Source organism: Adiantum capillus-veneris, chromosome 20 (assembly GCF_014529385.1).
Source record: "Adiantum capillus-veneris isolate H3 chromosome 20, ASM1452938v2, whole genome shotgun sequence".
Lineage (NCBI taxonomy): Eukaryota > Viridiplantae > Streptophyta > Polypodiopsida > Polypodiales > Pteridaceae > Adiantum > Adiantum capillus-veneris.
The window spans coordinates 13,174,487-13,235,434 of NC_140950.1; the positions used below are offsets into that span (position 1 = coordinate 13,174,487).

Here is a 60,948-nt window from a genome sequence, read left to right on the forward strand (position 1 = left end):
AAACTGTGTCTCTCAAGAGATCGCCTCGGTGGTGTGTAAACGCCTCCTTACTTCGTTGCCCAAGTCTACCAAAAACCCTCAAACCACAAGCTTAACACAAGCTGCAATTGCATCTTCAGCTCAGAATTTATGCACTCAACTTCAAGCATCTCCCGTGCTTCCAAAAGTGCATCAAACTTGCACACAATGCGACAACAGAAAATCTGGAATTTCTGTATACAGTCAGTCTGAGCTGAATATGAGCAAAACGGTGAGGAATTTGCAAAAAGTTTCTTCTGCAAAGTTGTAGACCACGTCGAAACGGATGGGCGAAGTGGACAGAATTCTCAGATCTACATTCTACAAGGAGAAAAACGAATCTGAAAACTGTGCTGCTGCGCACACAGTTTTAGGGCAGCACCTTCACTTACACGCAATCTTCCACACTCCTTTCTGAGCTTCCACAAGAGCATACATCACTCTCAACTGAGCTCACAAGCTCCCATTGCATCCTCACAAAGCTTCCAAGCTTTCTTAATCTCTCTACCGTCGAGAGCGAGCGAGCTATCGCCTCGAAGCTCTCAAAGCCGTCGTGCTCTCCGCGGTCACCATAGCTGTGATACCAATTGAAGGGGATCGGGGAGCACCACAGACAGAGAGTGAGAGAGAGAGAAGGAGACACACACACGATGTGGGTGGGGAGACTCAAAAAGAGTGAGCAGCCCCCTATACACTTATGCTATGTATAAGGTATACAAGTTAGTGGGCGCCCAGACTCTGGGCGGTCGGGCAAGGCACATGCGCCTATACCCCAACAACGGGCACTCTAACATACCCTCCAGACAAGCTAGTGTTTGCTACAATAGTGCAAGATTTGTTCAATTCAACAATAACAACAAGAAGGGTAAATAGCAAAAGAAGAAATCAACCAGCCTGAAATTATCAGTAGAGTAGTGTGCTGAGTACTACAAAGAGGGTAAATGTTACGGTTGTGGGGAGCAAGGGCACATTCTTGCAAAGTGGCCTAAAAAGGCACCAAAGGAGCAAGATGTTGACAAACCAGAGACTTGGATGAGCGTGCAAAGAAAGGGAAGTCAAAGGCAAGACTGGTTTCGGATTTTGTGGGGGCAACACATACTAGACTAACGATGCAAAGTATGTGACAGGAAATTCTAATATTCTTTAATGGAGGAGCCAATGACAACTTCATCTTGACTGAATTGGTGGCTTGACTTGGAATCACTACTAGAGAAATAGGACCAGTGGCACCAGGGTGAGATGTTGCCATTACACCTGTTATAGGAAAGCTTCGATTACATTGCAAAGGGTATTTAGGGCACATGACTTTTACATCATCCCTCTGGAAGGGTGTGATGTCCTCTTGGAGATCCCTTGGTACCACAATAATGGGGTCGTGGTTGATTATTGGGCTATAAAGGCCACTCTTAAGAATGAGAAAGAAAAAGAGATTACCCTTGATGTAAAATTTAAGGGCGAGTTTGTCCCACTGTATCGGCTTCGACCATTTCCAAATTAATGAAATCCTGTCTCTTTGTTTACTCGATCTACTTGAATGAACTTAATGAAGATAAGAACTCAAATTTGTCCAACTTGAAACAAGAATGACATGAATTTTTGCAAGCTCAAGTTGATTGTTTCTCAAGCTCAAGATGAACTTCTTGAAAAGGGCTTGATACGTGTTTTGATACCATTGTAATAGACTTGGACACTCCAAGACAAAGATCTGTTGCAACACGTGAGAAACTGCGCACAATTGAAGTGAACGGTAAAAGGGGGGGGGGGGGAGAGAGAGAGAGAGAGAGAGAGAGAGAGAGAGAGAGAGAGAGAGAGAGAGAGAGTCGACATGGCACAACGTAGTTCTGAGCCAAGATGCACTCGTCCCAAAGACTGGTGCCCCTTTTGATATTTTTTTTATATTGCTTCACAAAAGTACAGTGTCCAAGGGTTCTCTCTCCAGCGAAGTTCCCAAGCTGATCTCCCAAGAGTGAGGCCCTTACAAGTACTTTAAAGGCCCTTGACCTGTTCCAAAAGCAGCTACACAAGATGCAACACTTCTAAAAGCCACTGGACCAAAAATTGTTGCCCCAAAGGCTGTAGAGCGAATCGTGGAAATCCATATAGTTGCCATGTCAACAATCATCACAAAATCCGGAGGGTCCGTACAACTTACCACGTCAGCATGAATACGCAATTTGTCGGAGGGTTTAGACCCCTTGATTGGATTTGGTAGGTGGGCAAATTTGGGTTTTTAACCCTAACCCCCTTAGGCCCTCTCGGCCAAAATCTGCAAGTTGCCCTCGTCACGTCATCAATTTGTGACAGAAATAGAAGTCTGTGTGTGTGTGTGTATGAGAGAGAGAGAGAGAGAGAGAGAGAGAGAGAGAGAGAGAGAGAGTTTTTTGGAAAATTACCAAAATACCCCTCTAGTTTGTGGAAATTCCCAAACTAGCCCTCAAATTTCAAAACTCCCAAAATACCTCTGGTTGTGAGATTAAATTTCTCCAAAGATAAAAGGATTTGTAGCTTTTCAAAAGAAGGCTGATTGTCTATCAGTACAAAATGTTAAAACTAGAATGTGAGTTGGTTATGTAAGCTTTGGAGATGAATTGCTTCAATATTTTTAGACATAATTGCCTTTTTTTTTCCGATGTAGTTTGTGACAAATTACATGCTAAGCACTCAAAACTGGATGTCAATTGTCAAAAAACGAAAAAAGAGTAGAAATCTTGAACAATCCAACCAAAATAGGTACGAGGGTATTTTGGGAATTTTTGAAATTTGAGGGGTATCTTGGGAATTTTCGCAAATTAGAGGGGTATTTTGGTAATTTTCCCTTTTTTTTCTTTTTTGGGGGGGGGGGGGGGGGGGGGGGGGGGGGGGGGGGCGAAGGGGCGGCAGTTTTGTTTATTTACTTTACTATTTGTTTCACTGCTGTCGTTTCAAGAGGCCATCTGCAGCTCAGCATGATTGTTGTTTCCGCTCCTATTTATTCCCGCGCGAGACAAGAAGTGAGCACCAGCTCCTCGCTGTTGTGGTCAAATCTTTTGGACAAAGAGATCTTTTAATTTTGCCTGCAGTGACAAGGTACTAACGTGTTAAATGAAGATGAAGCCCAACACAAAGCACAGGAACTTCGAGGTTTCTCCATCTCCATCCGACTGCTACATGGTGAGTGCTTTTCTTTAGCATTTTTGTCCACACTAGTGAAAATAGTGAAACCTATGCAACTTTTCCGAAATTTTCATATGTTTTGCACTCTTCTTTTTTATGCATGTATGCGTGTGCATTCTTAAGTAAGGGGGGTGTTTGCTTTGCAAGTTCATGTTTATGGAGGGCTCTCACAGGCGCAGCTAGGATTTACCAATCATCACCATAAATGTGTTGGAAACTTTGATGGCGCGGATTTGTGGGAGGGGGGATTTAGAAACCTGCTTATAGTTGTCATTAAGAAACAAGGCATCTAAATCAAATTGAAATTGGCCGTTTGGATCTGAAGTGGTAAAGCACTAATTTGACGTTAGATTACCAAAAAAATGGCGCAAGTGCTATGCTATGTTCTCACCTTCAGAAAATCTACAGTGGTAAGATCCTTCAATTTAGAAAACACAATGCTTGTGAAATTGTAAATTGCAAACCACAAAGTCAAAGCTCCCAAGGTGCTAATGGTTTAGGGTTTGGTATTTACCTGCAAAAGTAGTCATAATGCAAGATCAGTGTGCTTTTAAGACAGTGTCTCTCGTAGCTCCGCCACCAAGTCAAAGGAAACTTGGAAGCCTCCTGTATCAGTGCCATTGGTCGTTGTTAATGAAGCTCGTCATCTCAGCATCCATCTTCATTTGCATGTCCTCGTCAAATATCAATGAGCTGCATGAATCACGCAGTGCAAGCAAATCCCTATCATGGAATAGTTCTGGCTTTGGTAGTGAAGATGGAGACATGCAGCCATCCCATGTTTAAGACGGCTCATGAACGTCCATCGGCTCTCCACAATAGCCAGTATATCATCCCGTCTGCACAAAGCCATAAAAAAAATGGGATTTTAATGTAGTTATAAATAAACAACTAACAACAATTGTCAATGATATCAAGGTGGACATGTTTGTATGTATGGACTGAATCTGTAGGACGATTCCGAGAAGAACGGGAAGAACCATGTCGAGCCAAGGGAGAAGCGTTGAAGAGGAACTTCAACAAGTGCAAGCTCAGCTTGCGGAGTTGCAACAAATTTTACTGTTGTCGGACGTCCAAAAGCTTTTGGGTGGAATGAAGAAAACGAATGGAACTGATGCAGCCAAGCATCCAGACAACACTGTTGGCGTGAGACCACAGGAGGCAAGAGAAGAAGCACGTGCCGAGGTGCACAAAGGATCTTCGGATCGGAATGAACGGCCTACTTCAAGGAAAGGCCAGGAAAAAGTGCTCTCTCTGCTAGACGAGAGCAAGGACATCTCTATCTCATCTCCATCTTACTCTCCTGATTATACCTCTACTTCTCGATCATCTCGTCAGAAGAAGGAAGCCGCTACTACTGCCACTACCCTACATCAACCTAAAGATAAGCCTCGATTCAAGAAGCATGGTCGCAAGTCTCAACATCGCATGAGAGTCTTCAAATCGGGCGACAAGGACATCAAGTTCGAAACTTACAACGGACGGAGAGACATCTCCAAAGCACTGTCCTTCATCAGACAGTTTGAAGTCGCCTTTACCAATGGGCACTTCACAGAAAGATCCAAATTACGCCATGTGGGGATGCACCTCAAGGAAACGGCAAGTAATTGGTGGTTAGCCAAGATTCTGGAAGGTTCTCAGGCCAGAACTTGGGAGAGCTTCAAATCTGAATTTTATGAACAATTTCTTCCACCTGACTTTGAGCAGGACATACGGCAGGAATGGGACTGGCTTGCTTAGAAGGAACATGAAAGAGTAACGACTTATGTGGACAAGTATTGGTCGGTTCTTCTGAAGGTCACTCCCTTCATGAAGATTGCCGACGAGGAAAAGAAAAGAAAGTTCGAAGCGGGTCTCCAACCGCAGCTTCGAAAGAGTATGAAGGTGTATCCGCATGATACTCTTCAGAGGATGATGGAGTCAGCAATCATTGCTGAGGATTTGCACTCAACTGGGACGCCCAGAAAGATGGAGCATAACACTTACCGTGCAAGACAAAGAGGGGTCTACGATGACCAAGGGGGCCAAGGAAGAAAATGTCCTCCATCTAGAGACGATGATCATTCTAAGAAGCCAGAGGGCACTGGCAAGCGAACTAAGTATCTTTCTCCTACTCAACTTCAAACTTTTAGAGAGGAAGGAAGATGCTTCTACTGTGGCGAGAAAGGACATATGAAACCGGAGTGCTCGCTAAAGCAGCAACGACAAGAACAAGCCTCTACGAGGCAAGAGAAAGCAAGGAAGGAACCCGCACCACCAAGCTCGAACTCAATTCCAGATTTTTCAAGTAAACACAGAAACAGAGAAAGGGAAGCGTCAACTTCTGAAGGGCTGGGGGTCTTTGAACAACTAGCGAGTACTGATTCTTTATGATCCAGGATCCACGGATAACTTCATTTGCGTGGATACTGCAGAACGTTTGTGCCTTACACCGGCTCAGCTTGGCACACCGGTTACATCCGGATCGGCATTCGAGGGTTGACAACCAATGCAACTCCCGTGCAAGGACAGCTCAATCTTCGGATTGGCGAGTACAAGGACCGTGAATCATTTTTGATGGCACCCATCGAGGGATGTGATATCATCTTGGGTATGCCATGGCACTTTCACATGACACCTATTCCCGATTATGTGGAAAAGACCCTCACTTTTGATCATGGGGGTAAGAAAATAAAGATTCAAGCTGATGCAAGAGATTGGCAGTTCCCAATTGTAAGCCATATCTCCATTAAGAAAGAAATGAAGAAGTGTGTTTCTGCTTACTTGATTTTTGCAAAGGATAAAACTAGTAGGGACTCTCTCTCTAGTCTGGAAATTAAGCGTCTTCAATTTATTGAAAAGTACAAGGATTGTTTTACGGAAACACTTCCTGATGAACTCCGTCCGGTACGCCCGGAAGATCATCGCATAGACCTTATACCGGTAGCTCGTCTCCCAATCAACCCCCTTATCGGGTGAGTCTTGCTCAGCAAGAGGAAATTTTGAAGCAAGTCAACGAGCTTCTAGAGAAAGGGTTAGTACGGCCAAGTGCTTCACCCTACTGCTCTCCAGTTCTACTGGTGCAAAAGAAAGATGGCACGTTTCGAATGTGCATAGACTATCGGTCTTTAAACACGATCACAATCAAGAATCGCTTTTCGATCCCTCGGATTGATGATATACTTGATAAGTTGCAGGGTGCAAGTGTCTTTAGTCGCATAGACTTAAAGAGTGGGTATCATCAGATACGGATCGCCCCTGAGGATGTCCATAAGATTGCTTTCCGCACAACCTTTGGACTATATGAATTCTTGGTAATGCCTTTCGGCTTGACCAATGCTCCTACGACGTTCAATCGCATGATGGACCGCATTTTCAGCCCGTATCGAGCTTTTACGGGAGTATTCTTTGACGACATACTCATCTTCTCTAAGTCAGAAGAGGAACATCGGAAGCACTTGGACTTAGTGTTTCAAGAATTGCGAAAGCATGAGTTGCATGTGAATGCAAAGAAGAGCGAGTTCTTTCTCTCTGAGATTCACTATCTCGGCCATATAGTCTCCCACAATAAAGTGAGTATGGATCCTGCCAAGATCCGAGTGGTAGAAGATTGGCCTATTCCCACTACGGTACATGATGTACGTAGCTTTTTGGGATTATGTTCATATTATCGAAGGTTTGTCCGAGGATTTGCTCATGTAGCAGGACAACTTCATGATTTGACAAAGAAGAAGATTCCTTTCAGATGGGGATCGAGACAACAAGGAGCTTTTGATCGGCTCAAGTACTTGCTAAGCCATGGACCTATTTTGATAGTGCCCGACTTAAGGAAACCATTTGAGGTTCATTGCGATTGTTCAGGCGATTGCATCGGAGCAGTGTTGAACCAGGAAGGCCATGCAGTGGCCTACGAAAGCAAACGGCTTAAGGATGCAGAGTTGCATGCATCAATCTACGAAAAGGAACTCACGGCTGTGATTCACGCCTTATCCAACTGGAAGCACTATCTTCTAGGAGCGGATTTTGTGATCAAGATTGATCACCAGAGTTTGCGGTATCTTCTTACGCAAAGGAAACTATTTGAAAAGCAGATGAGATGGGCAAACTTTTTGTCTATGTTTCACTTCCAGATCCTTCACACGGTTGGGAGTAAGAATGTGGTCGCAGACGCATTGTCTAGGCGGCCAAGGGTGAACGCTATCACTTCGGTGTATCACCAAGAATTAGAAGCACTACCGGATTTGTATCCGAATGATCCAGACTTCTCCACCATTTGGGGAAAGCTACATCGTGGAGAGAATGAGTTTTCCTATTCCATTCGGGACGGTTATCTCTACCACCATCAGGCCATATGTGTGGCGGAACCATTAAGAAAGAAGATCATGGATGAAGCACACGCTTCGCCTTATGCGGGTCATCGGGGTAGTCTCCCTACAACCTTAGCAATGGAAAGATATTTCTTTTGGCCTAGCCTTAAAGCAGACATTGATAAGTATGTCAGGGAATGCTTGGTTTGCCAAAAAGTGAAGTATGATCGGCATAAGACGCCTGGGTTGCTACAACCTTTGCCTGTGCCTAACTAACCTTGGGAAAGTATTGCCATGGACTTCATCATGGACCTCCCTAGAACTCAGACTGGAAATGACGCGATCTGGACCATTGTGGACTGGTTTAGTAAGCAAGCACACTTTATGCCAGTCAAGAAAACGATCAAAGCAGATCATATGGCTAAGGTCTTCCTAGCACAGATCTTTAAGCATCATGGAATGCCTAAGTCAATTGTGAGTGATCGAGATCCTCGCATGACAGGAAATTTTTGGCGTGCCTTGATGGATAATCTTGGTACAAAGCTGAATTTTTCATCTGCCTACCATCCTCAAACGGACGGGCAAAGTGAGAGCCAATTCCACAGTATTGGATATGTTAAAAGCTTATGTGTCAGACAGGCAATCTGATTGGGAGAAATATTTGCCTCTTGTCGAGTATGCGTATAACAATACCATACACTCATCGACGGGGAAAGCACCTTTTGAGATTCTCTATGGTAAGCCTTTGCTTCCACCCATCCTTTTAACTAAGGATAAGATCTTTGCAGCAGATGAATTTGTCCGGGATTTGGACACCGCCTACGGGCAAGTTAGGAGAGCTATTCTACGCTCTCAGGAAAAGCATAAGAAAGCTGCAGACAAGCACAGAAGGAATCTAGACTTAACAGTCGGACAATTAGTCTTACTCAAGTTTGAGAAGGCAAGACTTAAGAAACAAGCGTCTCATAAGGGGAAAGTGGTAAAACTTTCTACCCATTATTATGGGCCGTTTAAGATTACTGAGCGAGTGAATGATGTCGCTTTCCGATTAGAGCTACCGCCTAATTGGAAGATCCATAATGCTTTCCATGTCAGCTTACTCCGGCCGTATGTGGGACCGCCTCCAAGCCAGCCTAGTGCTGAGGAACCTCCTGAGGTTGAGGAAACAGAAGAAATACTCCAACCGAAGCAGATAGTAAGTCATCAGGAGCGGTCTCTCAAATCCGGAAAGATAACTTGGTTAAGTTTAAGAACTATTCGAATCTAGATGCTCAGTGGATGACGCAGGAGGAATTAGCAGCTTATCCCGAGATACTGGAGGTATATATCCCGAGCACTACAGTTGAGGTCAAGTGTTTAGAAGCCAGAGGGATGTTGCTAATTGGACTATTTTCTTATTTTTAATGATGAAATCTCTTTTTTAGGATATTTTATTATGTGCACTAAGAACTGTTAAAAAAGATTGTAGCTACAGGAACTGCCATCAGGAACGGACAACTCTGATGTGTCATTTGATGGGTGACGGTAAACATCGCGAAGGAGTTTCCGTAAGTTCGGTGGAAAGGGCCGGGTTACGAGTGCCCTTGATGCGTCACATGATGGGTGACGGGTGCATCAGGAAGGGGGTATCCCGTAGGCTAAGGAGGAAATCCGAACTGAGTAAGAAAATACGTGTAAGAACGCAAGCACAAGAATAAAGATGGGTTCAATGAAGCTTTTTACGAAAAGCAGGAACAGTCGCGGGAAGGCAGATGCTTTCCCGTGAGGAGTCTGTGTCTGCATTGCATCTGTGTTGTGTCCTGCACCCGGGGACGCTTGGAATGTGTCCGTGTAGCATTATTTTCACTAACTGAGTGAGTTTTTAAAGTTTGAACAGGTTCACACTTTATTTTATAAAGTGGCCGGTCACTTCAAAGTGACCAGCCCTTTTATTAATAAAATAAAGCAAGCAAGTCCCTTATAAAAAAGCCAGCGCTAAAACCAACGCAGAGGGCTGAAATCTGCGATCTCTCTCTCTCTCTCTCTCTCCTCTCTCTAGAAAGCGTCAGCTTCAACGATTTTCTCTCTCCTCTCTCTAGGAGCGCTAGGCCCTGCTTTTTCGGCTCTATTCCCGCCGGGTGCCAGACCCTATAAAAGGGTAGCTAGCGTTTCAGTTTGGAGGAGCCGGAAGCAGCAGGAAGTGCAAGTGCTGGGATTCTGGAGGAAAGACTGGCGACGGAAACTGTAAGTGTTCGCGTGACGACTGAGTACGAAGGTCAATTCTCCGAGCAAGGAGCGACAGGTATAAGGTGTTGATACGCATTGAGAATTGTTGCTCTGTGTGATTTGTTTTGCAGGAATCTCCCGTCTTACGGGAAGGCCCTTTAAGGGAAAGTACGGCCTCACGCCTAAATCCCTTACGGGAAAGTACGGCTTCGCGCCTAAGTCCCTTACGGGAAGGAACGGCCTTGTGCCCAAGCCCTTTACGGGAGAGTACGACCTTCGGGTCTAAGATTACAGAACGGAGGGGTTTCCTCGGGTTCTCGTGCTTGTATAAGAATTCTCCTTGAATAAAAGAATACTCTTAACGGGGGGGGGACCAGCCCATCTTCTGGTCCCCAATACTATGTCGATCTTCTCCCTTCTCTCATGTTTTCAAGGAATTATAATTTTCAGATTTTCTAAGTGCTCGTGTACGCTCCCGTTTTGTGACATCGTGAACCTTGGCAAAAGCCGTATCTCAAATCTCGCGTATATTCATCCGCTTTAAAGATCTTATCTTTCGTGCTTAGGAAGGGTGGAACCTTCGCAGCACCTTCAACAATCTCAAATGGCGCCTTCCCCGTCGAAGAGTGTATCGTGTTATTGTGGGCAAATTCCACCAAAGGTAAGTACTTTTCCCATTGAGTCTTCTGATCTAAGATATAAGACTTCAAGAAATCTAGAACCACTGAATTTGCAATTTCAGATTGCCCATCAGTCTGCGGGTGGAACGATGACGAGAACTGCAACCGCGTGCCAATGTTCTCCCAAATTGCCTTCCAAAACAAACTCGTAAATTGGGGTCTTTGTCGGAGACAATCGTCTCAGGCATGCCATGTAATCTGAAGATCTGGGCCACAAACAGTCTCGCTAAGTGATCGGGCTTGACTGTTTTCTTCACTGGAATGAAATGAGCCTGTTTGCTAAATCTGTCAATAACAATCCAGATACCATCGTGAACACTCTGTGTTCTCGGGAGATCAAAAATGAAATCCATTGCAATACTTTCCCAGGGGCGGGTGGGTATGGGTAAAGGCTCTAACAATCCCTGTGCCTTATCCCTGTCAAACTTGATCTTCTGGCATACTAAGCAATTGCGCACAAACTCTTCCACATCCTTTTTGAGTCTCGGCCAAAAGAAGTATCTCTCTACCCCCTTCATGGTGGTAGCAATGCTGCGGTGACCCGTAAAAGGTGGACAGTGGCATTCAGTCATAACCTTTTTTACTCAACGGTTGTGTAACGCACAACATGGTTTTTCTCATCAAGTAGCCTTCCCGAATGGAGTATCCTGCTAATGTCTCCCCATCCCGTATCCGTGTGAAAATACCTGCAAAATCTATATCTGTGGCATACTGATCGACCATATCCTCGAAGCTCATATGATGTATCGTGGAAATAGCCAGAACCAATGGCTTCCGAGACAAAGCATCTGCCACCACATTCTTCTGTCCCTGCACATGGACAATTTGGAAGTGAAACTCTGACAAGATGTTCGCCCACCGCATCTGCTTTTCCGAAAGCTGCTTCTGTGACAAGAAGTAGCGCAACTCTGATGGTCTGTAAAGACAGTAAAATCCGCTCCGAGTAGGTAATGCCGCCACTGAGTAAGAGCATGGATAACCACCAGAAGCTCTTTCTCATAAATCTGTGTTGTCATCTCCGGCCTAGAGAACAATCGGCTCTCGTAAGCAATGACATGGCCTTCTTGCATCAAGACCGCACCCAGACTACGACCACAAGCATCACAATATACTTCAAATGAATTTTGCAAATTCTGCAAAGTCAAAATTGGTCCCGTAGTCAATTTCTCTTTCAATGTCTGAAAGGCAGTCACCTCTGTGGATCCCCACGAGAAAGGGACTCCTTTCTGTGTCAAGATATGCAAAGGGGAAGCAACCTCCGCAAACTTTCGTATGAACCGCCTGTAGTACGAGCACAGTCCCAAGAAGCTTCTAACTTCATGGACATTCTTCAAATCGGGCCACAGGTATAGTCTCTATCTTGGCCGGATTCATTTGCACTCCTGCTGCTGAGACAATGTGTCCCAAAAAGTGTATCTCTGGTAGGGAAAATTCACTTTTCTTTGCATTAATCACTAACTTGTGATCTCGTAATGCCTGAAAGACCTGAAGTAGATGATCTCTGTGTTCTGCCTCATTCTTGGAGAAAACAATGATGTCGTCAAAGAAAGTGCAACAAATAGTTTGTACTCTCGAAAAATCATGTCCATCATCCGGTTAAATGTCGGAGGAGCATTGGTTAAGCCAAAAGGCATCACCAAAACTCAAATAACCCAAAAGTAGTCCGAAAGGCTGTCTTGTAGACGTCTCCCGACGCGATTCGGATCTGATGGTATCCACTCTTAGGTCAATCCTGCTAAAGCACGATGATCCTTGTAACCTGTCGAGTATATCATCGATCCTAGGAATCGGAAATCTGTTCTTGATGGTGATTTTGTTGAGAGCTCTATAACCGATGCACATCCTCCAAGGTCCGTCTTTCTTTAAAACCAACAACACTGGAGAGCAATACGGTGAAGTACTAGGCTGGACAAGACCCTTTTCCAAGAGGTCTTTCACTTGGTTCATAATCTCTTCATTCTGTGCTCGGCTCACACTGTAAGGTGGCCGGTTCGGTCGTGTGCTTCTAGGTATCAAATCAATGGTATTATCTTCAGGACGAGCATGTGGTAACTCGCCTGGTAGACCCTCTATGAAGCAATCGGCGTGAGAGTGGAGAAAATCTTGGCGTGCTTTATCAAGTTTAGACATATTTGTCCCCTACTGATCGCTCAATTCTTTCATAAAGATCGAGTAAACAAACAGACTGGATTTCATTAATTTTGAAATGGCCGAAGCTGATACAATAGGGACAGACTCGCCCTTTAGTTTAATATCAAGTACAGTTGTTCTGCCCTTTCTATAGTCAAAGTCGCTTTTCTCGTCCGATAATCGACCACGGCGTTGTTCTTGTGGTACCAGGGAATCCCTGAGAGAACATCACAAACCTCCAAAGGCATTTTGAAGAAGTCCTCGTGCCCCAAATACCCCTGACAATGCAACCGAAGTTTGCCAATGACAGGTGTAATGGCTACATCCCTGCTGGGTGCCGCTAGAACTGCCTCCGCAAGTGGTCCCATCCGATCGGGAGTGATCTCGAGCCGCGCCGCCAATTCCGGTGAAATGAAGTTGGCCTTGGCTTCTCCATCAAAGAAGATCAGGGTCTCTTGATCTTTCACTTTGCCCCAAGCTCGGCAAAGTTCTGTACTCTCGTCCATGGTGTTGGGATCGGTACCCACACAATCTGGAACCAGTCCTGTTTTCATCTTGCCTTTTCGTCCACGTTCCTCAGCTGCTCTCGAACTCTCAAGCCTGTCGTCGTCCTTATCATTCTATTCTTTGTGTGCCTTTTTAGGGAACTTTGCGGAGATATGTCCATGTTCCCCGCATCCAAAGCACTTCCCCTCCTTGATGATTTCGAGCTCACTCCTGAGGAGTAAGCTTGGGTCGTGCATCCTTTTTCTCTGGGTTGCTCTTTTTCTTTCTACTTTCATTCCCAGAAGTTTGTTCGGCCTCATCTGTGGGGTAGGTCAGACTGCTAGAGTGAATGGCAAAGCCCCGCTTCGCATGACTCATCAACTCCTGAATATGGGTTCTCTGCCTAGGACAAAAAATGGTAACTTTACATTCTCGTGGCTGTAGACTATATGACTAGGTGGGTGGAAGCACAAAGTGTGGCAAAGGTAAACGAGAGGACAGTGAACAAATTCATCTACACTCACATTTGTTGTAGATTTTGCACACCTTTGGAGATTGTTTCTGATAATGGTCCAGGGTTTAGAAAGGGCTTGCTCACAGAAGTCTGTAAATAACTTCACATTCTACATCGTCACAGTACACCCTACTATCCCCAGTCAAATGGTCTGGTAGAAAAGCTAATGGTGTCATTGCAGGCATCATTAGAAAAATGGTGAGAAACAAGACAAAGTTGTGGGATGACTTCTTGGATGGTGCCTTGTGGGCGTATCGAACCACATATAGGGAAGCCACGGAGTTTACACCATTTCACTTGGTCTATGGTCAAGAGGTTTTACAACGAATTGAGCTCAACATTCCAACAATGCGACTTCATGGCAAAGCAGCACAAGATAATCAAGAAGCATGGATGGATCGACTTCTTACCTTAGCTGAGCTTGAGTGGAAAAGAGAAGCAGCATACGAGTGCTACAAGAGGAAAGCTACGCAGGCGAAAGAAAAGCTCGACAAGAAACTAAAGGACAAAGGCATCAATGAAGGAGATCTTGTGCTAAGGTATGACAATCGACTCGATAATCGTTTTGATGCCAAATTTGAAACTAGATGGCAGGGGCTATACATAGTTAAGAAGGATTTCAATTCAAGTTATTATCAACTTATGGACTTGAATGGGAAAGAGCACTCTAGGAAGGTAAATGGTTATCGCTTGAAGCCCTATTTGAGTCTCCTTCTACCAAAGGATCCACCAAAGATCTGTCAAAGGACAGCTGTCTCATGTAAGTATTGTTACATGAAGCATGAGTGTAACTCCAGCCAAAATTCTGAGGGGCCAAACAATGAAGAGCTAAGGACTCTGAAGCACTCTCTTTGGAAAAGATGCTTTATGATGGTACATGAATATACCATCATCCTAGGGGAGGGCTAATGATAGCCGTTTTTCGGCTCTCTGTAATTGCCATAGTGAGTTAACCCACCCTACCAAAATCATTCAAACACTGTGGCTATCCCTACCATTTCACTATACATAGGCGTGTGTGAGTTAGGGGACTTTCCCGATATTTTCTTAAAAAACCCTCAATTAGCTAGTCACTGGAATAGTTGAGCCAAAAACAATATATATATATATATATATATATATATATATATATATATATATATATATATATATATATATATTATGGCCCATTTATGTGTAAATATTTCATTGTATATAGAGCCTAAATAAAAGGAATTTTCATAATTATTTTGGTTTTTATTTAAATATTTTTACCTAAGGTGTGTTATTTATGCTATGTACATTGACTCATCATTACCACATTTTTTCTTATCATTTTGCATACTATTTATTCTATATAAAAATAATTTCATGCAAGCTTCTCTTATTTTTGGTGTAACTCCATCCCAACAAAAATCCAAAAAACTAGTTTTATTTATGTGTATATTTTTTCACTATTGTGATTTTTTTCCTTTCTACATCTATTCTCTATTACTTCTCATAAATTAGAACACCAAAAATATTCATCTTTTTATGGTGGACTTATAATGAGAGATTTATTTTGACCCCTTTATATTTTTTTCGCTGACTTCTGCTCCAAGCAGTGATCTCGGATCTTTGTAGGTAGACCCAAGGTAAACCGCTCAATCTGTTCTCTGAACGAGATCTTCTTGAATGAAGAGGTGGGTAGAAAAGAGCTCCAGAATCTTTCACAGTAAGCATTGATTGTATCTTTCTTGGTCATCCGAAGATGGTTCCAAGTAGCTCGTATATCTCGTTCATACTCTTGCATCAACCAAGAAGAAATAAAAAGCTCCTTAAATTTCAGCCATTTAACTTGCGCAGTCTTGTTTAAAAGAGGCGTGGACCACCAAGTGCGAGCATTTCCCTTAAAGTAAGAGGCAACTCTCCGAATCTTGGAGTGCTCTCAATAGCGTCCTCCTACGAAAGCGATGTCAAACTGCTGTATAAAAGACAAAGCCTTCGAAGCATCTGAGTATCTTGAAAATGTATCAAACTTGATCGAGTGGCCACCTTCCTTAAACTCTCGGACTTTCTTGCTTTTATCTTTGAGAAAGTCATACTGGTTGGCTTTGTAAAAATTCTTCTTGTTCGCATAAAAGTTTCTGTCATCAAAATCTGAGCTGTCTGTAGACGAGTCCTCAGTAGAACTGTTAGTCTCTAGGCGAGATTTAGCCTTCTTTGCCTTTTTCTTGCCCTTTCCGAAGCTTTGTTTCTTGCTTCGCTTTTTACCTTTTCTGTCTTCTTCGCTCGAATATGAAGAGCTAGAAGAACTGTGAGAAGAAGAAGAAGAAAAACTTGGTACTCCTTCAAAGTGAACACACTTCTTCTGTTTCTTTGCTTTGTCAAATGTCGACTGACGACCCAAATATCTTGGGAAGTCAGTGCTTTTCTTCTGCTTTTTGCCGTGCTTTTTGGCTTTCTTTTGCGCGTCAAAAAGCTGAGCAATCCGTGCATCAACCACCTCTTGTAATTCCTTCTTTGAATACTGTTTGTGATCAGAAGGTTTCTTGAGAGCTTTGGGGTGGTGTAGTGGTTTTCTGTCATTGCACATGCACATCCTGAAAAGAAGTCTTGCTCATATATTTTGCCAATTTCGGATCCTTCGCAAAACTGAGCATTATCTTTGTTGCATCGCCGATCAATTGACGACGCTTCATCTCTCTTTACTCCGCCTGAGTAGGCCGAGGCGGGCCATACTCTCTGCCGGAATCTTCGTTGTGATCCTTGCCCACATCTCCAGATGTAGAGGGAGTCGACCGATCCTTGCGTGAAGCCATAAGTGCCGCGAAAAGAATTGGGGATCTGATTTCTCGTAAAAAATAAAATAAAATCGGCCGTGCTCTGATACCACTGTAACAGACTTGGACACTCCAAGCCAAGAATCAATCGCGACAACACCGAATAACCACTTCAAAACAATTCACAGATCACAATAGATTTGCGTTGGCTCGGCGGAGTTCCGTGCCTAGATATATTGGCCCCAAAGACTGGCACCCCTTTCGGTATTCCTTTATGTATTAAAATCAATGTCAGAGTACAAAGAGCGGTTAGGGTTTCACTCTCAGCCTCTGCGTCTAGATGCTCTGAGAAGTGAGCCCTAAACCACTAATTTAAAGGTTATAAGGGATGCCCAAAAGCAGAGCCCCAAAAGCCTTCAGTTCGTAAGCAATTTCTCTCTCTCTCTCTCTCTCTCTCTCTCTCTCAAGAGAGCAAGGAAAATAAAGCAAATTCTCTCTCCCTCTCTCCACTTTCTCTTGCGTAGCAAAAAGCTGCCAATTTGCGTCGCTAGAAAAGGGAAAAAGCATCTCCGTGATTTCCGGGAATCCGTACACTGTTGCCACATGGCACTGGCGCCTGCTTTTAGGGTTTCTAGTCACTTAGGGTTTCAGCCAGCAGTTAGGGTTAGGGTTTTAAAAATTAGGGTTTTTGCAAAATTAGGGTTTGCAGGAATTTTAGGGTTTCTTGCAGAAATTAGGGTTTTTGCTGTCGGTAGCCACGTCATCACTTTGTGACATTGGTTCTTAGAGTCAGTGTCTATTGAACTGATTTATGGCTTATGCCTGATTTTGCAGGCGTAATCGAGGGCGATTACAATTCTTTCAAGAAGGGGATATGTCACAAAATGATGACGCGACAAAACTGCCCGGACACACACACCTGGCTGACAAGCTGCACGGACAACATGACACGTGACAGATTGTACGGATTTTCGCTTTTCACGCTAGTTGTTGCCGTGGCAAGGTTGTACAAATTTCCGCAATCTGCGTTGATCCTTTTTGGCAGTTTTTGAAGACCAGTTGCTTTTGGGACAGTTTGCTTTTGAGTTTAACTACTTTTGGGGCTCTGCTTTTGGCATCCCTTGTAAGAATAAAAGGAGCCCAAGGACCTCACTCTTCAGAGCCTCTAGATGCAGAGTCTGATAGCCGAGGACCCGCGGGAGTTGTACTTTCGTCAAGCGTTAATATAAAAGAAATACCGAAAGGAGTGCCAGTCTTCGGGGCCAATCTCTTTGGGCACGGAACTACGTCGAGCGGTGTCGACTCAAGTATTTAAAGTTGTGAAGTATTTTAAGTGATTTACTCATGTGTCGTGTCGGATTTCCGACTTTGAGTGACCAAGCCTGTGACATTCTCCACGGTGCAGTACCTCCTCAGGGCAGCTCTTCACAGGCCTTGTAGTAGCAGGTTTCTTTGACCGAGATCTAGATCCACATCTAGATCTAGCCAGGGGGAGATGCACCAAATCTATGCTCTCAGAGCATGTCGAAGGTGATGCACATGTGGAGACCGTGTCAGTGGTCTCGTGTGCAGAACATTGGTAGTGTCAGTAGCACTCGTAGTTGTGTGCATCTCGTGTCTATCCATTGGGCATGACAGTTCTATGCCGGACCACCCTTTGTCACGTGACACATCCCAACCCTATGTGTCCGTGGACAAGCTACACCACAACAGGGTTCAGTCAGTCCAGTCAGTTTAGATTTAGCAGTGGTCTGGCACTTTTGTGAGTCTATTCGTAGACCGTGCATGCCTAGTCACTTAGCATAGATGCATATCCTCCGGTTGCACACAGCATGATTATCAGTCCGGGGAATTTTCCAATGCATTTAGCCTATTTTTCCTATTTTTGGTTATTTTCACTTATTATTTTTAAGTGACTTTCCAACAAAACTAGGTAGGGCAATTTTGCTAAGTTAATATGTAAGCAAACCCAAGTTAGCACTTTCTGGCAGAAGAGGCAGCAGGAGCACATGCTCAACAGGCACCTTCTCAGCAGGACCCAGCAAGAACCTTGGCGTTTTCCATTGCCGTCACCGCCAACATCATTCAAGACCTAGCGCCATACTCTTCATCCCTTGGCGTTTCCTCCCCCAGCAAGACCATCGCCATCAATTCCCCTGCTTGGCGTTTTCCCCTACCCAAAGGCAGCCCTTCCCCTAGCGTTTACTAACGCTAGCAACCTCTGCAAGTTCTCAGCGTTTTCAGCCCAAAAACGCCAGCAATGACCTACAAATTCTCAGCGTTTTCAGCCAGCGACATCAGCCCTAAAAACGCAGATCTTCAGCATTGAAAAACGCAGATTTTCAGCAGATGAAATCGCAGCAGATTCAGCCCATTGGTTGCAGAAGTTTCCCCAATTTCAGCCCATAAAAACGCAGCCAAAACAGTCATTTTCAGCCACCGAAACAGTCTCGAATTTCAGCAGATAGAAGACCACAGATTTCAGCGATCAACTCGTCGTCGTCATCACCGTCGTCGTCATCGGCATAGTCCAAGTTGCATCAGTCCATTGCATTCGTATTGTACCACCTTGTGCAATCAAAAAGTAGACCACTCTCGCCGACGAGAGTGGGGCCTTTGGAGGACGGTTTTACGTCGTCTCTGGTGAAACCGGCTAGTAGGGCGGTAGGCGTTGGCTTTCACCCGAAATTCTTTACTTAAAACACACACACAGAGCACTTTGCAAAGGAGACCTGTAACGGGAATTAACACTTAATCACACACACGGCTCGGAAGCTAGAATGCTCCGAGCAGACGCCGACAACCTGTAGGCCCCAAAATTGGCGCCCCTTTCGGTATTTCTTTATTCTTTAGGAGGGTAAATTAGGTAAGGTCCTGGGAATCCTTCACGTGTATTCACCTAGATACCATTTGATTTGGCCAAATTTCGGCAGCATAACAGCCCCAAAACTTGCGCGAAACCAATTCCCCTGCTGGAACTCACTTGCACTGGCGTATACCCTCTGATTCCTGCCCAAAAACAGTAAATTCAGCACGTTGTATTTACTGGTTTTTGCCCTGTTTTCAGCCCCAAACAGTCCCCTTACTGCCCTCTGCCAGTGGGGCACGATTCCCAAGTGTTCTGGCGTCCGTATGGCTGAAAAACAGTCAAATTACAGCGCATACACAGCGCTGATTTTGCACCTGTACGGTGAGGTTATGACCCTCACCAGTGCCTGCTTTGGAGTAGCAGTTAGCTACCCTTGTTCCTGCTCAAGGAGGCTCTTGCCTCAGCACGAAAGCATGAACCCACACAGTTGTACATAAGTCAAATGAGGAGCCCTCTTGTGGGGCATCACATAACTGCACGTAGGGGAAAGAAAGAGCAGTGTGTATTGTGCAGGGCATCACTCCTAGCACCACACTGTACATGAGAGGGAAAAGAAGCACTCCATAGCTCTTAACCTGTGACAGACTCTCAATGAAGCATCCTCCCAGCATAAATCGAGCGCCCTCTCTTCTGCCCTTGACCTGTAATGCATCTGTGAACAAATAGATGCGAAAAGGAGAAGATTTCCATGGCTGCCAAAACCTGCGTATCGCTGAAAACGCAGCAAAACAGCCCTATAAACACGCATCTGATGCCTTCCAATGTTGAAAATGAGCTCCTCGAACCTAGGCAAAGTCATGGGAAGCTCAGAAATGGAGAGAAATGGCTGAAAATCAAAGTTAACAGCCTCCAAAACTGCTCCCAAAAGTCAATTACGGGTTCTGTTCTCTCAGACTTGGTAAATTGACCAAAAAGTGCCACTTGGCACTCATACATGCAATTTCCCCGCATTGGGCTTCCTGCTTAAAAATCTCTCAAATGGTGCATCAGTTGACTTTGCAGCAGAGTACTAAAATGTTTCCCTTGTCATACCGGAGGTAATGACGCGAACACATTTCACGACCCAAAATAGCAGTTCCCTAAATTTTAGGAAATTTCCATTGCACTCTCACTGGTCATCTGACCATCTATCCTCATTGGGACCACATCCAAAAGTGCAATGTGGCCCAACTGTCGGATACTTTCTGTTGGTGATCCCACCTTGATCTTATGCCTTTATTGAGTTCACTTCCTAGTATCCACCAACTTGCTAAGTGCAACGGGGGGACCTACATGATCTTGCTCTGAGCCTAGACATCCTCTTACTTTACGAATTCCAGTGCCGACCAACTTCTCGTCTGCGGGTGAAACTACCGTTCACATTGGCCATACAATGTCCGACCATTTGCAACTTCAAAAAGAGGGTCTCGAAAATTAAACAAAAATCATTGGAAAGAAACCAACAACTAAGGTTAGCAGTTGCCACGTCCTCATGACGTACCCCCCTCTTGAAATCGCAAACGTCCTCGATTGCATACCATAAATACATGCCACTGATGATCTTGTGTTGTTAGCACTCTTTTATCATCGCATGTATCCGCAAGAAAGACTGTCAAAACATGTGTACAAATGACTTAATGAGGCCTTCATACTTTTGTCAAACTGTACACTGCTGTTGCACTCAATCCATGAGTACATTTGATGTGCTAGCTCTATCATTACCCCTCCTTTGCAGACATTGAGTTGGGGCATACGTAGGCTGTAACCCAAAGGCCTCAAGGTAAAGCTACAATACATTTGGTGACTCTGACAGTTCATGCTCTTCCATCGACTTTACATCCATAGGCGGATAGGTCTTGAACTTCACCACATAGCATCTTGCAACCTGTCCCTTAACTTTTACGTGTTGCAAAAGGCTCTTGTTTCTGCAAACGAGCATAATTCCACAACACTGACGTACCACCCACAACCAAGGAAGCTCAAATTTCAAGATGATTTACCAATGCGTCATAGAATCCAAGCAATCGCCTCAAAGAATCGGCAAGCAGCGTGTCACGTGGCAAACCCACATCACTTCCGCAGGAGATCTAGTGGCCAATCTACCACCGTGAGACCTCTCCCTATCTCATCTTGGTTCATACTTGCAAACCCTAAACACGCAGCAGAAAATCAGCCCTAATTTGACCACTTTTTAGCAAGGTGTACATGCGGAATTTCATGTCTGTCCTGTGAAGAGGAAACCTCTTCCATAATGCCCTTCACTTTGTCGGCCATAGTGTAATCCCACGTTCCTGCACTCTGTGTCTTTACCCAAAACAACCGAGGCTCACTCTTTGAGGAAAAAGTGATTGATATGCCGGCAATGGAACCATGAAACCGGCCCGTAGGGCGGTAGGCGTTGGCTTTCACCCGAAATTCTTTACTTAAAACACACACACAGAGCACTTTGCAAAGGAGACCTGTAACGGGAATTAACACTATATCACACACACGGCTCGGAAGCTAGAATGCTCCGAGCAGACGCCGACAACCTGTAGGCCCCAAAATTGGCGTCCCTTTCGGTATTTCTTTATTCTTTAGGAGGGTAAATTACAAGGTAAGGTCCTGGGAATCCTTCACGTGTATCCACCTAGATACCATTTGATTTGGCCAAATTTCGGTAGCATAACAGCCCCAAAACTTGCGCGAAACCAATTCCCCTGCTGGAACTCACTTGCACTGGCGTATACCCTCTGATTCCTGCCCAAAAACAGTAAATTCAGCATGCTGTATTTACTGGTTTTTGCCCTGTTTTCAGCCCCAAACAGTCCCCTTACTGTCCTCTGCCAGTGGGGCACGATTCCCAAGTGTTCTGGCGTCCGTATGGCTGAAAAACAGTCAAATTACAGCGCATACACAACGCTGATTTTGCACCTGTACGGTGAGGTTATGACCCTCACCAGTGCCTGCTTTGGAGTAGCAGTTAGCTACCCCTGTTCCTGCTCAAGGAGGCTCTTGCCTCAGCACGAAAGCATGAACCCACACAGTTGTACATCAGTCAAATGAGGAGCCCTCTTGTGGGGCATCACATAACTGCACGTAGGGGAGAGAGAGAGCAGTGTGTATTGTGCAGGGCATCACTCCTAGCACCACACTGTACATGAGAGGGAAAAGAAGCACTCCATAGCTCTTAACCTGTGACAGACTCTCAATGAAGCATCCTCCCAGCATAAATCGAGCGCCCTCTCTTCTGCCCTTGACCTGTAATGCATCTGTGAACAAATAGATGCGAAAAGGAGAAGATTTCCATGGCTGCCAAAACCTGCGTATCGCTGAAAACGCAGCAAAACAGCCCTGTAAACACGCATCTGATGCCTTCCAATGCTGTAAATGAGCTCCTCGAACCTAGGCAAAGTTATGGGAAGCTCAGAAATGGAGAGAAATGGCTGAAAATCAAAGTTAACAGCCTCCAAAACTGCTCCCAAAAGTCAGTTACGGGTTCTGTTCTCCCAGACTTGGTAAATTGACCAAAAAGTGCCACTTGACACTCATACATGCAATTTCCCCGCATTGGGCTTCCTGCTTAAAAATCTCTCAAATGGTGCATTAGTTGACTTTGCAGCAGAGTACGAAAATGTTCCCCTTGTCATACCGGAGGTAATGACGCGAACACATTTCACGACCCAAAATAGCAGTTCCCTAAATTTTAGGAAATTTCCATTGCACTCTCACTGGTCATCTGACCATCTATCCTCATTGGGACCGCATCCAAAAGTGCAATGTGGCCTAACTGTCGGATACTTTCTGTTGGTGATCCCACCTTGACCTTATGCCTTTATTGAGTTCACTTCCTAGTATCCACCAACTTGCTAAGTGGAACGGGGGGACCTACATGATCTTGCTTTGAGCCTAGACATCCTCTTACTTTACGAATTCCAGTGCCGACCAACTTCCCGTCTGCGGGTGAAACTACCGTTCACATTGGCCATACAATGTCCGACCATTTGCAACTTCAAAAAGAGGGTCTTGAAAATTAAACAAAAATCATTGGAAAGAAACCAACAACTAAGGTTAGCAGTTGCCACGTCCTCGTGACACTCTGGTGTCGTATCTCTCTTCTCTCTCTATCTCTCAGTCTCATACACTTGCACGCACAGTGTCCATTCACTTTATTTGTGATCATAGCATTTTCCACTAAGAACGGAAGGCTCTCCCTTCCATAAGAACTAAAAGGAACCTTGAGCATAGTTCGGAGCACTCATCTTGAGCAAAGCGCAAACAATCATTCCGCTGCACCTAACATTGGTATCAGAGCTTTGACAGTGTTCTGTATCACTCAAGGAAAGAACCACAAGAATTTTTTTTGCTTGTTGAGGTCGCACGAACCCAAGTTTGCTTGGGCGTGTCGATTCCTATTCGTGTTTTGTTGAAGAGTGATAGGAATCCGAAGAAAGAAGGGCTTGTCCAGCCTCCCCTTGTGTCTTTTCACTCATTGAGAGCGGACCGTGCACTTAGCGGCCGGCCAATCGACGTGAGGTGGGAAAAAGCAACCTTGGTGTGAGTGCAAGGCGGCCAAGGGGTGCGCCTGCAGAAAGGAGTAGAACTCGGGTGAAGAGAAGATCCTTCTCAAACGCGATTTGCAAGCGAAAGAAAACCTCAAGATCCTCAAGACCCCAAGAACCCAAGAACCAAGACCCTCAAGAACCCAAGTTCCTCGTGGACTTAAGAACCAAAGATCATAGTGCATGGTTGTCACCCAAACCGGAATGGATACTTCGCATACAGGTGATGAGCATGAGAGAGGCAGCGAAGATTTTTCCCCACCAGGAGACTTTTTCGACCCTCCCCCTTCGCTATCTACGCCACGAGTTGTACTCACTCCTATGGAGATGATGGTCAAGTCGATGTTGGACATGATGGCACAACAACAAGAAACGAATCGAGTTGCATTGGTACAACTCGCAAGCAAAGCAGAACAACAAGAAGCTAGGGACCGTGAGCGTGACGACAGAATTGCAAGAATTGCCGTAGAACAAGAAGCCAAGGACCGTGAGCGCGACGAAAGAAACGCCAGACTTGTCGCACAACAAGAAGACAAGCGCCTTGCTTTCGAACGCGAGCGCGACGGAAGAAAAGAACTAAGAAAGGAGGGAGCGGCAGCACAAAGCGCGGCTTTGGAGGCCGAACGTGTAGCTCAAAGGGAGCTACGCACTCAAGAATTGCTTGCCCAAGTCCTAGCCTCGAAGACCGAACCACCCAAAGATCGTGGGAGTTCCTCAAGTGGTGCAAGCCACGATGCGGATTCCAACCATCCAGTCACAGAGAAGTTGACCTTCAGTAAGTATGATGGTAAGATGGATGCTACGGTTATTCATTCTTGGTTGCATCAATTTAATGCTTATTTTGCGACAACTAAGAAGATAGGGAATAGCAAAGTTTTGACGGCAGCTATGTACCTTGCCGGTGATACCATCAATTGGTACCATGCATGGCAAGAGGCACAGCTAGCTGCGCACCTAGAGGAAGCCGACGAATTCACGCCTCTCTTTTAGTTGGGCTGATTTCCAAGACAAGCTCAAGGCGCGGTTTATGCCACCTCAGTACCTCGCACGATTGAAAGACGATTGGCGCTCTCTCAAGCAAAATGGTATGCCAGTCATGTCTTTTTCTAATTGTGTTTTGCAGCTAGGCACTCAATTACGAAAATCGGATGATGAGCACAAAGAGGCTTTTCTCTACGAGTATATCAAGTACGATGTCGAGGTACTCGATCCAATCGATCTCAACAAGGCGGTAGCGATTGCTCTCGCACAAGAGATAAAGCACAACAAGGGAAAGCCTAAGGAGAACAAGACTTCCACAAGTACCTCACAGACTTCTCAGAACCCTCATAACGGTAAGAATGGTAAGAATGATAACTCTTCTAACCAATCTTCCAACAGTCTCTCATCAAAGAATTCTTCCAATGAATCTAAGGGTAAGGCTAACACAATTGCTAAACCTAAGCTTACTCCAGATGAAAAGGTAGCACAAGGAATTGTAGGAGGATACATCACGTCGGAAGAGCAAAGCACTTATTCTAAGGAAGGTCGTTGTTTTCATTGTCACATTAAGGGTCACATAAAAAGAACATGTCCTAAGCTTGAATCGAATGAATCTAAAGAACCCACAGCACCCACTTCCTCTGTCAATGCAATGAATGATAACACAAATGTGCCCCCAGTTTCTCAGGACCCTCCCATTGATGATTCTCTCATTAAATGTTATGGTCATACGTCGGGGCACCGTTTTGTCATATTGTTTGTGAAACCGGCCTGTTCAATCCAAAAAGGGCGGTAGACTTTACTTTAAACCTTGATTTAGCTTTCACCCATTATTAGTCGTCTATTTTACCTGTACTTTCAAGACACAACAAAGGGGAGAGGGATACAGGCTGCTAGATTGCACCTGTATGAGTAGACAGACACCAGATTGGCCCCTAACTTAGGCGCCCCTTTCGGTATTTCTTTATTGTTCACAAGAGGGAATAAACGCTGAGGTTCCCTACAAGCTGCCCCGCACAAACTCGGCTGAATTTCCTCTGTTCCAGCCCGATTTCGACAGCATAACTGTACTAGAACCCTTCACGGTCAGTATTCCCACGCATTGACTGACTTTCCCGACGCATACGGGCGCTTTGCAAAACCTGGCGAGAATCTGCAGCACGCTGAATTCTCTGTTTTCAGCCCTGAAAATGCGCCAGATCACCTGTACAGCGATCCCCTTGCGTCCCTGAACCTCCTGGGGGTATTAGGGTCCGTTTAGGGCCAAAACCCTAAACCTGCAAAAATACACAGCAGGCTGTAATTCGCTGTTTCGGGCTCCGTTTCGCGTGCCGGTCGCATCCCTAGCAAGTCCTCGAGCTCCCGCACCTGTAGGGCTACTTGCCCTTTGAATCGGACGAGATTTCTGGCGTGAAACCTCTCCGAATTCACCTGTACCTGCGGGGGGATTAGCCGCTAGCTAATCCAGTACCTGTGCAAGAGGCTCTTGCCTCGGCAATCGCGCATGAACCCACACAACTGTACATTGGTCAAATGAAGAGCCCACTAGAGGGGCATAACATACTGCCAAAGGGGAGAGAGAGGGCAGTGCGTAGCGTGCAGGGCATCACTCCTGGCACCGCACTGTGCATAAGAGGGAAAGCAAGCACTCCATAGCTCTTAACCTGTGACAAAATCTGAAAATGAGGCTCTCCCCTCTTCAAATTCAGCGCCACTTCTTGTTGCATAAGGCAAGTGCACCAGAAGGTGCCACTTGGCACTTTTACAAGCATTTTCCCGTTTCGGGGTTGCCGCCTAAAAATATCCCAACCGGTTGCCCAGTTGACTTCACGGCAGAGTAAGAAAATGTTCCCTTTGTCGTTCCGGAGGTAATGACGCCAACACATTTTCAGGTCTCAAAATAGCAGTTCCCTAAATTTTAGGAGATGCTGCCATTGTATCTTTCTAGGTCATCCGACCCTCTTTGTACACTGCGGCCACATCCAAAACTGAAATGTAGCCTCTGTAGCAAAGGATTCCACTTTGGCTAGTCAATGACCCCACTTGGCTAACCATAGTCCTTGTCCAACCTTAGTGCTCTCTTGCCCTCAGGCCTGGACTCCCTCTGGACAGTTCCACACTAGCTATGCAATGCAGGGCAGTTAGATTTCCCGAGGGGTGTTTCCAAAAAGTGAAAGTAAATAGATAATAAGAAAGAAATCAACAAAAAGGATAGATAGTAGTCACACGCTGGTGACAGTTTGACCCAGGTAGTATGCATGATGTGATCAGTTCCTCTCTTGTTGAGAGAGCCCGCCTCAAAGTTAGTCCGAGATCTCCTATCGAGGTCTCTGGCTTTCGTCCCGGTATGGACGCTCTCATCACGGAGGAGTGCCTTGATGTGTTGTTTGCAATTCAACAGACTGCCTTCACTAGAAGATTTGTTGTTTCTCCTCTCTCAGGATGTGATATGATTTTGGGCATTCGATGGTTTCGTGATACTAACGCTCTCATTGATTTTGAGGCCAACACTTTAACTCTCAATGCCAAAAGTGATTCTCCTGTTGTCATTCATGGAGAGGACATTGCTCATTCTCCATCTCTCATTGCTAATATGCAGGACAAGATTGAAAGGATTCGGGAAAAGGAGACTCTCTTAGTCTCTTCTTCTCCAAAGCATGATACCCAGGATTTGCATGATTGTATGAAGCATGATGACGAATTGAATGATATTGATTTGCATGATCAAGATGTGATTGTTCACAAGGATGATGTGTTAGTGGATGCTTTTTCTAGCAAAGCTAACCTCGTCGTAGATTGGATCAATCACGACGAACCGATCTTGGCTTTCGAGTCGAGGTCTAAAGAATCCCCACAGGACGATTTGATCATTCAGGAAGAAGCGATCTTGGCTCTCGAGCCTAGGTCAACAGAACCCTCATAGGAAGTATTAGGTGTTCGCATGATTGATATGCACGCATTGTTCGAATGTTTCATTCGTGATCGTTTCCTGTATTTTAGTCAGCATCGTTATGTGATCCCTTTTCCTAGGCATGACATATTGTATGTTGAACACGTTTCTCTTATGGATGAGTACGACTGTATGCGGATTTTTCATGAAAAGCTGAAAAGTATGTATGTAAGGAAGTCACATTCCATGTCTCTTCCTTGGCATGACACAGTTTCCGAACGAGCACATGATTGTATGAGCACCACGCATGGGCATTTCCATTGTGATTTGCCACAGTTGATTGATTTCGATCAAACAGAAAAGATTCGATCTCATTGTTTGCATGTGTTTGATGAACGGGTTGTCACTCCGTCTCTACTTTCATCCACATTGTATACACAGTCTTTAGAGACGACATGATTTTTTTCCTTCACTTTACATGCAATGGGTATGTTCATGGTTTTGTGTTGGAGATGGTTTCATGAATTTTCAGCCATGGAGATTCTTGAAGACGAAAGAAGCAGGTCTCTCGACGAAGTTGAAGCATCGAAGGAGCCACATAAGACTTTGTGTCGCTTTCGGCACAGCCCAAAGAAGCAAGCGTTGCAGACCTTTATGAAGTTCAAGTACTGCACGACCCACACATCAGAGTGGGCCGGCGAAGAGTCCCTTCCAAGATTTCGGATGCTATTGGCGATCTACCTTGATGCCATACAGTTCGGTACCAGTACCTCACTTTGAAAAGGAGGGGATGCTACGTGACACATCCCAACCCTATGTGTCCGTGGACAAGCTACACCACAACAGGGTTCAGTCAGTCTAGATTTAGCAGTGATCTGGCACTTTTGTGAGTCTATTCGTAGACCGTGCATGCCCAGTCACTTAGCATAGATGCATATCCTCCGGTTGCACACAGCATGATTATCAGTATTCCCATCAGAATCCATCAGATTCAGTCAGGGGAATTTTCCAGTGCATTTAGCCTATTTTCCCTATTTTAATTTTCTCTTATTATTTTTAAGTGACTTTCCAACAAAACTAGGTAGGGCAATTTTGCTAAGTTAATATATAAGCAAACCCAAGTTAGCACTTTTTGGCAGAAGAGGCAGCAGGAGCACATGCTCAACAGGCACCTTCTCAGCAGGACCCAGCAAGAACCTTGGCGTTTTCCATTGCCGTCACCGCCAACACCATTCAAGACCTAGCGCCATACTCTTCATCCCTTGGCGTTTCCTCCCCCAGCAAGACCATCGCCATCAATTCCCTTGCTTGGCGTTTTCCCCTACCCAAAGGCAGCCCTTCCCCTAGCGTTTACTAACGCTGGCAACCTCTGCAAGTTCTCAGCGTTTTCAGCCCAAAAACGCCAGCAATGACCTGCAAATTCTCAGGGTTTTCAGCCAGCGACATCAGCCCTAAAAACGCAGATCTTCAGCATTGAAAAACGCAGATTTTCAGTAGATGAAATCGCAGCAGATTCAGCCCATTGGTTGCAAAAGTTTCCCCAATTTCAGCCCATAAAAACGCAGCCAAAACAGTCATTTTCAGCCACCGAAACAGTCCCGAATTTCAGCAGATAGAAGACCACAGATTTCAGCGATCAAGTCGTCGTCATCATCACCGTCGTCGTCATCGGCATAGTCCAAGTTGCATGAGTCCATTGCATTCGCATTGTACCATTGTGCAATCAAAAAGTAGACCACTCTCGCCAACGAGAGTGGGGCCTTTGGAGGAGGGTTTTACAACGTCTCTGGTGTCGTATCTCTCTTCTCTCTCTATCTCTCAGTCTCATATACTTGCACGCACAGTGTCCATTCACTTTGTTCGTGATCATAGCATTTTCCACTAAGAACGGAAGGCTCTCCCTTCCATAAGAACTAAAAATGCAAACATAGATTCCTCGCGAGAAAGCGTCTGAAAACTCGTTAAAATATTCCGCTTTTTAAGAAAAGCTTTTCAGAACCTATCTTTATTCTTGTGCTTGCGTCTTTATGCGTATTCCTCTTTCCAGTTCGGGTTTCTTGCCAGACCCACGAGATATTCCCTTTCCGATGCTCCCGTTACCCCATCATGTGACGCATCAGGAATATTCGTTTCCCGGTCTCTCCCACCGAACTAACGGTAAAACCCCTTCGCGATGCTTAATGTCACCCATCATATGACGCATCAGAGTTTTCCGTTCCTGATGGCTTTTTATAATTCCAGTAGATCTACAGTTCCTAACCTTACGATTCAAGTGCACATCTTTAAATATCCTAATTTTAATAAAAGGAAATTACTCGAGAAAATAAGAAAATAAGAAAATAGTCCATTTAGCAACATCCCTCCGGCTTCTAAACAGTTGTCCTCAATTGTAGTGCTTGTACATATCCTTCCAGAATCTCGGGATAGGGTGCTAATTCCTGCTCGGTCATCCACTGAGCATCTAGAGTAGAATAATTCTTAAACTTTACCAAATACTTCCGTGTAATCTTCCCGGACTTAAGTGGTCGCTCCTGATGATGAATGATCTGTTCCGGTTGGAGTATTTCTTCCGTTTCCTCAACCTCAGGAGGTTCCTCAGCAATAGGCTGACTGGGAGGCGGTCTCACATATGGCCGGAGGAAACTAACATGGAAAGCATTGTGGATCTTCCAATTAGGTGGTAAGTCTAATCGGAACGTCACATCGTTCACTTGGTCAATTATCTTAAACGGCCCATAATAGCGATTGGAAAGTTTTACCACTTTCCCTTTATGAGTCGCTTGTTTCTTTAGTCTTGCCTTCTCAAACTTGAGTAAGACTAATTGACCGACTGTTAAGTCCAGATTCCTTCTGTGCTTGTCCGTAACTTTCTTATGTTTTTCCTGAGAGCGTAAAATTGCTCTCTTAACTTGCCCGTAGGCCGTGTCCAAATCCTGGACAAACTCATCTGCTGCGAAAATCTTATCCTTAGTGACAAGGATCGGTGGAAGCAAAGGCTTACCATAGAGAATCTCAAAAGGTGCTTTCCCCGTAGACAAATGCACGGTATTGTTATACGCGTACTCAACAAGGGGCAAATACTTCTCCCAGTCAGATTGTCTCTCTGACACATAAGATTTCAGCATATCCAATACTGTGGAATTAGCGATCTCACTCTGCCCATCCGTTTGAGGATGATATGCAGAAGAAAAATTCAACTTTGTGCCAAGGTTATCAAACAAGGCACGCCAAAAGTTGCCTGTCATGCGAGGATCTCGATCACTCACAATAGACTTGGGCAGTCCATGATGCGTAAAGATGTGTGCTAGAAAAATTCTAGCCATATGGTCTGCTTTGATTGTTTTCTTAATTGGAATAAAGTGAGCTTGCTTGCTAAATCTGTCCACGATAGGCCAGATCGCATCATTTCTAGTTTGAGTCTTTGGGAGATCCATAATAGAATCCATGGCAATACTCTCCTAGGGTTGATCAGGCACAGGTAAAGGTTGGAGTAACCCAAACGTCTTATGCCGATCATACTTTACTTTTTGGCAAACCAAGCATTCTCTGACATATTGATCAATGTTGCTTTAAGGCTTGGCCAAAAGAAATATCTTTCCAATGCTAAGGTCGTAGGGAGAATTCCTCGATGACCTGCATATGGTGAAGCATGTGCTTCTTCCATGATTTTCTTTCTCAATGGTTCTGCCACGCAAATTGCTTGGTGGTGATAGAGGTAACTGTCACCAGCGTGTGACTACTATCTATCCTTTTTGTTGATTTCTTTCTTATTATCTATTTACTTTCACTTTTTGGAAACACCCCTCGGGAAATCTAACTGCCCTGCATTGCATAGCTAGTGTGGAACTGTCCAGAGGGAGTCCAGGCCTGAGGGCAAGAGAGCACTAAGGTTGGACAAGGACTATGGTTAGCCAAGTGGGGTCATTGACTAGCCAAAGTGGAATCCTTTGCTACAGAGGCTACATTTCAGTTTTGGATGTGGCCACAGTGTACAAAGAGGGTCGGATGACCTAGAAAGATATAATGGCAGCATCTCCTAAAATTTAGGGAACTGCTATTTTGGGACCTGAAAATGTCTTCGCGTCATTACGTGCAGTTTGACATGGGGATCATTTTGTTACTCTGTGGCCAAGTCAACAGAGGCTGCAGGTGAGATATTTTTAGACCCGAGGGTCTAAAGCGGGAAAATGCACAAATGAGTGACACTTGGCACTCTGAGGCCAGTTTACTACTTATAGAGAAGGCAAAAACGTGATTTATAGCTGGGAGGCTCATTTTGCAAGTCTCTGTCACAGGTTAAGAGCTATGGAGTGCTTGCTTTCCCTCTTATGCACAGTGCGGTGCCAGGAGTGATGCCCTGCACGCTACGCACTGCCCTCTCTCTCCCCTTTGGCAGTATGTTATGCCCCTCTAGTGGGCTCTTCATTTGACCAATGTACAGTTGTGTGGGTTCATGCGCGATTGCCGAGGCAAGAGCCTCTTGCACAGGTACTGGATTAGCTAGCGGCTAATCCCCCCGCAGGTACAGGTGAATTCGGAGAGGTTTCACGCCAGAAATCTCGTCCGATTCAAAGGGCAAGTAGCCCTACAGGTGCGGGAGCTCGAGGACTTGCTAGGGATGCGACCGGCACGCGGAACGGAGCCCGAAACAGTGAATTACAGCCTGCTGTGTATTTTTGCAGGTTTAGGGTTTTGGCCCTAAACGGACCCTAATACCCCCAGGAGGTTCGGGGACGCAAGGGGACCGCTGTACAGGCGATCTGGAGCATTTTCAGGGCTGAAAACAGAGAATTCAGCGTGCTGCAGATTCTCGCCAGGTTTTGCAAAGTGCCCGTATGCGTCGGGAAAGTTAGTCAATGCGTGGGAATACTGACCGTGAAGGGTTCTAGTACAGTTATGCTGCCGAAATCAGGCTGGAACAGTGGAAATTCAGCCGAGTTTGTGCGGGGCAGCTTGTAGGAACCACAGCATTTATTCCCTCTTTTGAACAATAAAGAAATACCGAAAGGGGCGCCTAAGTTAGGGGCCAATCTGGTGTCTGTCCACTCATACAGGTGCAATCTAGCAGCCTGTATCCCTCTCCCCTTTGATGTGTCTTGAAAGTACAGGTAAAATAGACGACTAATAATGGGTGAAAGCTAAATCAAGGTTTAAAGTAAAGTCTACCGCCCTTTTTGGATTGAACAGGCCGGTTTCATGGTTCCATCGACGGGATTAAATCACTTTTTCCCATAGAAGTGAGCCTTGGTCAGTTTTGGGCTTGAAGACACAGGGGATCATAGACGAGACACAGGGAATTGTAATTATGGCTGACAGACCAGATGATGTGACTGAAGAGGTTTCCTCTTCACAGGGTCAACAGACACATGAAGTGGGTGAGTCCTCAAGACCACCACAGACTGATGATGATATATTCAGGACCCAGTTGGCTACTGCTGTGGCTATGTTCACACAAGTAATGCAGAACCCAAGGTTTTTAGCCTTTCTGCAACCTCCTGTTCCGTCTCAGCAAGTTGGGTCACTGGATCATATTCAAAAGCCTGTTAAGGCTCGAACACAGGTGATTCATACCGCACAGTCAATGGAAACACCTGTACACTTGACGGAGAACATGCAGTCTCCACAACGTATGCCTAAGGTGCAAGAACAGGTGGTTGAGATGCCAGTTTTTCAAGCTGTACCAATTCAGCCCGCCACCTTTCAGCAGCCTATAGCTGGTTCTAATGGGCAGGGAAGCAACCTACAGGCTATGCAACAGGTCTTCCCACCACCTTCAGTACACCCTGGCTATTTTGGAGGTGGATCGGTATTTCAGAGCATGGCTGGTCATGCACCTGGAAATCAGTCTTATACGCCAGGAACAGTGTTTGCGGGTGCTCAAACGATGATGCCTAACCCCATGTACAGTGTCATGGGTATGCAACCAGGGTTTCAAAGCACTCAGGGACAATTTGGGATGCCACAAGCAAATTTTGGTATGGCTGGAATTACAAATCAGCAGCCAAATATGGCATTTCCAGGTCAAGTTAATAGCGGCCAAGGAACACAGATGAACCTTAATAGTGTTCCCATGTTTCAGTCACTTCCATATGACAATTTAACGCCGCTGGAGAGGCCAACTCCGTACAAAGAAGGTGGCAAAGGAGTGTCATTCACGACCTTTACAGGGTTTGATGACAGGAAGAAGGCTCTTTCATTCCTCCAGCAGTTTGACAAGGCCTATGCAGGGGGAAACTTTACAGAGGCTTCAAAGGTCCGCAAGGCAGCCACTTTCTTGACAGGGAATGCGGGACAATGGTGGACAACTTTATTGCTTCAAGGGCAAGCTCCGTCCACATGGATTTACTTCAAGCAGATTTTTGCAGCAGCATGGTTATCTGATGATTTCGAAGCAGATGTCATGACAGAATGGCACCAGCTTAATGCTGCCACTTGCAGAAATCTGGATGATTACAATCGGAAGTTTTGGAAAGCTCTACTTCCAGTAACTTCCTATAGGTTTGTGCCATTGACAGAACAGATAGAAAAATACTGTTGTGGCCTACCCAAAGGATTGAGAAAATACTGCACAAAGACCAAAGTCACTACTTTGACGCAGCTCATCGAGGTAGCAAACACTGGCAATGGTTTGCTCAAGGGAGAAGATTGTGAATTTAACACTGGCGTCAAGGCAGGATCAGGCAAGAAAAATTCAGCCAAGAAGCACGTTCCCAATGAGGCTCCTAAAGGGACTCAGGAGTCGGCCAACGCAGGGAAAGACAAAGCTACGGCTGAATCAGAAAAAGGACCAGCAAAGAAATGGAAAAGACGTTTTCCTCGCAAGTCAGAAGAGCAAAAGAAGGTCCTGAGGACAGAGAACAAATGCTTTATATGTGAGCAGCCTGGCCACATTGCTTACAACTGTCCTACAAAGAAAAGGCCAGCTGATTCTGAAGACAAGGAAGACAAGAAAGGAAAGAAGCCCATGGCTGGTCTAGTGCCAGATATGGTGGGCGACAAGCCAAATTCAGATGCAAGTGAGCTTTGCAGAGCATGGGGAAAGGTTAGGGATCAAACAGTGCTTATCTTCTTTGATCCAGGTGCCAAAGCCAACTTCATTTCCCCAGAATTGGCTTCAAAGTTGGGAATCAGACCTGAAGAGATGGGGTATACAGCAGAGGCAGGTTTGGCATGTCCTGGCCATACAGAGGCTGTGACACCCATCATCGGAAAGTTGCGTCTACATATCCAGTCCTATGTAGATGCTGAAGAATTTTACATCATGCCACTGGACGGATGTGATGTGTTGTTAGGTATTCCTTGGTTGTTTCGTGTACAGGGAATCCTGGATGCCTACAACAAAAAGATCACTGTACAGAGCAGGGGAAAGACTCACATTCTGGATGTAAAGCTTAAAGGGGAGTCTATTCCTACTGTATCAGCTTCTGCTATTACTTCTGTAATGAAAAAGCATCTTTCTGCGTACTTGGTTTTTGCACGTGAAGTGTCAGATTGTGATGAATCAAATTTATCTGTGCTAGATAAAGAAAGGTCAATGTTTTTACAACAGTATAGTGACTGTTTTTCCGATTCATTACCGTCTCAATTACCGCCAGAGAGACCCGAGGACCATGCGATAGATTTGGTGCCAGGCAATAGCCCACCAAATAAGCCTCCGTACAGGGTTAGTGCGGCTCAGCAGAAAGAGATAATGGGCCAAGTACAGGAGTTGTTAGAAAAGGGGCTGATTCAGCCCAGTTCATCTCCATTCTGTTCTCCAGTGTTGTTGGTGCAGAAAAAAGATGGCTCATGGCGTATGTGCATCGACTACCGTGCACTGAACAAGAATACCATCAAGAATAGGTTCCCTATACCTAGAATTGATGATATTATGGACAAATTAGAAGGAGCAGCTATGTTTAGCAGGATAGATCTAAAGAGTGGGTATCATCAGATCCGCATTAGATCAGAGGATGTGCACAAGACTGCTTTTAGAACAACGTTTGGCCTTTACGAATTTTTAGTGATGCCCTTTGGTCTCACAAATGCTCCTGCTACGTTTAATAGGATGATGGACAGAATTTTCCGTCCACACCAGCAGTTTGTTGGTACATTCTTTGATGACATGATAGTCTACTCAAAGAATGAAGAGGAGCATAGGCATCACTTGGCCATTGTGTTCAAAGAGCTACGCAGTCATAGGTTGCTCATCAATGCAAAGAAAAGTGAGTTTTTTCTGGAAGAGATTCACTTTCTGGGACACATTGTCTCAAAGGATGGTGTCAGAATGGATCCTGCAAAAGTTGAAGCGATCAAGTCATGGCCAAATTTGAAGACGGTGCATGATGTCCGAAGCTTCTTGGGACTATGCTCCTATTACAGAAGGTTTATCCGAAATTTCGCTGAGATTGCTTCACCTTTACATGCTCTTCAAAAGAAGGCAGTCACCTTTAGATGGACACAAAAAGAGATTTTAGCTTTTAATCTCTTAAAGGAAAAGATGACTTCGGATCCAGTCATTGTGTTGCCAGATCTTAGGAAGTCATTTGTGGTCCAGTGTGATGCCTGCGGTAGTAGCATTGGTGCAGTGCTAATGCAAGATGGCAGGGTAGTAGCCTATGAGAGCAGAATTTTGCAAGGGCCAGAGATGACCATGCAGGTCTATGAGAAAGAGTTACTGGCTGTGATTCATGCGCTCTTAAGTTGGAAACACTACCTGCTAGGTGCAGATTTCGTTGTCCAAACGGACCATCAGACCTTGCGATACTTCTTGACACAGACAAAGTTATCTGAAAAGCATATGCGATGGGCAAATATCTTGTCCATGTTCCATTTTCAGATTGTGCATGTGGAAGGCAAGAAGAACGTTGTGGCTGATGCCTTGTCAAGGAAGCCACAAATTTCAGCTGTGTCGATTCCTTATCATCATGAACTTGATGATATGAGAGAACAGTATGCAAATGATGAAGATTTTGCAAGGGTCTTCGAGCAACTAATGGATGGACAACATCATGAACACTATCTTCTTAAAGATGGGTTCATGATGATGCATGGCAGATTGTGTGTCACAAAGCCATTGCGACGCAAAGTTATGGAAGAGAGTCATGTCCCACCGTATGCAGGGCATCGTGGTATCGATGCTACAGTTAAAGCGGTAGAGACATTCTTCTATTGGCCTACATTGAGAAGGGATGTGGATGCCTTTGTGCGAGAATGCCTAATATGCCAAAAGGTCAAGTTTGACAGGCAAAAGGCACCAGGGTTATTGCAACCACTACCTATTCCAGATAAACCATGGGAAAGTATTGCTATGGATTTTATCTTTGATCTTCCGAGAACGCAGACAGGAAATGATGGTATTTGGACCATTATTTGCAGATTCAGCAAACAGGCTCATTTTATTCCTGTCAGGAAGAAGATAAAGCCAGATCAGATGGCACGCTTGTTTATGAGCAATATTTTCAAGTATCATGGCATGCCACAGTCGATTGTTAGCGACCGTGATCCACGCATGACTAGTTTGTTCTGGAAAGGCTTGTTTGAGAATATGGGTACCACGCTCAAATTCTCTTCGTCATTTCATCCTCAAACAGATGGGCAGTCAGAAGAGGCAAATTCTACTGTCCTAGATCTGCTGAAGTGCTATGTGTCAGAGCATAAAGGAAAGTGGGAGCAGTATTTGCCATTGGTGGAGTATGCATACAATAATACAGTGCATTCATCAACTGGCAAGGCACCTTTTGAGATAGTTGAAGGTGGCAAGAAAGTTCCTCCCATACTGCATACAAAGGACAAGATATTTGAAGCAGATAAGTATGTTCAAGACATGGATGAAATGTACAAGAAGGTCAAAGTGGCCTTAGAAAGGACTCAGGCAAAGCAAAAGAAAGCAGCTGATCGTCACCGTCGTGAAGTGGTATATTCACTTGGTGATTGGGTGCTTTTACGCTTTGAAAAGGCAAGGTTAAAGAAGATGAAGGGCAAGGAAAGACTGTTTCCAAAGCTCAGCATGCGTTACTATGGGCCTTTTCAAGTGTGCGACATAATCAGTGATGTTGCATATAGGCTGAAATTGCCTGACAGTTGGAAGATTCACAATGCGTTTCATGTGAGTCTTCTCAGACCCTATGTGGGTGATGTGCCAGAAGCTATTCCAGCTGAAGATCAGCCGGAAGTCGAGGAACTTGACGAGATCTTGGTCCCTGAACAGATTTTGGCACACAAAGAAAGGAAAGTGAAAGGCAAGGTTGCTAGGCGTTACTTGGTAAAGTTCAGAAACTATCCACCAATGGATGCTAAGTGGATGGAAGAAGGTGAACTTGCAGAGTCACCAACTGTGTTATCACTTTACCTTGAAGCCTTCGGTTTGCAACCTACCTTGACCCCTTGAGTTTCAAAGCTACATGGATTGTCAGTATGACAATGGCTTTTGAAACAAATGATGTACATGGTATTTAAAGTGAGCTCAAATCAAATACCTGTTACATGAATGTTAGAGCTGTACAGATTGTCAGTTTGGCAATTGCTCTTATGGAATGTCCAAAAGTTTGGTTAGTGCTATAGAAGTGAGTATTTCTTGTCAGTTTGTCAAGGATACAATGATTGCTTCTATTCAGGAGTACATGTGTAACTGCATTCTTAAACTGTCGGTTTGGGTATGCTCGAAAGTGTTACGGGATCCAACGTGTACTATAAGACAGTGGCAAAATGTGCAGCTACCATTTTGTCATTGGAAAGTTAGTGACTCAAAACAATGGCAGAGTGCGAAGCTACCACTATGTCATTGGGACAGGGTTCACACGCAGGCAATACATGAGTCGACGAGGTGTTGAATACACCAGGGTTGACAATGAGCATGTATGTGTCGTATATGTGTCGACAGGTGTTGAATACATCAGTGTTGACAGTAAGCATGGACGACATAGATGCAAACGAGGACGTTTGAGATTTCAAGAGGGGGGTATGTCACCAGCGTGTGACTACTATCTATCCTTTTTGTTGATTTCTTTCTTATTATCTATTTACTTTCACTTTTTGGAAACACCCCTCGGGAAATCTAACTGCCCTGCATTGCATAGCTAGTGTGGAACTGTCCAGAGGGAGTCCAGGCCTGAGGGCAAGAGAGCACTAAGGTTGGACAAGGACTATGGTTAGCCAAGTGGGGTCATTGACTAGCCAAAGTGGAATCCTTTGCTACAGAGGCTACATTTCAGTTTTGGATGTGGCCACAGTGTACAAAGAGGGTCGGATGACCTAGAAAGATATAATGGCAGCATCTCCTAAAATTTAGGGAACTGCTATTTTGGGACCTGAAAATGTCTTCGCGTCATTACGTGCAGTTTGACATGGGGATCATTTTGTTACTCTGTGGCCAAGTCAACAGAGGCTGCAGGTGAGATATTTTTAGACCCGAGGGTCTAAAGCGGGAAAATGCACAAATGAGTGACACTTGGCACTCTGAGGCCAGTTTACTACTTATAGAGAAGGCAAAAACGTGATTTATAGCTGGGAGGCTCATTTTGCAAGTCTCTGTCACAGGTTAAGAGCTATGGAGTGCTTGCTTTCCCTCTTATGCACAGTGCGGTGCCAGGAGTGATGCCCTGCACGCTACGCACTGCCCTCTCTCTCCCCTTTGGCAGTATGTTATGCCCCTCTAGTGGGCTCTTCATTTGACCAATGTACAGTTGTGTGGGTTCATGCGCGATTGCCGAGGCAAGAGCCTCTTGCACAGGTACTGGATTAGCTAGCGGCTAATCCCCCCGCAGGTACAGGTGAATTCGGAGAGGTTTCACGCCAGAAATCTCGTCCGATTCAAAGGGCAAGTAGCCCTACAGGTGCGGGAGCTCGAGGACTTGCTAGGGATGCGACCGGCACGCGGAACGGAGCCCGAAACAGTGAATTACAGCCTGCTGTGTATTTTTGCAGGTTTAGGGTTTTGGCCCTAAACGGACCCTAATACCCCCAGGAGGTTCGGGGACGCAAGGGGACCGCTGTACAGGCGATCTGGAGCATTTTCAGGGCTGAAAACAGAGAATTCAGCGTGCTGCAGATTCTCGCCAGGTTTTGCAAAGTGCCCGTATGCGTCGGGAAAGTTAGTCAATGCGTGGGAATACTGACCGTGAAGGGTTCTAGTACAGTTATGCTGCCGAAATCAGGCTGGAACAGTGGAAATTCAGCCGAGTTTGTGCGGGGCAGCTTGTAGGAACCACAGCATTTATTCCCTCTTTTGAACAATAAAGAAATACCGAAAGGGGCGCCTAAGTTAGGGGCCAATCTGGTGTCTGTCCACTCATACAGGTGCAATCTAGCAGCCTGTATCCCTCTCCTCTTTGATGTGTCTTGAAAGTACAGGTAAAATAGACGACTAATAATGGGTGAAAGCTAAATCAAGGTTTAAAGTAAAGTCTACCGCCCTTTTTGGATTGAACAGGCCGGTTTCAGTAACCATCCCTAATAGAATAGGGATATTCATCCTCTCCGTTCTGTAATTTATTCCAAGTGGAGGAGAAGTCTGGGCCATTCGGATACAACTCTAGAAGTGATTCCAATTCTTGGTGATACACAGAAGTAACTGCGTTCACCCTAGGCCGTCTAGAGAATGCGTCTGCAGCCACATTCTTACTCCCAGTCGTATGGAGGATCTGGAAGTGAAACATGGACAAAAAGTTGGCCCATCTCATTTGCTTCTCAGATAATTTCCGTTGCATAAGAAAATACCGCAAACTCTGGTGATCGGTTTTGATCACAAAATCCGCTCCTAGAAGATAATGTTCCAGGTAGACAAGGCGTGATCACAGCCATAAGTTCCTTCTCGTAGATCGAGGCATGCAATTCTGCATCCTTAAGTTGTCTACTTTCATAAGCCACTGCATGGGCTTCTTGGTTAAGCACTGCACCGATGCAATCACCCGAAGCATCGCAGTGAACCTCGAATGGTTTCCTTAAGTCTGGCACTATCAAAATAGGTCCATGGCTTAATAGGTACTTTGGCCTACCAAAGGCACCTTGTTGTCTCGATCCCCACCTGAAAGGGATCTTTTTCCTTGTTAGGTCATGGAGTGGTCTTGCTACTTGAGCAAAGCCTCGGATAAACCTCCGATAGTAAGAACACAATCCCAGAAAACTTCGTACATCATGTACCGTAGTGGGAGTTGGCCAATCTTGCACGACTTGGATCTTTGCGGGATCCATTTTCACTTGGTTGTGTGAGACTATATGGCCGAGATAGTGTATCTCAGTGAGGAAGAACTCACTCTTCTTTGCATTGAAATGCAACTCATGCTTTTGCAATTCTTGAAACACTATATCCAAGTGCTTCCGATGTTCCTCCCAAAAAGTCAAAGTCCAAAAGTTGTGCGAAAGGCAGTCTTATGGACATCTTCAGGGGCTATGCGTATCTGATGATACCCGCTTTTTAAGTCAATGCGACTAAAGATGCTTGCTCCCTGCAGCTTATCGAGAATATCATCAATCCGGGGTATCGGAAAGCGATTCTTGATAGTGATCTTGTTTAGAGATCGATAATCGATGCACATTCGAAACGTGCTGTCTTTCTTCTGCACCAGTAGAACTGGAGAGCAGTAAGGCAAAGTACTTGGTCGTACTAGACCTTTTTCGAGAAGCTCGTTGACTTGCTTCAAAATTTCCTCTTGCTGGGCAAGACTAACCCGATAAGGGGGTAGGTTTGGGGGAGAGCTACCTGGTACGAGATCAATGCGATGAACTTCCGAACGTTCCGGAGGTAGCTTGTCTGGTAGAGTATGTGTGAAACAATCTTTATACTTTTCAAGAAATTGAAAACGTTTAATTTCCAAACTAGAGAGCGAACCCTCATTAGTTTTATCTCTTTCACGTGCGAAAATCAAGTAAGCAGAAACACACTTCTTTATTTCCTTCTTAATGGAGATATTGCTTACAATAGGGAATAGCCAATCCCCTGCATCAACAAAAATTTTAATTTTCTTGCCCTCATGCTCAAAAGCGAGGGTCTTTTCTACATAATCTAGGAACGGTTGCATATGGTAATGCCATGGCATACCCAAGGTGATATCACATCCCTCGATAGGTGCCATCAAAAAGCATTCGCGGTCCTTGTATTCACCAATCTGGAGATTGAGTTGTCCTTGCACGGGAGTTGCATTGGTGGCCAACCCCTCAAATGCCGATCCGGAAGTGACTGGAGTTCCAAGCTGAGTTGGTGTAAGGCCCAAACGTTCTGCAGTTTCGAGTGAGATGAAGTTGTCCGTTGATCGAGGGTCGTAGAGGATCAACACCCGCTGGTTATTCACAGATCCCCAGCCTTTTAGGAGCTGGCGCTTCCCTTTCTCGGTTTCTGTATTCCCTTGCACATCAGGAATGGAATTCAAGCTCGGTGGAGCGGGTTCCTTCTTCGATTGTTCCCTCTTCGAAGATGCTTGTTCCTGCCGTTGCTGCCGAACAAGGCAGTCGGGCTTCATATTTCCTTTTTCACCACAGTAGAAGCACCTTCCTTGCTCTTTGAAGGTTTGTACTTGGTTTGGTGTGAGATACTTAAGCCGTTTTCCAGTACCCTTTGGCTTCTTAGGCTCATCCAGATCCTCTGGGGAACGCTTTTTGCCTTGGTTGCCATGGTCATCATAGACCGCTCTTTGCCTTGCACGGTATGTGCTATGTTCCATCCGTCTGGGGGTACCAGTGGAATGTAAATCCTCGGCAATGATTGCCGACTCCATCATCCGCTGAAGGGTGTCATGTGGGTACACCTTCATGCTCTTCCGAAGCGGTGGTTGAAGACCTGCTTCAAACTTTCGCATCTTTTCTTCGTCGGAAATCTTCATAAAAGGCGTAACTTTTAGAACCACCGACCAAAACTTGTCGACATAAGCCGTGACTTTCTCTTGTTCCTTCTGGGCGAGCCAGTCCCATTCCTTCCGAATGTCCTTCTCGAAATCCGGTGGAAGAAATTGTTCATAGAATTCAGCTTTGAATTGAGCCCAGGTTCTGGCTTGAGTACCTTCCAGAATTTTGGCTAGCCACCAGTTGCTTGCAGTCTCCTTGAGATGCATCCCAACATGACGCAACTTGGATTTTTCTGTGAAGTTTCCGTTGGCAAAAGCAACTTCAAACTGCCTGATGAAAGACAGTGCCTTGGAGATATCTCTCCGTCCTGTGTAGTTATCAAACTTCACATCCTTGTCACCGGATTTGAAAATCTGCATCTTGCGGTGACGTCTGCGGTTATCCCTCTTGAACTGGGGCTTCTCTTTAGTAGCATGTAGGGAAGTAGTAGGAGTTTTCTTCTTGGGAGAAGATTTAGATACTGTATGAGAAGTAGATGTAGTAGTATAATCAGGAGAGTATGATGGAGAAGAGATAGAGATATCCTTGCTTTCATTAAGCAGAGAGAGTTCTTTTTCCTGGCCCTTGCTCTTAGAAGGCTGTTTGTCCTGATCGGGAGATCCCTTGTGCGTTTCGGCACCTTTTTCCGCACCATCCACCTGTTGGTTGCTTCCATTAACAGGATGTTCCTGACGCCCATCGGCATCCGTTCCTTGTGGCTTCTTGATTCCGTCCAAAGCCTTTTGGACAGCCGGCAACGAAATGAGTTGTTGCAATTCCGCGAGTTGGGCTCGCACTTACTTGAGTTCGTCTTCAGCGGTTCTTCCGTGGCTTGTCATGGTTCTTCCCGTTCCTTCCCGGAATCGTCCTTCTTTGCAGAGAAAGAGAGGAATCCGAGCTCTGATATCACTGTCACAAACGGGAGCGCACACGAATAATCAACAAGATGAAAATAAATAATCTTTCAACTAAACAAAGTTGAGGGAGAAGTTCGACACAGTATTTGGGACGAGAAGATGGGCTGGTCCCCCCCCTTAAAGAGAATCCTTTATTAGGGAGAATCTTTTTACAAGCACAAGAACGGGAGAAAACCCCTCCGTTCTAAATCTCTGACTCAATGGTCGTTCCTTCCCGTAAGGGAAATCCGAGAGACAAGCTCTCAATCCTTTTTCCGTCTGTACTCGAAGTCGAGACTCCGCAGACAATTTCCAAATTCCGTTCCCGGAATTCCGAAGCGTAGGCCGAAGCCTTCTCGCTTCTCCTTCGCGATGAAGTACCTGCAAGCACACACACAAACACGCGACAACAATTCGTATGGCGAATTTACAATTGATACCTGTTGCTCTTGCGCGGGAAAAGTGACTTCCGTGCTTTGTAGTCTCGCGATCTCTTGCGGTAGAGTCTTCTCTTGCTGACATTGGTAACCTTCTTTCAGCGAGGGCATGTGGTGCTTTTATAGCTCCTTGGCCACGGCACGAATAGCTGCTCGCATAGAGATCGCGACCGTTTTTTTTTGTTTTTTTTTTCCGCGCTGCTTTTACCCGAAATACGGAGAGAGAAGTCGCTGGCTGGTTTTGTTGCTTTATTTTCTAAGTGGCTGCCCACTTATTAAGTGGGCGGCCGGCATATTTTAAAATTGGTCTGAACCTGCCCAAAAACTCAATAAAACCTTATAAGTTAAAAACAATGCCTTTCACAACATTTCCCAGGCGTCCCTGGATGCAACCACATGCACGAATGCAATGCAAACATAGATTCCTCGCGGGAAAGCGTCTGATCTTCCCGGAAAACTCGTTAAAATATTCCGCTTTTTAAGAAAAGCTTCTCAGAACCCATCTTTATTCTTGTGCTTGCGTCTTTATGCGTATTCCTCTTTCCAGTTCGGGTTTCCTGCCAGACCCACGAGATATTCCCTTTCCGATGCTCTCGTCACCCCATCACGTGACGCATCAGGAATATTCGTTTCCCGGTCTCTCCCACCGAACTAACGGTAAAACCCCTTCGCGATGCTTAATGTCACCCATCATATGACGCATCAGAGTTTTCCGTTCCGGATGGCTTTTAATAATTCCAGTAGATCTACAGTTCCTAACCTTACGGTTCAATTGCACATCTTTAAATATCCTAATTTTAATAAAAAGAAATTACTCGAGAAAATAAGAAAATAGTCCATTTAGCAACAATGAGCACCTTGTTCATGTGTTTGGCATTGCAGGTGTTCTAGATCGAGGTCGAGGTACTCACCAGATCACGAGCCAGTTGTCGTCTTCATTGCATCTTCTGTTGCCACCTTTGACAGTAAACCCCCACCACAATCCCAACACACATGAGTTGGAGTGCATCTAATTCTATCATATCTGTTACGTAACACATCTAACCCTATGTGTCCGTGGACAAGCTACAGCACGACAAGGGTTCAGTCAGTCCAGTCAGTCTAGATTGAGAAGTGTTGTGGCACTTTTGCGCATCTGTTCGCAGACCGTGCATGCCCAGGCACTTAGTGTAGATGCATATCCTTTGGTTGCAAGGGGAATTTTCTAGTGCATTTAGCCTATTTTCCCTATTTTTGACATGTTTCACTTATTAATTTTAAGTGACTTTTGTTGAAAGTAGGTAGGGGAAATTGAGTAAGTTTGTATATAAGCAAACTTAGGCTAGCACTAATTGGCAGAAGAGGCAGCAGGAGCACCATTGCTCAACAGGCAACTTCTCAGCAAGAACCCCCTTGGTGGCGTTTTCTCCTTCAAGCAAGAAACCACAGCCTTGGCGTTTTCCTCATCAAGGCATCATCGCAGAAGACCCACAACCCCTAGCATTTTGTATCCAGTATCATCGCCAGGACAATCCTCAGCCTAGCGTTTTCTAGGAACCCCCAATCGCCCCCTTTTGGCATGGCGTTTTCAGCAGATAAGGAACCAGCAAATTTCAGCCTTTGACCCCCCTAAAGACCAGCAGATTTCAGCCGCAAGGACCAGCGCACATCAGCGTTTTTGGTGCTAGAGGATTGCAGCCATTAGCGTTTTTGGGACAGCAGCAAATCAGCCTCAGATTTCGGGAGTAGCGTTTTTGGACAACAGTATAAAAGCGTCAGTTTTCAGCCCTTAGATCGGTCTCGCCATCCCCGTCGTCGTCATCAATCTATCCTAGACTTGCATCAGTCACATGCATTCACTTTGTACGAGTTTGTGCAATCAATCGTAGACCGCTCTCGCCAATGAGTGGGGCCTTCGGAGAAGGGTTTTACAACATCTCTGGTGTCGTATTCTCTTCTCTCTATCTCTCAGTCTCATACACTTGCATGCACAATGTCCATTCACTTTGTTTGTGATCATTGCACTCTCTCATTAAGAACGGAAGTCTCTCCCTTCCATAAGAACAAAAGGAACCTTGAGCACAGTTCGGAGCACTCATCTTGAGCAAAGTTCAAACAATCATTCCGCTGCACCTAACATTGGTATCAGAGCTATGGCAGTGTTCTGTATCACTCAAGGAAAGAACCACAAGAACCACATAATTTTTTTTGCTTGTTGAGGTCGCACGAACCCAAGTTCACTTGCGCGTGTCAATTCCTAATCGTGTTTTTGAAGAGTGACATGAATCCCAAGAAAGAAGGGCTTGTCCAGCCTCCCCTTGTGCTTCTTTTCACTCATTGAGAGCGGACCGTGCACTTAGCGGCCGGCCATTTGACGTGAGGTGGGAAAAAGCAACTTGGTATGAGCGCAAGGCCGCCAAGGGGTGCGCCCGCGGAAAAGAGCAGAACTCGGGTGAAGAGAAGATCCTTCTCTAACACAGATTGCAAGCGAAAGAAGAACCTCAAGAACCTCAAGACCCGCAAGAACCTCAAGAACTCAAGAACCTTGAAACGAACAAGGGGAATAGATCTCCCAGCTACACGGACCTCCTACAGATACACGTCGGACGAACCACCCGACCATAGCCACCATCCGGTAGCTCCCCCATGCTGGGGCCAGCGTCCGAGGACGTAGGCGTGCACTGCTAGCCTCGCGGGCTAACCACTGGCACTCTGCCAGTGGGGGTTGATAACTGCAAATGAGGCCTTGGCCCCCCTTTTATAATAATGGCCGGCCACACTGGCCGTGTTCACACTATGTCCGTCCGTACACTGGACGCCCAGCATTTGGGCTAGATCCCCTCTCCTGTGAGCGGGACATAACATACTTCCCCCCTTAAGAACCATTGATGTCCTCATCAATGAAGTGGGGATATCGAGCCTTCAAAGCTCTAACAGGTTCCCAAGTAGCAAACCTTTCAGATTGACCCTTCCATTTAATTAAGTACTCGTCATAAGCCTTTTGGCACGAATGACGGGTACGATGATCTAAAACTGCTTCTGGTTCTCGAGGAATATATTCAGTTTGCATATCTTGCCATACATTTTCCTTGCTAGGCACAACAACGTCGGCTTCGCCCAATTTCACTCTAAGGCGGCTGACATGAAACACTGGATGTACACTAACATCCGAAGGAAGAGCCAATTTGTAGGCAACTTGGCCAATTTTCTTTGTGATCAAGAACGGACCACAATATCTAGCTGAAAGCTTATAATGCTTTCCTGTTCGCATAGTCTTGGAATCCTTGGGTATCTTCAGATAGACCCATTGTCCCACATCTAGAGTCCTTGGAGATCTCTTTTGATTAGCATAAGTAGTGACTCGATCACGAGCCGTTCTTATACTATCGTTAGCCAATTCGAGCATTTCCTGCATGTCATACAGGAAATCACGAGCTTGGCGTTCCTCGACTTTCTCTAAGCCAATAGCAATCGGGGATTTAGGCTCGAATCCATACATCAGCATGAATGGGATAAATCAGTAGCAGAATGCTTGCTACTATTATAGGCAAACTCTAACTGTGGGAGATACCTTTCCCAATCAGATTGCCTATGAGAGACATAAGCTCTCAACATGTTCTCCTACGTCTGATTCATTCTCGTAGTTTGTCGGTCGGACTTAGGATGGTCAGAAGACGACATACTCAACTTTGTCTGAAGATGAGCAAAGACATCTCGCCAAAATCGGCCAGTGAACTTAGTATCCCGATCAGTGACGATATCCTCTGGCAAACCATACAGCTTATAAAGCTGATCGACAAATAAAACCGCCAACTCATGGCTTTTTACTGTCGACTTCGTTGGTATAAATTTCACCATTTTTGTGAGTTTATCGACCACAACCCAAATAGCGTCATTGCCCCGACTAGTATTAGGCAAACCAACGATGAAGTCCATGGAAATACTCTATCACTTGGCATCTCGGATTTCCAATGGGTGTAGCAGGCCAGCTTTCCTAAGGCGCTCTGCCTTATTGACCTGACATTGAGCGCATCTCTTCACATAGTTCTCTATGTAAGAGCGCATTCTTGGCCAATAGAAATATCGCTTGACCAAAGCCAAAGTTCTCTGGATACCTTGGTGCCCAGCGCTAGGAACATCGTGGCATTCGCACAAAATCCTTTGTCGAATCTCATCGATTTCCGGCACGCAGACTTTACCATTTCTGAACAATAGTCCACCTCTTATGGAATATTGTCGCTGTCTCGTCTCTCCAGCACGACTCACTTGGGTCTCCGGACCACCCAAGCCTGTATGCAAGTCATGCCCTGCTTCGACCTCGTTCCATATCTTGCCAAAATGGCCATCGGAACGACATAGCCCTTGGAGAGAGATAGAAATCCGTCGAGATTTCGGCCATAGATAAGGCATTAACCTTAGGAATCTTGCTGAGTGCATTGGCAACTCGATTGCTGGATTCTTTTCTATAACGGATCTTAAAGTCAAACTCTTGCATAAGCTCAACCCATCTAGCCTTCCGGCCTCTGAGAGCACCCTGATCACAGATATAGCGCAAGGAATGATGATCTGTCCATGCAACAAACGTAGAGCCATACAAGTAGTGCCGCCATTTCCTCAGGGCGTGGACTACGGCGTAAAGCTCCTTTTCATACGTTGGATAACGCATCTCAGTGTCAGAAAGCTTCTTACTTTCAAACGTGACAGGATGTCCATCCTGGTATAATGCCGCACCAATAGCATAATCACTAGCATCCGTTTCAACCACAAATGGTTTGCTAGGATCCACAATGTGTAATATTGGCGCAGTAGTCACCAAGTGCTTTAGTGTCTGAAAGCTCTCATCGAGACGGTCATTCCAGACAACAGGGGGATTACCTTTAGGATGAGGACTCGACGTCTTCGGCCCTTTCATCCCTCCTTTTAAAAGTTGCGTAAGCGGAGCAGCAACTTTAGAGTAATCCTTGATAAACTTGCGAAAGAATCCAGTAAAGCCTAAAAAGGACTTTACTTGGCGTACATTCTTCAGAATGGGTCAATTTCGCTCTTTATCCAACTTTTCAGGGTCGACGCGAATTCCATCGCGAGTAATGATGTGACCCAAGTACAGAAGCTCTTTCTTAAAGAATTCACACTTACAAGCCTTAGCATAAAGCTTCTCAGTTCTTAGTACTTCGAGAACAATGCGTATATGCACTAGGTGCTCATACAAACTTCGGTTGTAGATCAAGATATCATCGAGAAATACAACAACGAAGTTGCCTAAAAATGGTCTCAGCAAATCATTCATCATTTGCTGGAACATAGCTGGAGCATTGGTCAAACCGAAAGGTAAGACCAAAAACTCGTAGTGACCATAACGCGTATGGAAGCCTGTTTTAGGAATATCTTCCAGTTTGATCCGTATCTGATGATAACCTGATCGCAGGTCTATCTTCGTAAAATACAACGCTCCATGGAGCCGATCTATCAGATCGTCCATGCGCAGAAGCGGATACTTGTTTTTGACAGTGAGCTTATTCAACCCCTTGTATCCACGCAAAAGCGCATAGTGTTATCCTTCTTCCGAGAAAGTAACATTGGCGCTCCCCACTGGGATTTACTTGGTTGAACAAAACCCCTGTCGAGATAATCTTTCAGGTGCCGTTGAATCTCGTCCTCTTCGGTTTCACTAAACCGATAGGGTTGCTTTGAGAAGGGTTGGCTTCCAGCCACCAACTCAATGCCATGATCTACCCCTCTCAAAGGCGGCAAGCCAGGAGGTAGATCATCAGGAAAAACATCCTTGAAATCAGTCATGATTTCTCGGATAAGGTTGAATCCCCAAGTTCAATAGAAGAACATGAAACATTTTTACGAAATTCAGTGACAGAAGAACCAAGCACTAATGAATTAAACCAAGTAGATGGTACACATTGATAAAAGTCAATGTCAGAAGACTTTATTTCTTTATACATTTCCAAAGCAGTAACAACTGGTATTGCAAAACCATTATTTATAGACTTTTGATTACAAAGCAACACAGATACATGAGGCATGTTCTGCTTAACAAAAACAAGAGAGTGATGTACATAGTCTATATACAATGAGTCTTGTTTATCATGAAACCATGGAATTCCTAGTATAACATCTGATCTGTCCAGGCGCATGATGTGGAAATCCAGGTTCTCTTTGTAATCAGCCAGCTCGAGCAACAAGTCTGGAACCATCCGATTCCATACATCCGTATCCACGCCACGCGCCATCTTCACGCGATACTCATGGTCACTGTCCCGCGTCCGCAGGCTCAATTTCTGCACCAATTTTGCATCCACAAAATTGTGTGAAATTCCATTATCAAGGAGTACGGTCACGTCGTGACCATTGATCTACGGAGAAGATCGTGCTTATCAAACACTTTGGTGCTAAAAGTACAATTAGTGCATGAACTGTGCGCTAAATGATGGATTTCAACTTGAATGACATCAGAGTTACCTGAGATCTCGTGAATCTGAACTGAAGGACGGCCTTGCGGTTTCTTCGTCTTCTTCTTTTTGGGGCAATCCTTGATTTGGTGACCCGTCTGGCCACATCCGAAGCAAGCCCCCTTCTTCACTGCATCAGCAACTGAAGCATTTCTGGCTTTCTTCTTCTCCTGAGAAGATCTCGGCGGTGATTTGGACTTATGTTGGAATCGGGGTCGCTTCCTCGAAGCACCCTCACCGGATTGATGGTATGCAGTTCTTTTCTTCTCATAATTCGCTCCATTTATTCAATGGAACGTCCTGGCCTTTGCCATTGCATCCTCGATGTCAGTCGGGGCTTTATCCTTAATTAAGGCCCAACAGTAATTCCATGCAATCCCAACAGATACATGTGCACAACGTGCGTAGAATCCACTTTGCAGAAGGTGAGTGCCTCTTTGAAAGTTGTCGTATATTTATCAAAAGACAGAGTTTTCATCGAAAGACTTTGCAGTTTGGCATAAGCTTTCAAAGGGTCCATTTTGACGAAATCCCTCTTGAATTTCACACAAAAATCAGCCCACGTCGTAGGCTTCTCTGTCATGTCGCGCCACCAAGTAAGCGCCTTACTGCGTAGATAGAGAGGAATTGTCTAAATCCTCCGTTCATCATGCTCCCCATGGAGATCAAAGTACGTGGTCCACTGGTGCAGCCAGCTATTTACGGCCAATTCCGTACACTCCTTCTCTTCACCTGAGAAATTTGTAGTTTTGTATGGAATTGTGGCAGTTGGACCAGCTTGCGAACGTCCAAAAGCAGCAATCTGCATCTGCAATTGTTGGAGATGGGTTTCCTCCTCGGAAATACGCGCAATCGTCGACAGAGCCATTTTTCGACAGTAGAAAGTCGGGAACTGAGCCCCTGTACGACCCCTTCGAGAGAGGCCAAGCGAAGGTTCGTCTGAACATTCGCGTTTTCCAAAGCGGTAATATGTTGGTCGAAACTCTGGAAAGTACTTGTAATCCATGTGTAGAGAGCATGCGTGAATGGAGTTTGGATGTTACCCGGCGCATCGTCACGTTGCACATCTGAGCTGGAGGAATCCATGACGAAGTGCGTGAAAACTGGAAGTTCCACGTGAAACCGGGCCTTTTTTGCACTTTTCGGTCGTGAAAAAGTGAAGTTTGAAGAGCTCTATGCGTCGGCGTGAGCGTCTGACGGCGAGCAAGTGATGGCGGGAGCGCGAGCAGGTGAGAGAGGGAGAGCTCAGGTGACGAGCAGAGGAGTGAAAAGAGAGATCTCTGTAGACTTTTTAAGTCTCCGTAACTGATTTTTTAACAATATGCAGGGTTCACACTTAACTTTCAAAAAATGAAGTGTCCAGACCATACTTTAAAAAATATAAGTGTCCTTGGCCACATAAAATAATGGTACCCCCTTTAAAAAATCAACGCAAACTTTGCAGTGTGGGAAAAAAAAACGGCGCGCTGAGACTGCCGCGTGGAGATTACGAAGGAAGGAACTGGGCGTGTGGTTGCCCGTGGCCAGCACGCGAAGGGGCGTCCAGCTAGGAGCCAGCACAAAAGAAACTCCACGCTATGCATCGAAAATCCTCTCTCTCTCTCTCTCTCTCACTCTCCCCTCCTGCACTTTCTCTCTCCTCTTACGATTTCTCTCTCCCTCTCCTTTTTGCAGTGCAAGATGGCTTCACTGTATACAGAGAGCAACCCTCTCTCTTCGCTCCACATTGGAGGCAACAGAGAAGGAGAGCCAAACGTTTGCTCTCTCTCTCTCTCTCTCTCTCTCTCTCTCTCTCTCTCTCTCTCTCTCTCTATGCTTCGCACAGAGAACATTACAGAGAGAGATTTTTAACTGTATGCTGAATTTTAAGCTAAAATCAGCGATTCAATAAGAAATTCACTAATTTTTGTCAAAAATCAGTAAATTTAATGAAGAACTTGCACTTCCCAGCTTTTCCGTCCACTAAATTGCTGAAATTTATCAAAAATCAGCAAAATACACATTAAATTTCACCTGCACCCACACTTATGAAAAGAAAAATGATTAATTAAATAACCATTTCATAAAAAATTGCATGAAACAAAGACTATCCGACTCGAACCTATCCGTAGGTGTGCACACAGTCCCTCGTGCAGCCAAGCCGGCTCTGATACCATGAAACGAACAAGGGGAATAGATCTTCCAGCTACACGGACCGCCTACAGATACACGTCGGACGAACTACTCGACCATAGCCACCATTCGGCAGCTCCCCCGTGCTTGGGCCAGTGTCCGAGGACGTAGGCGTGCACCTGTAAGACCGAGCGTCCCATACCACCCGGCCTCACCTCCTCGAGGTGACCTCGCGCACTCCTAGCCTCGCGGGCTAAGAACTTGCACTTCCCAGCTTTTCCGCCCGCTAAATTGCTGAAATTTATCAAAAATCAGCAAAATACACATTAAATTTCACCTGTACCCACACTTGTGAGAAGAAAAATGATTAATTAAATAACCATTTCATAAAAAATTGCATGAAACAAAGACTATCCGACTCGAACCTATCCGTAGGTGTGCACACAGTCCCTCGTGCAGCCAAGCCGGCTTTGATACCATGAAACGAACAAGGGGAATAGATCTTCCAGCTACACGGACCGCCTACAGATACACGTCGGACGAACTACCCGACCATAGCCACCATCCGGCAGCTCCCCCGTGCTGGGGCCAGCGTCCGAGGACGTAGGCGTGCACCTGTAAGACCGAGCGTCCCATACCACCCGGCCTCACCTCCTCGAGGTGACCTCGCGCACTCCTAGCCTCGCGGGCTAACCACTGGCACTCTGCCAGTGGGGGTCGATAACTGCAAATGAGGCCTTGGTCCCCCTTTTATAATAATGGCCGGCCACACTGGCCGTGTTCACACTACGTTCGCCCGGACACTGGACGCCCATTCCGACGGCATCTGGGCTAGATCCCCTCTCCTGTGAGCGGGACATAACAAACCCCAAGAACCAAGACCCCCAAGAACCCAAGTTCCTGGTGAACTTAAGAACCCAAGACCACAAGAATCCACTACTTCAGTGGATGGTCATCACTCGAAGCGGAATGGATACTTCGCTTGGAGGTGATGAGCATGAGAGAGGCGAAGAAGAATTTTCCCCACCACTGACCCTCCCCCTTCCCCATCTATGCCAAGGATTGCACTAACTCCTATGGAGGCTTTCGACAAGAGAATGATGGATAGGAAGTTAGAAAGCGAAGAAAGAATCGCAGCCGTCGTACCAAGAAATAATGGTAGCCATAGCACGTGAGAGCGAGCAAGCACGCTTGGAAGCCAAAGTAAGAAAAGCAAGACAAGAGAAGGGCGACCAACACATGAAAGAGTTGTGACGACTTTTTTCTGAAGTGCAGGCATACTTTGCACAGAATCAGGAAAAGGAGCCTCTCTCACTCCCTTCTTCTCCCAAGCATGACACACAGGATTTGCATGATGATTTGAATGACAATGATAAGCATGATGATTTGAATGACAATGATAAGCATGATGATTTGGATGATAATGATGAGCATGATGATTTGCATGATCAAGATGTGATTTCTCACAAGCATGATGATTTGCATGATGATCAAGATGTGATTTTTCATCCGCATGTTAATGAAATTGGGAGATGTTTGGGCTTTGTGGTTGGAGATGCTGTGATTCCTAAAGATGAGGATCGCACAATCTCCATAAGGATGGTGCTCTACCCATCCTTGGCGAAGAACCCTCCGCAATTTATTTCGCTCCCAACGATCCATGGGGGCGAAATTCTGCAGAGGGTTTTCTTCATTGGTCTTCCTGGCCACTGCTTTGTTTGTGGCAGAAAAGGCCATGTTGCCGCAGCTTGTATCCGCCGCAGGATATCTCCTGATCAAAGGCAACAAGCTTCAAAACAAGAGGCACTTCATGCGAATGGGGGATTGGAAGCTCCTATGATAAGAAGAAGTGAAGCAGAGAAATCTAGAAGGAAGGAAGCGAAGAAAAGAAAACGACGAGCTAGGAGGATAGAGGCTCCAAAGCTTGTGTATAGACACAGAGCAGATGCTTCGTCTCTCTCCTCGGATACCTCTTCACCAGCTCTTCATGATCCGCCACCTATTTCTCAGGGCACAGATTTGGATATCAGCAGCAGTTTTGAAGGCTTAAATTCAGCTTATGAGCGGCATTTCCCTTCTTTGGTAGAAATTGCTAAGAAGTCTGCTGAGGAGAAGTCTCTGAAGACGCCGAGGAGGTCTTCTAGACTTAATCCCCATAATTAGCCTTGATTTGAGGCAATCTTGTATCTTAGATTGCCCTAGAATTTTTATCTTTTGGTGATACCATCTATGTTCTTTTTATTATTCTGATGTAATTCTACCTTGGGGTCTGTGCCATTGAGGTGATTTTAATAGAAAGATCTTCTTTTTCGAAAAAAAAAAAGATGTGATTTTTCACAAGCATGATGATTTGCATGAAGATGATGTGATTGTTCACAAGGATGATGTGTTAGTTGATAATTTCTCTAGTGAAGCTAACCTCATTGCAGAGACGAACAAACAGGAAGAACCGATCTTGGCTCTCGAGCCTAGGTCTAGAGGACCCACACAGGAAGTATTATGTGTTCGCATGATTAGTCAGCACGCATTGTACGAGTGTTTCATTCGTGATCGTTTCGTGTATTTTAGTCAGCGTCTTTATGTGATCCCTTTTCCTAGGCATGACATATTGTACGTTGAGCATGTTTCACTTATGAATGAGCACGGATGTATACGGATTATTCATGAAAAGCTGAAAAGTAACATTTGATGTCTCGCCCTTGGCACGACACAGTTGTAGAAAGAACACAAGAAAGAATGAGCACCAAGTTTGGGCATTTCCGTTGTGAATTGCAAACAGTTGATTGCTTTAGATCAGAAGAGAAAGATTCGATCTCATTGTTTGCGTGTGTGTCGTGAACGGTTTGGCACTTTGTTTCTTTGTTCATCTACATTGCATGCACAACCTTTTAGGAAGACGAGATTTTTCCCACTCACTTTACATGGAATAGGTATGTTCATGGTTTTGTGTTGGAAATGGTTTCAGGAATTTTCAGTCATGGAGATTCTTGAAGAAGAAAGAAGCATGACTCTAGATGAAGTTGAAGCATCGAAGCGCCCACATAAGACTCTGTGTCGCTTTCGGCGCGGCCCAAAGAAGCAAGCATTGTAGACCTTTATGAAGTTCAAGTACCGTACGACCCACACATCAGAGTGGGCTGGCGAAGAGTCCTCCAGGATTCCGGATGCGATTGGCGATCTCCCTCGACGCCATACAGTTCGGTACTAGTACCTCACATTGAAAAGGAGGGGATGTCACGTGACACATCTAACCCTATGTGTCCATGGACAAGCTACATCACGACAAGGGTTCAATCAGTCCAGTTAGTCTAGATTTAGAAGTGTTTTGGCACTTTTGTGAGTCTGTTCGCAGACCGTGCATGCCCAAGCACTTAGTGTAGATGCATATCCTCTAGTTGCACACAACGTGATCATAAGCATTCCCATCAGAATCCTTCAGAGGAATTTTCCAGTGCATTTTCTCTATTTTTGACATTTTTCACTTATTAATTTTAAGTGACTTTTGTTGGAAAGTAGGTAGGGCAAATTGAGTAAGTTTGTATATAAGCAAACCTAGGCTAGCACTAATTGGCAGAAGAGGCAGCAGGAGCACCATTGCTCAATACGCAACTTCTCAGCAAGAACCCCCTTGGTGGCGTTTTCTCCTCCAAGCAAGAAACCACAGCCTTGGTGTTTTCCTCATCAAGGCATCATCCCAGAAGACCCACAGCCCCTAGCGTTTTTGATCCAGTATCATCGCCAGGACAATCTTCGGCCTAGCATTTTCCAGGAACCCCCAATCGCTCCCTTTTGGCATGGCGTTTTCAGTAGATAAGGAACCAGCAGATTTCAGCCTTTGACCCTCCTAAAGACCAGCAGATTTCAGCCGCAAGGACCAGCCCACATCAGCGTTTTTGGTGCCAGACAATTTCAGCCAGTAGCGTTTTTGGGACAGCAGCAAATCAGCCTCAGATTTCAGCCAGTAGCGTTTTTGGATAGCAGTACGAAAGCGTCAGTTTTCAGCCCTTGGATCGGTCTCGCCATCCCCGTCGTCGTCATCGATCTAGCCTAGACTTGCATCAGTCACATGCATTCACTTTGTACGAGTTTGTGCAATCAATCGTAGACCACTCTCGCTAACGAGAGTGGGGCCTTCGGAGGAGGGTTTTACAACATCTCTGGTGTCGTATTCTCTTCTCTCTTATATCTCTCAGTCCCATACACTTCCACGCACAGTGTCCATTCACTTTGTTTGTGATCATTGCACTCTCTCATTAAGAACGGAAGGCTCTCCCTTCCATAAGAACAAAAGGAACCTTGAGCACAGTTCGGAGCACTCATCTTGAGCAAAGTTCAAACAATCATTCCGCTGCACCTAACAATATCACAGAGTGCTTGTTCCATATGGATCCTTTGGCATTCCTATCCACATTGACCATGGAGCTCATTACATCACTACACTCAATTTCTAACAAGAGCTTCCCACACACTACCTTTACTCCGGCCACTAGCAATACCGGGATGATGCCCCAAAATAGGTGGAATGATGATGAGTGCAGACAGCTGTATAGACGCATTTGAGAGCAGAGACTACTTGGACAAATATTTTGCAGCTGAGCCTGAGGCGAGATGCACACTCGTACTAGTTGTAAGAGGCACCTCTATTCACTGTCTTTGGGACTGTTCTTTGGCACAAAGGTGTGGCTTCGCGTTCTTCGGCTGATGCCTGCTCTTTCCACGGCTCGGCAGTACACTTGGGGGGCAGCTGCTTGGTCCACTCTCACGGGCCCGGCACTTCAGTTTGAGCTATCTTCCACCAACAGGATGATAGTGATGCAGGGGGGGGCGAACTACACTCCAGCCTGCCACAGAGCTTACTCCACAGGAGTGGTGTAGTGAGAGAGAGGAGTGCTGGGAGCTCATCAGTGGCCTGACACTCTGGTTCATCTGGCGAGCCCGTTGCTTCCGCATCTTTGAGGCTCGCCGTGTACCACCAGCAAAGACTGTTCGCGATCTTTGGGTAGAGCTGATCCATACTCTCAGAGGACAGCTCGAGAGACTCCAGGGCAGCTCAGACCGCATGTGGGAGCGCAGAGAGGCTTTCCTTCGACTCTGGTGTCCTCGGCCTTTTTTCACCATGGTCCAGGGTGTACTCAGATGGCACTACCGTCCACTTGTGTGGCTTTTCCCTCCTCCCATTTCTTGATTTAGCCTCATTGTACATATGCTGTTTTTTCATTGGGAGAGTCTCCCCATCATGTTTGTTGTAGCCCTCTCTTAAAGAGGTGGTTGTAGCCCTATATAGGGGCAGTTTCATTAACTAATAGAAGGATCTTTTTCTCGGAAAAAAAAGAGGCACCCCTATGAGGAAAGTGGGTGACTAGAGGGTATAGTTTGGCAATGAGATGGGTGCATGAGTACACCATGGACAAATTACCACCTCTCGAGTGTGAATTGGGCGCTAATGACGTTAGTGGGGATGTAGTATTTATTCAATACTATGCATGATGAAGTTGATGCTTATATTTTCTTATGGGTGACTGCTATGAGTCTATAACTGCACTTTCCTTCATAGGTGAATTTGGGCTCTTCATGGATTCATGTAAGTATATAAATTACTGCCTTCCGAGTGTGATTTGGGTGTCCCACATCGTCCTCTTTCACAACAAGAGAAACACGGTAGTGAGACAAGAGCTCAGACAAAAATACACATAGAGCGGACTTAAGTGGCACTAGCACAGCCATTGCCCACCAAGATGGCCTATTACAGAGAGCAATTTCTCATGTTTGACACATGACAGCTTTATTCAACATCTTTGATACATGGATTTAGTTCTACCACACAAGTTGAGGGTAATGACTGGTCAGCTTAGAGTCTCATCTCACCCCCTTGAGATTAAGGCAGGTAGAGCAGTGAACATCTCATTAGAGGCCAAGCTGTACAGGCTCTACGGACAGGAGGTAAATGAGGCACATTTTGTTTGCAGTTGTGCTTGCTAGAGTGACATGCTATCTCTCTTTGTTTGGTGGGACGGAATCCTCTATCGAGTCAATGATGATGATTCGAGACCATCACATTGACACAGATGGGCAATGCAGAACATCACAAGGAGAGATGGCAGCGGAGAACTCCTGACCCTTCGGAGATCATGCGAGTCCTTGCAATGGCTGATCTATGTATGCCATACTTAACTCTCCCATAAACATAGGATGGGCCTGATTAGGCGTGCATTTTCATGACAGTGTACTATCCCAGGGAAGTAGATATGCATTGCGCCCATAGTGAGTAGAGCTCCATCCAGTCCTCATGTACCCCGCCCATACTGCTTTCATACCTTGTATACCACACATGCATCCATCCAGTGTCTCTGACACAGCTACATTGTAAGGGATATTTTGTCCCTGGTTCTGTCTTATAGGCCTTGATGAGACGTTGATAAAATACCCCCCCCCCCCCGCCCCCCCTCCCCCACCCACCATCCCCCCGGAAAAAAACACACACGCATGCTACTGTGTGTCATGTTCCTTCCTACTTTTACAAATTAGCACACTAGTACTGACAAAGTTGTGTTTCCTCATCTTAGAGGGGTAGTCCTCTTGCAGGTAATGATGGAGCAGTACCAAGTGCCACAATGCAGGATCTAGAGGAGGCAGGTATACTATTACCTGCAACTCTTCCATTCAAGCGCACACAGTTATCAGAAAGGTACCCCAAAGGACAAGCCAGAGGGAGGCATTGGAAACATCTAAAGCAAATGCTTCAAGCAGAGAACTACCATCTATATCCTGCTGAGGAACCCAACTGTGTGTGATTCTTGTCATTCAATTGGGATTTATTCTCTCTAACATTGAAGGGTGTGATGGCATTATATTTTCAAGAGGGCTTTGCAGTGTTGGGAGATGTTTTTGTGTGCACTTGTTTGCATGCCCTCTTTTCAGCTTGACACGTGCTTTAAAATGGACTGTTCACCAGATCCGATTGTTTGCACAGTCTGTTATCGCTGATGTTTTGTATTGTTTTATTTTGAAGATATGAACATTGAGGCGCCTCCATCGATGTATCCAGCCAAAAAATATTGTGATATTACAGGCTTCGAGGTATATTTTGTTTTAAGATGGGGTCTTGTTTATTATACTAGACCAATTGAGTAATTTCATGGCAGAGCATTCTTGATATGTATGTGTGGATTATCACAGGCGCCATACACCGATCCAAGAACAAAGTTGCACTTTGCAAATACAGATGTATTCAAGCAGATTAGATCATTGCCTAATGAGTCTGTTCAACAGTACCTCGCATTACGTAATGCTCAAGTAGTTTTAAAGTGAGATGATCATCCACTCAGGGAGGTACATGGTCACAGCTCCATTGAAACAATGGAGAGGGAGGTGGGACAGCGTTGTTGATGTCTGGCTGGTGTCTTTCCATGGAGTAGACAGTGTGCGGTACATAAGGCTGGCCAAATTGAGCTTCCAGAAACCTGTTTGGATGTTGAATTATTTTTTTTGGGCCAAGGGTTGAGCAAGTAGAAGCAACAACCACTACGGCATGCACACACATGCATGTTTGTAAATTGTTTAGGAAAGCTTGGGCACTTAGCACCATAAATGGTTTGCTTTCATGGACAGAAATTGTTGAAATACAGGTATTTTCTAGTAATACATCTTGGTCTCTCAAGAGATCTCAGATTGAAGTGTATGGGTACTTGTTTCTATAATATATATTTTGATGTGATACTAGTATAGTCTGGTGTAGTGGTTGTATTCCTTCTGCGTGTTGTAGAAAGTGGATGGCCTTATTTTTCTCTCTTCAATTGCGAATTTTAGCTATGTTACTTTTGGTGTCTTGCAAGTACGCATGCGTGCTTATGCAGGCTCTCGTTTTTGTCAGGTTTCTCTAATTTGTGAGTTTGGATTGTCAATGGGATGAAGTTCTTCGGCTGGATGCCAGAGGCAGCATTTCAGAGAGAGAGAGAGAGAGAGAGAGAGAGAGATTTTTCATGATTTATTTTTTATGCTAAAGGACTGTGGAAATGAGAGTTGGGAGAGGAATGTGTGGAGGGAGAGCTCGTGTCTGAAAATGTGGGAAAGCAAGCTCTAATGTGATCAAATGCTGAGTGCTCAGGCGGCATGTGATACCCATACTCACAAACTTTTTGAAGGCATAAAGTGTATATCGACGAGACTCCTCATTGGTTCCCCAATGTCATGTCTCGCTTTGTAGAGAATGAGAGTTGAGCTGGATGGAAGTGATAAGTGTAGATCGTACTCAAGGGGATGGGGTCGCTCCCGCTCCCTCGCTTGGAGAAGATGGTGGTTTAGTAGTTGGGGGCAACATATGTGGTGTGATGTATGAAGTTTGAATGGTTAGATTTTTCCCAAGGGGTGATACATTGGCACTGTAATAAAGCCTCATTCACTTGGGGACATTATGAAGCAAGCATAAATCATCCCATCTTCCAAACGACTTCTTGATGTCTTCCCTCCACCTTGAACTTGCTTTTGCATGTCTTTTGAACTTTTTTAATTACTTTTCATGCAATTTTTGAAAGTTGATGTGAGGAGTCTTGTCAGCATCTTAAGCATGCAATCCACAACTTGCTCCATACCCATTACCTCTCACCTTTGCCATTCGTTTCAGCCCATTCCCTTATTTAGTTTTATTTCCATGTCACATCCAAACAACTTTACCACCATAAGAGAACCAACCCTTATAGTCCGACAATTGTTTCATCGTTCACATCTCTTCCTTTCTACAAGGGTTTGATCCCACATGTACTCCAATCATAGGCATGCCATGTTGAAGTCCAAGGTT

At 45.2% G+C, this 60,948-nt stretch overlaps 1 protein-coding gene across 2 annotated transcripts; it reads left to right on the forward strand.

Moving 5' to 3' along the window:
- The first annotated feature begins 2,885 nt into the window (after positions 1-2,885).
- On the forward strand, positions 2,886-59,868 carry LOC147432123 (protein EIN6 ENHANCER-like). Of its 2 annotated transcripts, none has more exons than XM_086492127.1 (4): positions 2,886-3,168; positions 58,718-58,937; positions 59,164-59,231; positions 59,331-59,868. In XM_086492127.1, exons 1-4 carry the CDS (start codon positions 3,100-3,102, stop codon positions 59,460-59,462), a joined length of 489 nt encoding a protein of 162 aa, XP_086348253.1. In that variant the 5' UTR covers positions 2,886-3,099; the 3' UTR covers positions 59,463-59,868. The 2 variants fall into 2 exon arrangements, with proteins under 2 accessions (XP_086348253.1, XP_086348254.1); XM_086492128.1 differs by having other exon boundaries at positions 58,737-58,937.
- Positions 59,869-60,948: the final 1,080 nt, after the last annotated feature.

Excerpts from the sequence above, each read along its gene's own strand:
- LOC147432123 (XM_086492127.1), top strand. The coding sequence starts at position 3,100 with ATGAAGATGAAGCCCAACACAAAGCACAGGAACTTCGAGGTTTCTCCA. Across the intron at positions 3,169-58,717 it reads CTCCATCCGACTGCTACATG|AGGGGTAGTCCTCTTGCAGG; the intron begins GTGAGTGCTTTT and ends TCCTCATCTTAG. Across the intron at positions 59,232-59,330 it reads GTGATATTACAGGCTTCGAG|GCGCCATACACCGATCCAAG; the intron begins GTATATTTTGTT and ends GGATTATCACAG.